General features: G+C 45.4%; 1 protein-coding gene across 1 annotated transcript; it reads left to right on the top strand.

Moving 5' to 3' along the window:
* Nucleotides 1-6,298: 6,298 nt before the first annotated feature.
* Nucleotides 6,299-24,625, top strand: HACD1 (3-hydroxyacyl-CoA dehydratase 1). The gene is made up of 7 exons (XM_037837659.1): nt 6,299-6,503; nt 14,478-14,595; nt 14,778-14,796; nt 14,871-14,959; nt 17,300-17,421; nt 21,445-21,623; nt 23,423-24,625. Exons 1-7 carry the CDS (start codon nt 6,364-6,366, stop codon nt 23,503-23,505), a joined length of 750 nt encoding a protein of 249 aa, XP_037693587.1. The 5' UTR covers nt 6,299-6,363; the 3' UTR covers nt 23,506-24,625.
* Nucleotides 24,626-60,948: the final 36,323 nt, after the last annotated feature.

The following is a 60,948-nucleotide window of genomic DNA, read 5'->3' as shown; positions in this document are numbered from 1 at the left end:
TAGAAAAGAAGGGGGAAATGCAGGACACTGATTACGTGCTTCAACTTGGTGGGCCTGGGCTGGGGGACCGGATCCACCCCTGGGGAGGGTAGTGGGCACGGGCGACAGCGCCCTCTACAGACCCCGGGCCTGGGAAAGTGAGGCCGGAGGCAGGCCCCATTTCCTCTCCCAAAATACCAGTGTTAGGGGAGGCTTGCCGGAGGGAACCGCCTTTTCCCCACCCCCTTATCTTGCCCGGACACTCCCCGTTGCCAGCGCAACTCCCATCACCACCGGTGCGCATACATTGTTGCCGGACACCGTTACGGGAGCAACTCTCGCCCCTTTTCAATCAACCTCCGCGCCCTCTCAGAACCAATCCAAGCCTTTAACCTCTACAGCTACCCCGCCCTCTAAACCGCCCGATATAAGCTTGTACTCTCCCCTAATAAACTCTCTCTCTCTTGGTTTTCTTCATCCTAAAAGAAACGTGTCCCGCCTGTTCCTTTCTCGCCACCCTCCATACTTTGCACGCCTCCCGCCGGGGACCTGGCCAAGTCCCCCGCCTCGCCCTCGCCTCCGGGAAAGAGCCCCCGCCGCCGGTACCCTCGGAGCAATCCTGGGAGCCTAGGATTTAGCAACCGGCCGCCACCCTCCCCCAGATGAGCCAACTGCGACCGCATACAAGGAAGCTTCAATAAGATTAAGTGCCTGTTTCTCATGGGAAACCATGAAGGCAAAAAGGCAGTGGAAAGACACTGAAACTCCTGAGAGCAAAAAAATGCCAACCAAGAATTCTATATCTGGCAAAACAATCTTCCAAAAATGGGGGAGGGATTAAGACATTCCAAGATAAACAAAAGCTGAGGGACTTTATCACCACTAGACCAGCCCTACAAGAAATGCTAAAGAGAGTTTTGAAGGTTGAAAGGCAAGGACAATAGACAATTGACTGAAGCCACATGAAGAAATAAAGATCTCTGGTAAAGATCATGATATAGGTAAATATAAATAGCAGGACTATTATATTTTTGGTTTGTAACTCTACTTTTTTTTATTTCCTACAGGATCTAAAAGGCAAGTGCTTAAAATGTAATAACTCAATGGTTTTAGACTTATAATTTATAACATGTAACTTGTGACAGGAACTAAATAAAGGTGGAAGGCAGGAAGGTTATAGGAACATAGTTTATGTCTGCTGTGGAAGTTAAGTTGGTATCAAAGTAAACGAGATTGTTATAGATTTAAAATGTTAAATTTAAGCCCCATGGTAACTACCAAGAAAATATCAGAGAATATGCAAACTCATGAAAATAGAAAGTAGAGTACAGGTTACCAGGGGTGCAGGCTGCAGCAATGGGGACTTAATGCAAAGTGAGTCTAGGGCTTTTGTTTGGGGTGAAGGCAAAGTGATAGTAATGGACAGTGGGGAAACGCCACATTGTGAATGTGATTAAACCCCTGATTGGTGTGCTTGGGCGGAGTTGGGATGGGAAGACTGATATTGTATATATGTTTCCACAGTTTAAAAAAAAAAAAGGATAAACTAAAGAAAGAATGACAATTAAATGCAATACATGATATTGGGTGGGATCTAAGAATGGAGGAGAAAAGGATCAAAAGGACATTATTGGAACAGAAGAAAATATTGGAATATAGAATGTAGGCTTTATATCAATGTTAAATTTCTTCAACTTGATAATTGTAGTTAAGGTGATTACAAAAGTGAATATCCTTGTTAGTAGGTGTTCCAGTTTGCTAATGCTGCCATTTGCAAAATACCAGGAAATGGATTGGCTTTTAAAAAGGGGGGGTTATTTTGTTACAGAGCTACAGTCTTAAGGCCATAAAGGGTCCAAAGTAAGGCATCAACAACAGGGTACTTTCACTGAAGTATGGCCATAGGCGTCTGGAAAACCTCTTTTAGCTCAGAAGGCATGTGGCTTGCGTCTGCTTGCTCCCAGGTTGTGTTTCAAAATGGCGTTCTCCAAAATGTTGCTCTTGGGGCATTTTGCCCTCTCTTAGCTGCAGCTCTGAGTTCCTGCTGTTTGTCAGCTGTTTTATATGGCTCCAGTGATTTAAGTAAGACACACCCTGAATGGGTGGGGTAACACCTCCATGGAAATTATCCAATCAAAGATCTTGCCTACAGTTGATTGAGTCACATGTCCATGGAAACACTCAATCAATAGGTTCCAACCTAATCAACACTAATACGTCTGCCCCTACAAGATTGCATTAAAGAACATGGCTTTTTCTGGGGAATGTAATATACCCAAACTGGCACAGTAGGAAATGTACATGGAAGTATTATGTGTTCAAGAATTATGACATGTGCCACCTGCTCTCAAATGTTTAGAAGATAGGTAGGTAGGTAGGTAGGTAGGTAGGTAGATAGATAGATAGATAGATAGATAGATAGAGAACGATATGGTAAAGGCAACAAAATGACAAAATTGGTGGAGTTCTTTATATGGGGTTTGTATTATTTTTGAAATTGTCCTTTAAGTTTGCAATTACTTCAAAATAATAAGCTTTTTAATAAATGTCATTATATTCACCTTTGTGAAAAGCACATCATTGCAACAACGACATACATCTCCTATCATATGCAATGCTTTAAAGGATTGTGCTGGCTTGAATCTGTTATGTCCCCCACAAAAGCCATGTTCTTTAATGCAATCTTGTGGGGGCAGACTTACTAGTCTTTTGATTAGGGTGGGACCTTTTGATTAGGTTGTTTCCATAGAGATGTGATCCACCCAACTGTAAATGAGACCTTTTGATTGGATCATTTCCATTCTGGGCGGATCTTAATTAGATCACTGGAGTCCTTTAAGAGAGCTCATGGAGAGAAGGAGCTCAGAGAAGCTGAGAGAGAAGCTAAGATTTTGGAGAGAAGCATCCGGAATTTGCCCCAGAGAATCTAAGAGAGAACCCCCAGATGCTTAGAGAGAAACACCCTGGGAGAGCAAGCAAGGATGCACAGGAGCTGAGAGAGAGAAGCTAAGAGAGACAGAAGCCCAGAGACATTTTAGAGAAAGCCATTTTGAAATGCACCCCAGGAGCAAAGGGCCAGCAGACCCTAGCCATGTGCCTTCCCAGCTGATGGAGGTGTTCCAGACACAATTAGCCTTTCTTCAGTGATGGTATCCTCTTGTTGAAGCTTTAGTCTGGACACTTTTACGGCCTTAGAACTGTAACTTTTTAACCTTTACATATACCCTTTATAAAAGCCAATCCATTTCCGGTATTTTGCATAACAGCAGCTTTATCAAACTGAAACGAGGATTAAGTGGAAGGGAACAATTAAACACAAAATACAAACCCATCCTGCCAAAATATTTGACTTTTATGTTAAATATATGAATAATGGTGTGAATTTTACACTTTAAAATAGTTATAATTCATAGCATTTTAAAATCAATTCATAATTTACACACAGAAATATACATCCATGTTATATGCACAGTTTGATGAATTTTGACAAATGCATAGTAATAGCTGTGTAACCACCTCAATCAACATGTAGAACATTTCCATTACCCCGAAAGGATGCCTGGGTCTATTCCCAGGCTACCCTCTCCACATACCTCCTCAGCGCTAGGCAGAACTTCTCTGCTTTCTCTCACTATTGATTGGATTTTCCATTTCTAGAGTTTCATATAATATAATCATATACTGCCCTAGTCTTTTGTGTCTTGCTTCTTGGCTCAGCATAAAGTTTGTGAGAGTCATTTACACTGCATGTACGGTAGTTTGTTCCTTTTTATTGCTGAGCAATATTCCATTATATGGATATACTATAATTTGTATTGTTGATGTACACATGGTTAATTTTTAGTTGTGGTTACTATGAATAAAACTGCTATGAAGATTTGTGTGCAAAACTTTGTGTGGACATACATTTTTATTTCTTTTGGTTAAATACGTGAGTGAAATTCTGGGTGATATGGTTAACAATATGTTTAACTTTTTAGGAAATTGCTAAATTGTTTTCCAAAGTGGTATTCTCTATAGCCATTATGAGAATGACAATTGTTCCACATCCTTGCCTACATTTAAAAATATTAGCCACTTTAGTGGTTGCATAGTGACATCTTCTTGTGGGTTTAATTTGCATGTCCCTAATGACAAATAAGATTGTGCATATTTGCATATACTATATTGGCTATTTCTATATCTTCTCTATAAAATGCCTATTACAATCTTTTGCTCATTTTTAAAAATTGGGTTGTTTTTCTTTTTGGTATTAAGTTGTAAGTTCCCTGTGAGACACATGTGTTGTGGATATTGCCACTTTCGTAGTGGTGCCTTAGAAGAGCAGAGGTTTTAGATTTTGATGATGTGCAAGCTGTCTTCTTTTTTTTTTTCCTTTTATGAGTGGTGCTCTTTTATTGTTCTTGTATCTAAGGAACCCTTGCCTTCCTCAAGTTCATAAAGATTCTATGTTTTCTCCTGGTTTTAGTTTTAGCTTTCATATGTGGATCTATGATCCTTTTCAAGTTCATATTTGTATGTGGTGTTAGGTAAGGGCTGGTATTCATTTTTTTCATATGTATATACAGTTGCAGTCGTTCCGGCACCATTTGTTGAAAAGACTATACTTCCCGCCACAGATCTCGCTTGGCATCGTAGCTGTACTCTCCATTCTGATTACTGATGAGTGTGTCCATCCTTAGGCCTCTCATACTCCCTTGAAAACTGTAGCTTCTTCAGTAAGTTGTAAAATCAACTATGAATATGCTATAGTTTTCTTCATCCATGCATTTTGTGTCCATTTTAGAGTTAGTTTATCAAATTAAAAAAACAGATTTTGGGATTTTGATTGGGAATCCATTGAGTCTACAGATCAATTTGGGGAGAACTGACATTTTCACATTGTTGGGTCGTCCAATCCATGAAGCTACTTAATTGGGGCTCCTTTGACTTGTCCCAGCAGCGATTTATAGTTTTCAGCATACAGTTCTTGGCGTGTGCTTTCTTAAATGGTTTTGGATGCTAATAAAGATTGTGTGGTTTTCTTTAAACTTCAGTTTCCAGGTGCTGCTGTTAGTAGGGAGAACAACGCCTGTCACCTTGACTTTGTCTCCTGAGACCTTGGTGACGACACTCATTAGTTCTAGTAGCTTTTTGTGGATTCCAAGGTGTTTTCTCCTTACACAAAGTTATCTGTAAATAAATAATAATTTTATGTTATAGAGATTGCTAGTTCTCATCAAATTTGAACAATTTTGAGCTATTATTTCTTCCTCAGGGGCAACTCAGACCCTCCCCTTTGCTCACTTCCTCCCACTTCCCCCCTTGGCGTGTCTTTCTCCAGAAATTCCCTGTCTCCCAGAGCAGGCTGCAAGCGCCTCCCGGGCCAGGCGCCCGGAGCCCGGACCGGGTCCCCGTTTCCCTCTTCGGGGCGCTCTCCAACCCTCTGCTCCGGCGAGGGGCTGATCCCATACCCCGAGGCGTTTCTGGGCTCCGTTCTCCCGCCAGCAGCTCGGGCCCCAGGACCGCCGTCCCAGCTCCCAGCCGCCTCTCTCCGGCGCCCTCTCAGATTCCTCTTGGGGGTCGGGGGATTGGGGCCACCACAGGCGCTGAGGGCGGGTCTGGGGTGGCTCAACTGCCTCCGGACTGTAAGAGTTTTACGTGGGTGGTTTCACCTTAACTCACAACTACCCACCAGCTGGATTTTATTATCCCCATTTATCGGTGAGGAAACTAAGGCGGAGAGGTTAAGCTGCCCGGTTTCACCAGCGTGCCTCCGGAGGGCAAGCAGAAAGGCGTGGGAGCGGGCAGAGCACGGAGCGGCTGGGACGCCTTCCTGTTGGGTATCTGTGGGTACCCCTGCGTGGTACCTCTCTTCCCCCTCGTGCCTTGGCGTGTCCTCTCCAGCTTCCCCGCGGCATCCAAGTCTGCGCTTAGCCCTCTGCCTCCAGCAGACCCGCCACGGGGACAGTCCCGTCCGTTCACCCGACGCGGCCGCCAGAGAGGGCAGCGCTCGGGAGGAGCCCTGGCGGGGCGCCCAGTCCTGTCTGCACCCAGAACCCACCTTGCAAGGCCGCGCCAAGCCACGTGGTTTGGTGTGTCCCGACTAATCGCCCGGAGGCCCCACAGAGCCCCGGCACCGGGCGTCAGGCCGACCCCGCATTCCAGGAGGGTGGGGGTGGTAGGGGACCCGGCCGCGAGCGCCCCGAGGACCCGAGGGCGGGGCCGCGAGGGCCGCGGGCGGGGGGCGCTCCCGGGGGCGGGGCGGGGCCGGGGCGCCCCTCCTTCCTCCCGCGGGCAGCGGAGCAGCCCCTGCGCGGCAGTCGGGGCGCCTGAGGGCTGCGGAGCTCCCGCGGCGCGCTGGGCCGCTCCCCTCCCGCCGCTTTCCCCCGGTGCGCGGCCGGCATGGCGTCCAGCGAGGAGGACGGGGCCCAGGGCGGCGCCCCGGAGGCCGGCGAGGAGAGGGAAGCCGCGGGCAAGAGGCGGCGCCGGGGCTGGGCGGCCAGCGTCTGGCTCACCTTCTACAACATCGCCATGACCGCGGGGTACGTGCGCCCCACGGCCTCTTGGCACCCTCGGTTCCCAGCCCCGACAGCGGGAGCGCGTGGGGTAGGCGCTGGGCCGCGGCCGGGGGTGGGACAGCGGTGCCGCGGGGTGGGCGCCCGCGGTGGGCGCGCAGGGTGGGCTCGGGCCGGGGCCGGGGGTGGGACAGGGGGCCGCCTGGGACGGACGCGGGGCCGGGGGACAAGGGTGCGTGCCTGCGGTGGCTGCGGGGTGGGCGCCGGGGGTGGGTCCTTGGGCCGGGGGCAGGCGCGGGGCCCCGGGCGGGGGTGGCAGCCGGGCGCTGGGCATTACCTAATACGGTGCCCAGCGCGGCGCGCGGTTAAGTATAGCCGGGGCCGGAATGCGGGGCCGCCCGGCGCTCTGTCCCCCGCCGTCCCGGAGGACGGGCTTCCTCTGCAGCTGCGCGTCCCGGGGCCGAGCTCCTGCTGTCCATTTCCCCGCGCCTTTTTTTCGTTTTAAATAATAGTGCGTCCCGGAGCTCCTAACTCGGGGGTGAATTTTTAAAACCCTGACTTGGCGGAGCGCGGCACTCGTGGCCAACATGACCGATTCCCGGAGGTCACCGGAGCGCTGTCGCTCTAGGAAGAGGGGCCAAAGGGCCTTCGGGGTCAGCTGCTTTTTGAAACCTGGGGGGGGAGTGCTCTTCCGTGTGCAAATCACGTTGCCTTTTGAAAAAGTCACTTTCTCACTATTGCATGAAGTATTATTAATCTATGCAAATGTGAGGGAAAGTTCAGTATCTTAAACTTTCTCCAGGACCTGTAGAGAAGTGCGGATGACAGAGGTGTGGTAAGTGGGCTGTGCTAGGTGCTTCGCCTGTGACACTAAGAGCAAGCGCGACTCATAAGCAGCAGAGCCCCGTCTGCTGAGAGTTCTCCAGATGCCGCGCGCCCGGCCTGGGAGGCACTTTCCAGGAGTGCCTCATTTTTAGCCCCTCCAGTCCGGCGAGGAAGGCTCGAGTGTTGCCTTTCGCAGGGGAAAAGGCCCCCAAGAGAGGGCCCGAGGTCGCACAGCCAGCAAGTGTCAGAGATGGCTTTCCCCCAGGTGACTCCAGAGCGGGCGCTACACGTGTCCCTGGAAAGAAGGGAAAGCGCCCCGAGCGCCGGCCCGCAGCTGAGGCCAGGCAGCTGCCGCCTCTCCAGGCAGGACGGGCTCTGCTTGGAGGGTCAGTCCAGTCCGGTGAAAAACCTTTGCAGAGCACCTGCCCTCCATCCACTCCCCGTGTCTCAGGCCAAGTCACCGTGTCAAATCGCAAACCCGGGGCCGGTGGTGTCACCCGCACTACCGCGCTACCTGGGGGCTGAGCTGTCGTCAGAGGCCCCGATGCCCGCCCAGCTCCGCCATCCCCAGGCTGCCCCTGGACATTTCCTGCCCACCCAGGGCAGGTTCAAGGCTCTGTCCTGTGTTCTGGCCCTGTATTCTCATCCTTCCCTCCCTCCTGCAAGTGACTGCATTAGGAAGCCCCCTGCCTGTGTTGACAGGGGACCTTGTCTTTTTCATCTGGGTTTTAAGGCCAGGGTAAGGTAAATGGGATGGTCCATGTAACTGATGTCTGGAGGCTTTTAGAGGAGTTGAGATTTGAAGGGGCAGGATGCATGGGTAGAGGGTTAAGAGTTCCAGGGAGAAGTTCTAGGAGCTAGGTGTGAGATGTGGTGAGCCTGGGGGAATTGCTCTTGGTTGAACAGAGGTGGTGTTGGGGACGGTGTGGTGGCAGCTCAGGTGAGAGGTTGTGCTGGTGAAATGGGGACAGAGCTGGACTCGGTGGGGTGGGCAGCCCAGAGTTGCCAACAACCTTTTGATTTGTTTAACTAGTTTGTTTTTTTTAATTTCTCTTTTAGCTGAACTTTAGGGTGTTTATTAAATTTAAAAAGCTTTGAAAACAAAATATTTAGGATATATCAAACGTGTAAAAAACACCTGTCTTTTTCCTTCTTACCTTGCACACGGGAACCTAACTTCCTCAGGTGTCCGAGAGGCTTTTCCTGCCATCCTTATTCATGCAGTCCCTTGCCGCAGCACCAACGGCGTGCCCGGGCCACGCCATACACCACCAGCTACCTGGGCAGCACGCCGTGCTGGTTTGTCGTGTTTATTGTCTGCTGTCCCCGTGGGAGTGGAAGTATTCACTGGGTAGTTCAAGAAGGAAGGAAGGGAGGAGTGGATGCATGCATGCGTATTTTAGAGGATGTAGATACAGTATCTTCTTATTGTATGTACTCCTGTTTTCTCTTAATATCCTAGCAAATATTTCTGTATAGTTTTCATAATTATGCTCTGTGGTTACATAGCACTCTAGAGTTAAGGTACGATGGCCGATTAAATCACGCTCCTGGTGACAGTTTGCTTTTGTTTCTGTTGAATTCATTCCTCGAGATAAATTCCCAGGAGTAGAATTACACCTTTAAAAGATGTAAGAATTTTTATGGTACTTGCTGGTAGCAGATTCTGTGTCCGTGTCCACTCCGTATTAGCTGGTAGACTTGGACCAGTTGTTAAGCACATCACTGACCTTAATCTTCTCATCTGTAAGATTGGAATAACACAGCTACTAATTAGACTATTACAAGGAATAAATGAGATTGTGGGGGGCTCAGCGGGGCCCCAGGCACACAGTGGACGCTCAGAAATGCTACATCCTCTGCCTGGTGGTCACTTTAAAAAGGCACTTCCTGCAGGACGAGGAACTGTTCGAGAGAGTTCCCAGTACTCGTGGGATGACTTCACAGCGCACCACACCCCAGGCTCGGGCAGGACCTTCTGATTATGTGTGTACTTTTCCCAAAAGTTCAGTAATAGCCATATGTTTTATTGCCGATTGATATTCCATTGTACGGAGCTATCTATTGACAGACTCTTGGGTTGTTTCCAGTTTTGGACTATTAGAACTAAAGCTTTGCACATTTAGGTACAAGTCTTTGTGTGGACACTGCTTTCATTTTTCTTGGGTAAATACCTAGGAGTGGCAAGGCTGGGTCGCCTGGTAGGCACATGATTAATTTCTTAAGCAACTGTCAAACTTTTCCAAAGTGGTTCCCACCAGCTGAGTTCCCGGTGCCACACGTCCTGGTCAGCACTGGGTGTGATCAGTCTTTATAATTTTAGACGTTCTGGTAGGTGTATTGTCATACCTCACCGTGGTTTTAATTTGCATGACTAATGGTGCTGAGCAGCTTTTCAAGTGCTAACTTGCCAGTTGCATATCTTCTTTGTACAGTGTCTGTTTAACTTGTTTGTCCTTGTTTGAGAGGTTGTGTGTTGTCTCATTGAGCTTTCAGAGTTCTTTATACACGTCCTTTATCAGATGTGTGATCTGCAGATACTTCTCTCAGTCTGTGTCTTTGCTTTTCATCCTCTTAACAGTGTCTCCAAAGAGCAGAAGGTTTCAATTCTGAAGTCCAGCTTATCAGGATGTTTTTTCTTTTATGGATTTTCAGCCTACCTCTTCCTGGGCATGGGTGCCCACATGCACTAACTTGCAATACGCGTTTCTTGGCTGCAAACAAAAGTCTACATTTGGTCTTGGAAAGGACGTTTGGGATGTCAACAAGCAATATATGAAAGTGCAGACTGCATGAAAGCCGAAGACCATCCCTGGTGCACACCTCCAAGTGGTAAAGAAGGGGCGAGGAAGTTAGAATACCCTCCCTTTCAATAACTTAAACTAATGGAGCTCGGCAATGACCATCGATGACTGCTAACATCACAAAAGTGTAGGACAACAGGGACTGTGCACGCCTTATAGAAGTACACAACACGACCTGTGCTTCACCTTTGCAGAAGATCCCACCTGAATCTGGTCAAGCCCTGAGAACTAACTAGCAATTTACAGGAAATACAAAGCACAGAACGTAATAAATGTTGTGTGGATGTTCAGTTAGCAAATTCCAGGCTGTGGTTAACTCTACAGGACAAACAGCCCAGTATCTCCAGCAGATAAATTGCAAGAAAAAGAAAGGGAGGAGGAGAGAAAAAGACAAAGAAAGAGAGGGAGAAACTTGTAGATAAAAGAGTCATAAAAGATATATCAACTAATTATAACGTAGGAAACTTATTTCAGTCGTTTAAAAATATAAGGAGACAATTGAGGAAAATTGCACCCAGATGGGCTGTTTTGTGATATTACAAAATTATTGTTAATATTTTTACATCAGATAGCATTATTGTAGTTATGTTTATTAAAAACAATCCTTTTCTTTTAGAGATACAGAATGAAACTTTGATGATGACTGGGATTAATTCAGAATAATCTGGGGAGAGGGCTCAGGAAGGAGGCAGGTGACTAGGGGTCTGGATGAAACAAGAGTTTACGTAAGAAGATTACTGAAGCTTGGTGGTTGGCATGTGGGGATTCATTGTACCATTCTCTATGTATTTAAAATTGTTTATGATAAAAATATTTAGAGTGTAAATTTTTTTAAAAAAAGGAGGTGTAAGTGTAGATAAGGTAGTTCTTCGTGGAGCAGGTGATTTCCAAGAAATCTCAGGAGGCAGCTGGAGGCCAGAGCTGCTCCTTCAGCCAGGTCCGGGTGGGTGGCTGCAGGCAGGTGGCAAGAGAAGACGGCCGCTGGGTCGGGGTTGAGGGCATCGATGTCACCTGCCTCAGTGCACTTGAGTCCCCAGGAACACCGATCAGCCAGCTCCCAGGCACTGCCCCTCGGGGAAATACAGGTGAGGTTCAGGGAGCCTCTCCTCACGCACTGCCTCAGCCTCAGTGTGTCACCTTGTGTGCTGGGCCTTTCTGTTTAGATCACCTTTTATCTCTCTGCCTCCTCTATAAATTTGTACACGACCGTTCCCTGGGGAGTTCTTTGTTTCCCAGCCTTCTTGAGGCTGCCCCATCTAACCCCATCTAGATGCAGGATCACTGCCTTCAGAACTTTCTAGAGCAACACTTTAACAAAGCCTCGGAACATAAATTTATGCCAGTTTAATCATGCGTCATGTTGAGGGGCAGGTACTTGGAGCTCGTGAAATAAGGGGTGCTTTCTTAACCTGGAACTCATGGCCGCGGCCCTGCAACTCACACCCGTGGAAGCTCATCTAATGCCTATTTTTCCCATGAGACCCATCCCAGCCTCCTTGTGCTTACAAACACTAGACAGCACCTCGGCACTACGTGTGGGCCATTTTAAACAGCAAAATCACCAACAAGAAGCGCAAAAATTCAAAGAATGTGGCACTAAGTAGACCATGCGAGGACACTGGGCACACTAGGAGAGCTGCAACCAGGAGGCAGAGCCGGGAACGGGCACCTTGTGCAACTCAGTGTTTTCGCCACTCTGCTCATGTCTGCAAATACTGATTTGGGGACTACAAATCAATCTCAGCGAGTAGGCAAATTCAGAAATACAGAACTGGCAACCACTGAGGGTCAACTGCATGTCTTGTTATAACACCACTCTGTTGTGTCCAAACACTAATTTAAGAGTTCCTTGAAGCAAGACCTATGCTATTTGTCTCTCATTCCCCAGCATCCAGCACAGCCTTGGCTTAGTGATAAATGTTACACCTGAGAATGAATGGAGGAATGCGTGAATTAAGCAGGGAAGCAAGACTCTTCTACATGTGGAACACGTGTTTACTTTTAACAAAGAGAGCCTGTTTTACCAAGGACCGAGTGTATCCATTTGGGTTCATATAACAAATAGTCCTGGTGTATTTTAAAGAAGCAGAACTTCCCAGTAAAGAATTCCTGATTGCTTTGGGGATTTTTTGGTTTGCTATATTACAATTACTAAACCGATGGATGAAAGGTGGAGCGAGGGTAAAGCTGGTTAAACGTAGGGCCCTGAGAGAGACTTTCCTGTCATCCTAGGCAGGAAGAGGAAGGGAGCTCAGTTAGCTCCCGGCCACGTTTTTGGAAGAACAGATCAGATCGGAATAGAGGGTTCCACGGTCCTTTCTGTTTATTTTATTTCAAACAGGTAGTGTCTGTGGGATCAGTGTGATCCTCTCCTAGTTGGTTCAACACTGCCACCTAGGGGGCCACGAGAGATTGGTAATATAATGCGGGGATCGAATTTTTGTATAATGATATTAAAAACTGTAGAGATCTTGCCTTTTATGTGAATCCTTGGATGAATTCTTTGGTAGGTTAATAACTACCTCTCAAATTCATCTTTTATAAAAATCTGAACTGGATTTGCCTGAAAAATAGAGAACTGTGTAGGAAAAATGCAAAATGGAACATCTTTTTAAGCTTTTCATTTTCTTATCAGAAGTACGGGGACCTGAACTTTGGGGACAATGACGTCACAAGCACGTCAGCCGTGTGCAGGATTTGGGGTTAGTCCCCATCGTTGCTGAGTGCACCTGTGGGGTGTGAGGTCGGGGTGGAGGGCAGTGAGAAGCGCCCAGGGTGGGTCAGGAGGCCTCAGCTCTATTTTGGGCTCTCAGGGCAGTAGCTTCATGTCTCTGAGGATGAGGATTTTTCTCTCTGGAAGCAGTGTCCTCAGGCATGTTTGTTTGTTTATTTATTTTTATTTTTTTAAAAATTACTTTATCAAATAAAAAAAACATTTCCAAACAAAATAAAGCAAAGCAACGGGAAAAACAAATATCCTGAAATAGCTTCATTCCTTCCAAAATACTCCTACTGTACCAAAAGAAAATTAACGAACCATAGTCACACCTGAGCATTCCCATCTCATTAAGATCACTCTCATTATCTTGTGTGTTCTTATTAGATTATCATTCCCCCTTTCCTAGCTGCTCCAGACGTTTTGTTTTAGATAGCACCCTACTGCTGGTGAAAGTACTTACCATATGTTTTTACACGTCTTCTGTAATTCACACACAGGGCACTGCCCCCTGCTAGTATCTCAGGGCACAGAGAGCCAGGCCACAAGCAGGTGTTTTCAGAACATGGGCTGAGCTCGGCCGAGGGCCGAGGGCCGTGTGACCCGTGTCTCGGACACAGAAAGAGTGCTGGTTGTATGTGTGTTGGGTCTTCGTCACCGGTAGAGCTCCACTTCGGAGTCGGAATTCTCTCCCACATTCACCGGCTCCTCCTCAGGATTTTGGGGGGTGGGGGTGCCTGGGAGCCCAGGTGTCCAGCCGTTCCTCGTGGTTACTCTTGCGTTTTCGTCCATTTCAGTCTGGAATCCTCAACAGCCATTTGCCCATTTCCTCAGTGTTGTTTCGTTCAGTTAAAACTGTATGACTACTTAGGCATAAATCTGTTTAACTGGACACTTTGGCGACTCTGATCCCTAAGCTACTGATTGCCATGGTGTATCATTATTAAAGGCTAAAAAGAAGTTGCGGAGGAGGCAACTGTTTACAAAGGGCTTTTACACTTGCTAGGGAAAACGGAAGAATGACCTCTCCTCAGGTGAGAAGCCCACCACAGAGTCTGCACTGAACATACAAATGCAAGTTGAACAGTGAGGGCAGGTGTGCTTTTCCTTTCTTAAAAACAAACTCCTTGAAAACAGGCTCATATCTGATCTGTACATGCTCCTTCTGTGGCACAGAAATTGTTTTTATTTAGTGAGAACTATGTAAATATTAACTGAGATTCTTATTAAAGATTTCTATTTATACTTTGTAGACCTATATATAATTTTATATTTATATGAAGTACGTATTTATTCACACAGTTTTTGACAGCTTTTTACCTCAAGGTACTTTTATATAATTATTAAATGCTTTTTGATCACCTTTTGGGTATATAAACCTAATCTCTTCAGTCTGTTGGTTTATTTGCTGGAACCAAAAATAGTGGACACTTTTTTATATTTGTATGCTGTTATTCTCCATTATATTCTCTTCATCAGGGTCAGCATAAGAAATAATGTTTCTCATTATTACCTGTGTTTTTTTTAATAAAATAGAATAATGAACTGAGAGCATGATAAAACAGACATGTTGCTACTTTGTCAATTATAGCACTTCAGAAAGTCCAGTGGTATTAATTTTGATAGAATTTTGTAAACTACTTTTATTTTCCCTAGGTGGTTGGTTCTAGCTATTGCCATGGTACGTTTTTATATGGAAAAAAGAACACACAGAGGTTTATATAAAAGTATTCAGAAGACACTTAAATTTTTCCAAACATTTGCCTTGCTTGAGGTAAGTCTTCAATCATGCTATTTTTCCGTTGTTGTAATACTGATTTGAAAATGTATTTGTTGGGCCGAATCCATCCAATTTTGCTGGTTACATACCACCTGTGGATTGATTTAATGCCGTGGTAACTGGGATTTCTTTTGTTTTATGCTATTGACCTGTGATTCTTTTTTGTTTGCTTACAGATAGTCCACTGCTTACTTGGTGAGTGTGCTTAATTTTTGATGTGCTTAGTAAACTGCCCTTCAGGCCACAGCTGACCTGTGTATCTCTTTAAGGAATTGTGCCGACATCTGTGCTCGTGACTGGGGTCCAGGTGAGCTCCAGGATCTTCATGGTGTGGCTTGTCACCCACAGCGTGAAACCCGTAAGTGGCACACACTGTCTGTGCAGCACACAGGAGGGCTTTTAGGCCACAGGAACCTAAAACATTAGCACACGTGTGTTTCAGGAGGCAGGGCTACGGGACAGAAGGACTGGGTTGTAGTGCCCATGGGATCGGACACTGGCGTAGGGCTTGAATAGCGTGACTTCAAAACTCGAGCAAAACCAGACTGGCGTTTTGTGATTTTAAAAACTAATATCCCTCCTCTGTCAAATAGCTAACTGAACATCTTCTTTTCTGGGGAAGTCAGGTGTGTTCTCTTTGATTATATCTTATAGTCGGTTTAAGCAGTTCATTTCTTGTCATCTAGCAGTGAGTATTGTCGCAGCAGACATAGAAGGTAACGGAGCTTCTGCAGACCTGAGCAGATGGAAAAGGCCACGCTGGCTGTTGGCAGGGTTAGCCTGAGGGGAAACAAGGGAAAATAAGCACATTTCCTGGAGCATGTGGGGCAGAGCTGGGCCAGGCTAAGGCTGCGCCTCTTGGATGAGGCCCCCCAGGCTGACTGTGCCGAGGCGCCGTCAACTCGGGGCAGAAACACCCCCAGGCCTGCCCTCTGGCCTTCTCGACAGCCTTCTGTCTCCTGTCTGTGCAAGGACAGATGTCTGGCCCCATCCCTTCCTCTCTGCCTGCACTGGTCACTAATCTCGGCCACGTCCTGCTGGATGTGTGGACCCCCGCCTGGGGGCAGCTCCCTGACCCCCCACCCTTGCGACTTCAGCCCCTGTCCCTAAGCAAGGAGGACGCCACACAGGAGCCACACTGTGTGCTCATTAGGATGGCCCAGCAGGTCAGACGCAGAGCACAACCAGGACAGAGTAAGAGAGCAGCTGCAGACAGCAGGTGGCTGCACCAGCTGGGCTCCAACCTCAGGAAGGAGAGATGATGATGGGGTGGTCCCCGGTACCCAGAAGCCGGGAGTTAGAGAGCCCGGGCCGCTGGTCCTGGAGGGAGAACTGGGTCCTCGGGGTCTCCACCTGTCCACCTGGAGACAATGCCGTATCTCTTCTGACAACAGCTCCCCCTGGCACCCGCCACCATCACCCTTTCACAAATTCAGCCACTGTTGATCGGGTGGTTTCTGTACACGTGACATTGGCTCGTTCTGGATCCACAAAAACAAACAAGGCAACCCTGGCTCCCGGGCACTGGTCGGGCATTTGGGCAGGCCAGCGTGGAATCATTCAGCAGACGGCGCTGTGCCCCTGTTCCCGGCTAGACCCTGGGCCGGGGAGATGGCCATTGGCCATTCAAACCAGGTTCCAACCACGCAAGCCTGGAGCTGGGAGGGATGTGGAGCAAGCAGCCACACAGGTATTCATTTAGTTATGCTGGTGCTACTTGCTGAAAGGAGAGCCGGGCACGCAGTGTGGTACACCTGGGTGCCTGTCTCCCTGGGGAGAGGAAGGTGGCCTTTCTGAGGAAGGAACATACCTATGCTGACACGAGGTAGCCAGACACATGTTAGCACAAATTGGCAAGCGTTATGCTGCACACAGAGTACTGTGAGAACAACATAGGTGAGCAGTTATCTCTGCTCAGGGTGAGAAGGGCTTTGGGACCAGTTTTCTGGAGACCTGATGTTTTTGCCAGGTCCTGAAGGATGAGAGGGAGTTTGGGGGGGGGAAGTAAGGAGAATAATGTTCTGATTATAGGGAACTGCATATACAAAGACACAAACGTTCAGAGCATGTTCTGGAAATAATGCAGAGTTTGGTGTTGGTAGAGAAAGGTGTAGTGGAGGGATTGAGTGATTGCAGATGAAGTTGCAGACATTTTTACCTAGGATGGTGAAGACCCTCAAAGATCAGGTCAAGTGTTAGGATTTTTAAGTGATAGAAATAGCTGATTCCAATTTGTTTTCTGTTTGTTTGCTTCTTTGTTTTGTTTTTAAGAGGAAATTGCCATCCATGAGGTAGATCAGAAGTGGAGACTATTTAGAAGGCTGTCCTGGGCTGGTGTTTGGGATGAGAGAGAAGGGCCCAGGGTTGGAAAGAGTAGCCCAGTTCCACAGCCAGAGCTCAGTAGAGGCTGTGACACGATGGCTGATGGGAAGGAGGAGGGAAGGGCGAGTTCCCGGTGGGGTGGAGGGCGAGGCAGGGAGATCAGTAAGTATCTGACCACTCCTGTACAAGGGACAAGTTTAAGTTTCATAGTGAGTTATGGGACAGTGACTGTGGTACATTTCCTGTATTGCCTTAAATTTCCAACCCTAACATATCCCATTACAATGGAAGCTAAATAAATAACGAGAGTGGAGTATCGTTGCTGAGCGGCACTCTCGGGGCTGGGAGACAGTGGGGTGTCTTTGTGCTTCTGCAGATTCAGAACGAGGAGAGCGTGGGGCTCTTCCTGGCCGCGTGGACGGTGACGGAGATTACCCGCTATTCCTTCTACACATTCAGACTTCTCGACCACCTGCCGTACTTCATTAAATGGGCCAGGTGGCGATGCCTCGCAGTTTAGTTTCTCCCACCCCGTGCATGCCCGTTGTGTGTCTGGAGCTGGCTGCGGGGAGCTGGAATCTGCGTGTTGGCCCACGAGGCCGGGCTGCTGTGCCTTGGATGTCAGCCGTGTTCAAAGTTGCCCTCTAACCGCTTCCTTTAACCATCCGGGATGAGGCATGTTAGTGTGTATTTTGAGTGGCGTCAGTGCAAGGCAAGTTATATTACTGTCTTTTAATGACCTCTGAATTGGTAATTTTCCTTGGAAAGCATCAAATATGTTTTTGGATTTATATTAAATAACTGTGCCAAAAATATGGCATAATATCATGATTTAAATTTTAATGTTCAATCTTTCCACTATTTTTAGTATCTTATTTATACACAATACCAATTTTTTTTGCATTAGATCTCAGAGATAGACTTTAATTCTTTAAAGTCAAACTTTATTTGAAATTGTATTTGGGATTTGGACTGAATTATATTTCAAGAACTTTAAATATATCTATCCTAAAGTCAGATTTTTAAACAAGTTTTCATTGTGGCATTATATACACAACACAAATTTTCACATTTCAACCATTTCACGTGTACAGTGCGGTCATATTAATTACATTTATAATATTGTGCTAACACTAGAACCATCCACGACCACAGCGTCTTCATCACCCCAGACAGAAACTGTGCCTGTTTCCCCAGCCTTCCTCCAGCTCCCAACGTGCAATCTACTTTCTGTCCTTTTGAATTTGCTAAAGCAACATTTTTTAAAGCAAACTATTGTGTTTTTTCTCCAGTTGTTTGAATTCTTTGAGTAACTTGACATTTTACAAAGTCCCGTTTTGAGTGCAGATCACAGCCAGTGTAGATGTGCTCACTGCATTCTCTGCATCGCGGTGGCAGTGACAGCAAGCAGAGCTGGGTGTCTGGTCGCGGGTGTGGACAAAGCGGAGTCTGTCCTTGAGGCGAGGGGCCGGAGACAAACGCGATTGGGTGCGGCAGCCAGGGGCAGTGAGGGCGAGGGCACCCCCAGTTGGGGGCCAAAGCCAGTTTTCTGTCGTATGTGTTTTCTTTTCATTCTTAAGCTTTTTGAAATGACTGAGGTGATCAGTGTGCATTGTGCCAAGTCCACACTGTGCAGAATCCACAAACAGGGCGAACTGCTGGTTCTGCTCCTGCCCCCGTCCCCTCCCCCAGAGCCTGACGGTTTGGGGAACCTCCGCCCAGACCTTTCATGCAAACCGAACTCGGAGAACCCAGGTGTGAGTCCTTCACCTGTAGGTGGGGCCGTGTCACACCTGCTGTGTGTGTCCCGGTGCACGAGCTGCTAGAATCTAGGTTCCCATCTCGCAAATCATGCTGGCTCTGTATTTCTGTTATTTTTTAGGACTCGCATCTTTATGGTAATGCATTCTTAGCTTGTTTGAGGAAGATCCTTCCTGAGTGCCAGACCCGGGCTAGGTTCCCAAGTTCTGGAGGCCTGGCGTTAGAAAACAGTGTTACTCCTTTTTCATTACGAACGTTTTTACATGTTCAAGTATAGTAAACTAGAATATGTAAATAAAAAGAAGGTAAAAAGCTTTTAGATTACTTATCCTAGAAGGCAAGGATAATCATTATTAATTGTGTTACATGTTCTTCGACTTGTTTATAGCCTCTTGCTCCTTTTTAGGCACCTGTGGCTTACATTTGACATATAAAGTGCTTTAAAGCTACCGTTCGGCTCAGCCGCCTGTCCTAGGCAGGCTGCACTGCCTTTCCACGTGTCTGGTTGGTTCTTGCTCGGGCTGCTCACCTCAGGGGTGGGCCTCCTAACGGTGTCGGTTTGGGACGTAGCTGCACTAACTCCAGAATGCGGGCAGTGCCACATGGGGTGCCCCCAGCCTCCGGGGCCTCTGGAGACTTTAAAAACGCTGGTTTGCGCCTGCCGCATTTACCAAGTCTGCTTGCAGGAGACGGAAGGGTGCACGGAGAACGCAGCTCTGGGCCACTGGCCTTGGGCATTTGCCAGTCTGCCTTCGGATGCATCTGCATGTCTTGAACTTTTGGAAAACCTGAAAACCTGCCAGAGCATGTTTGCATTTGCGGTTTAGAAAAATTGCAGTTTGTCAATTGCCTTATTGTTAATAAGGTGTTATAAAATCTTTCGACTTGGAAATGCATTTGTTAACATACTTCATCATGTCAATTAATCATAGTCATTAATAATTATGTTTTGTGTCAAATATCTTGACGATCCCAGGTATCCAAATATATTTACCAACCCTATTAAATAATCTCAAATAATACTTGCATTTATGTTTAAATGTTGTAGCTGTTATTCTAAAATAAGACTCCCTTGAATAAAGGCTTCTTATTTATAAATAGTTTGGCTTACTGGGATGCTCTGAATCCTGATTCTATTTATATAATTGAAGTAAATGTTCCTGGAAAACGTGTCCCCAAATTAGGTGGTTGTATGTTGAGTTAATGCTTTCATATTAATTTCCATTTTAACTTCAAAAATGTAGTCTGACCAAAAAATTTTAGGGGACAATCAGGAATGTTCACAGAAGACTGTATCTTTATCTGAGTATAGCTGATGAGCACTTAAATCTCCCATAATTGCTGTCAGAACCTAGAGACAGTGAACAACTCACAATCTTTTTAAAGTGCATAGAAAGTCAAATAAATGATATAATTGTTCCCATTTCATTAAAAAATTTCACTGGCTTTAAGGCTTTAAACTAGTTAATTGTAGGAGTACTAGACTATGGTGTTTTTTTTTTCCCATTAAAGGACAATGTTACCCCCAAAATTATATATAACCTTACAAGACTGTTGAGAAAGTGGGGGTCTCTCCCAGGCCAGGGGGTATAGTCAGGGAAGGCAGAGCGTCCATTCTTCTTTTTTAGCCAGTTCATCTAGTTTAGTAAATAATCCCGCCCCTCTCCCAGGCTCTTATCCTAGTACATCCTTGGCACTCAGGCATAAGATGATTTTGAAGTTGTCTCCAAGCTCCTATGATAACTAATTTGATTTTCTTTACAAATATTTCATAATGCCAGCAAAATGATTAAGTAAAATATAGAAAAATTTGATTCCTTTCTTTTTCCATCAAAATTGTGACCTTAATTTTCTGTGGCAACCGTTATTAGTAACAGACTTGCAGAAAAAAACATTTTCTTTGAAGGAGAACTGAGTTGTCATTGGCCCTTTGGGCTCCTCCTGCTGGCAACCCACCCGGATGTGGGGTCTCCCCAGCTGTGGGCTCCCACCCAGATGTGAGGTCCCCCAGCTGTGGGCATGAGCGGTGCCTGCCTTTCTTCACCTTAGAAAACTTGCTACAGGACAAGTGAACAAGTTCTGCTTTTGGATTTGGAATCTGACTTCCTCAGCTCCACTTTAAACGGCTCCTTCTGTGCGGGGCTTCAGCCAGTGATTTGCCTTCCTGGTTTTGCTACGAGGCAGTTTCAGTCGAGATGTCATTAGTCGTCACGGCTGCTCTAGGAGTGGAATCAGCTTTCTGCATACGAGTCATTGTCTTTACATTAGTAACCACTAACAGTATTCCAAACGGCTCTTAATAAGAATGGCTTTGGTAATTTCAAGGTTTCAATATAAAATTAGGATCAAAACTGGTCTTTTTAAGCACAGCATTGATCAGTAAATGACTCGTGTCAGGGAAAAAAATCCATCAGTACCAGCCCATGTGTCGAAGAAGTTACCTTTGTGATACTTAAAAAAAAAAAACAAAAAAAAAACCACTACATCTGTTTTTTAAAATGCATATGTCAATACTGTAAAATGTTTTCTTATTTTATCAAGAGCCTGCCATTTATGGAAACTGCTATGAGAAAAGGATGATAATCAAATTAATAAGTGAATGATTAAAGTAGAAAAAATTGACCTTCTTATGTGAAGTTATTGTAATATGGATAGGAAAGGGATTTTTTAAGTCTTTATAGAGTAGTAGCAAAAGAACTGTGACATAAACCCCAATAATTATTACTGAAAAATAATTCTCTGAGGTTTTTCTTTCCCCAGATATAATTTTTTTATCATCTTATACCCTGTCGGAGTTGCTGGTGAACTTCTTACAATATATGCTGCCTTGCCATATGTGAAGAAAACGGGAATGTTTTCAGTAAGACTTCCCAACAAATACAATGTCTCTTTTGACTACTATTATTTCCTTCTAATAACCATGGCATCATACATACCACGTAAGTATTTATTAGTACCTTGACTTAATTTATGAAAGAGTTTGGGAAAGGATCATAATTATAAGCTAGTTTAGTAGGCAAGGAGAAAAATATAGAAATAATTGCTTACCAATACATTGAAACCTCTTATTCCAGCCTACAGTTATTCATAACTAGAAATCATTGAAAGGGGAGTGAGTCAGTAGACTTTTCACTAGTTAGGAGAGAAAAGAACAAGTAAAGTAATATGCAAGTAATTGCTTTCTCGAAATTGGTTAAAAATAAGCTTAGTATGATTTATTTTTTAAAGAAATGAAAGCATGCATCAGTGAGCATTTAAAAATATTTAGAATTGTGTAACTGAATATAAACATTCTCTCCAAAAAAAAAAAAAAGTTCAGCTCATTTCTTTCCATTAAGTATATACTTGGAAAAGTCATCTAGAAGTACTTTTTAGTCTTATTTGTGCTGCTCTACGTGCTTGAAAATAATGAAGCTGTTTTCTTAAAATATTTTCAGTAATGCGACTCCTCACCTTTCAGAAGCTGCCAAGGGCTGGGGAGGTTTCACCCACTTCATTTAGTTACAGCAATATAGCTGTTGCCAGACTTCCATAGTCACTAGCAGGAAGTATGAGGGGAAAGCAAGACTATTATTTGCCCTTCTCAATAAAATTAAGAGACTTTGAAGTCAGTGGGGAAAAAAGGAAACAAGGAAAGCTGATGGCCTCTGAAGTCCGCGTGGACACAGGATATGACAGATGGCCTCTCGAGGGGGTGGCATAAAACCGGCCAGCCCCTGAGGGCTCCACCCTTTAGGGAGTCCCAAGTTAAAACCTGCCGTGAGCCCCCCGGGTGGCTGTCCCTGGCCTACGAGCCGAGCCGCGCGCTCTCCCGAGTGGTCCGGACCCCAGCGCAATCCCGTGGATCCCGCCCGCCAGCCAGGCCGCTGCGGACCAGGGAGAGGAGGCGGCTGCTGAGGGTCCCCGGGGCGCAGCCACTAGGCGGGGCGACCCCTGCCCCTGCAGCCCCGCAGCCTTCACGTGGGCCCCGGAGGCGGCGGAGCAGGGAGCGGGCCTGAGCCGCAGACCCTCTGCGCGCGGGCGGCCGCAGCTCGGTCCTCCGGCGGGTCTAGGTTCTCCGCCGCGCTGGGGCCGGGGTCGGTGCCCGTCACGCGCGCGCCTCCCAGGGACGGCGCCGCGTGTGCTGCCCACGGCTCATCGCCGCCCTCGGGCGAGGCCTAGTGCCCGCGCCGGGCTCCGCTGCGGGGCGCGCGACGGCCCTGTGCCCGCCGGCCGGGGACGCGGACTCCCTGCGTGGGTGGGCGGGGGCGGCCCCGGGAGGGCCCGGGGGCTCCTGCTGGGGCCCTGTGCCGGCGTCACGCAGCGCCCCCCACGCAGGGTACCTCCACGAAGCGCCCCCTCCCTTCTAAACTGCGTCCCGCCCCTCGCCCCGGGACCCCTGGAGCCCCATCCACGTGGTCGTGGTCAGTGCGGACGGGGCACCCACAGGCGCGCGCAGGGCCCCCGGGGGGCACGGCAGGGGCGGCAGGTGGGGCTCCAGGGGCAGCCTCGCGGGGTGGGGCGCGCAGCCCCCCTGGCCTTTAGGGGGGCCTTTAGAACCAGGCACTGAGGCTTCCTGCGAAACCAGCAGCAGAACGTTCCGCACCTGGGGCGTGCGCGTCGGTGCCGCGGGGAGGCCGTGGTGGGCGCTGCACTTACTCTCCAACTTCCCCGCGCTCCGCGGGTGCTCGTTTCACGGATAAATCATTTCTTGCAATAGCTTATTTTTCTTTCTTTCTTTTTTCTTTCTCCTATGAAGTGTTTCCACAACTCTATTTTCATATGTTGCGTCAAAGAAGAAAGGTGCTGCATGGAGAGGTGATTGTCGAAAAGGATGATTAAACGATCCGTGCAAACAAGGTGCTTTTCCACGATATCCAGGACCCTATGAGTCCAATTTTAATAACAAGAAAAAACAGCTCCATGACGTGTCGTGGATTGTACTGTTTCTTAAAGTATACTATGAGATGCGTGGTAGTTGCCAGAATTTGTCTTCACATGTGCCAGATCCGTTTTCCACAAGAGCCGTGCAGATATTATAATTCCTTGATATATGTTGATCGTTAAGACAAAATTTGGTTGTATAACGTGGGAAAAAATTTCGCTAACTTTGTTGAAGTTTTTGCAGCCTTTGTGCAAAGCTTTTTAAATCGATATTTAGAAATTAGTTTAATGATTTAACACTATGAAACCTTCCAGTGATACTTAGGTGATCTTTATAAATGAGAGTAAATACAAAATTGTAATTACCCGTGAAAAATGTATTGGTATTTCTTGAACCCGGGGTCTATTCTTTCAGCTTCTAAGACTGCACTGATAATTAGGATGAATTTTTGGAAGCATGGACATCTTTTGCTATGGCAAACTTTGGACATTGATTAAGGAGCAGCATAAGACAAACAAAAACATCCAAATAGATGTCACAATTGGGAAGCCTTTTTGGGAAATAAGCCTAGGCTGTTGACATTACTCACGCCACTAAGAAAATGTATTTTTATTTAGATTAACCACTCAAGGACAGTGTTTTCGAAGTTAACTTAAGGGGTCAGAAAGAATATAGGCATATACTTTCCCCCACTTGTAACAATGTAACAACCTGGGGTCTGCACATCCCGCTGTCCCCAGACCCTTGGCTGAGAAAGGCTGACAACACCATGGGGTCCTCTCAGGAAAGTCAGGTCACAAGCGTCCCTTGTGGCACTTAGGAGACTAAAAGTTTTGGGGTGTGATCTAGAACAGTCTCATTTCCTTCGGAATTCCATGTGTAGCAAAAAGTCCCTTGATAAAGCCCCTCTCCACATGTTCAGTAGAAAGATACACGGGGGTTCTTTACCGCCACTTTCTTTCGTAAGGATGTCCTTCAAAAATGTTCCGCCTGCAAGAAGGGGTGCTCGTTCACTGGTGAGTTTTGAGAGAATATTAAACATGTGACTTCAAAGGAAAATAAACTTATTTACTATAGATATGTGGGTATAATTCTGACTTTCAGTGTTCTGTATTGTTTACATTTACATTCAACATGTAATATATTACATGTTTCAAAATCATTTGTTTTGTGTTACCACCTACTTTTCAAATTTTTTCACATAGTAATGTGTAATTCAGAATATTTTTGGCAAATGATTTTATTCTAAATAACTTGATATTAAAAGGTGCTATGTCTTATATTTTACATTACATGTTAAATATGCCCTATGCAGCTGAATGTTTTAATGAGCAATATGCATTAGATTACAAATTCCCACAGTAGCAGCGTTAATTTTTGTACTTATGCTATTGCTCAGTTTTTCATCCTGAATTTGTATATGGAAGAAATTTTCAGGGGGCTTTTCCCTTTGGTGACAGAGCATAAGAAGTTCACCTGTTTATCTTTTTGGAAGCCTGACTTATGATAAATATTTTAAATCTGATTCCTAAAATAATTTGCAATAATTCAACTTTTACTCGGTTCAAGCAGCTGTGATGCTCGTTTTTCTTTTAACTTGTAGAGTATCTTGATTAACTTTAATAAAAATGAGAAAGCATCAAACTATTGGATAACCTATATTAAGAGCTTGAAAGTACATCTAAACTTCACATTTAGTTTATCTGCAATATCTTCTATTCTAAACCAGTTCAAGGCTGTCACTCGTGTAGAACATGCAGTGCTAAAAGCTTGATGCCTAAAAGGGAAAGTAGGTGAAATTCCTTTGCACTCGCCTTCTTTTGAAGCTCTCCCTGTGTGCCTTGGCTTCCCTTTCAGGAGGCAAGTCAGGGTTGAGCTAAATAAAACCCGAGTTCATCAGCCCTGTAGAATCTGGCATTCGAAAAACATATGCCAAGAAATTTTGGTAGTGGCAACTTTAAATTGTATTTGGTGCCGTTCCTTAAACTCTAGTCTTTCTCTTTGAGTGTTCATAGCATTATAGCTTGATGCACTGTGCAGCTTGTAGAGGTCTTTTTCACTTTGCACAATCTTGACTTCTTAATACTGCCACATTCCTGATAACCAGAATAAAAGAAAGTCATTTTCGCCAAAGCCTTTTGTTGCTTGGCATCTGTAGATTCTCTGAACTGGGCACAGTAAAAAGACAGCATTTTGGTTTATGAGGAGGTCAAAATCAGTTATAACTGTTAAATAAACATTAAGGGAACATTGAAGGAAAAAATCATAGTGAAAAGCAATATTAAAGATATTTTTTAAAAGAAATATGCAAGATGTAGAGGTATTTTATTTTTACATACATCAGCCTGGAAAAAAAAATATATATATATAATTGGTATAATGAAAAGTAAGAGTAGCATAGTTTGATAATTTATACTAACTTAAAATTCAATTTTCTTAATAAAATTGCATTTAAAAAATTCAATTTGCCTATATTTTTAGTCTAAATTTACAAAATATTTTAAATAGACATAAGTAGGTCTTCTAGATATGAAGCTTAAAAATATATTCTAACAACCTACAGAATGGGAGAAAATATCATACATCTGATAAGGATTTAATATACAGATTATATTAAGAACTCCTGCAACTCAACAACAAAAAAGACAAACAACCCAATAAAAAAATGGGCCCAGGATTTGAATAGACATTTCTCCAAAGATAATATTCAAATGGCTAATGAGAATATGAAAAGATGCTCAACAGCATTAGCTATTAAAGAAATGCAAATTCCAACTACAAAAGGATACCCCTTCTCACCTACTAGGATGGCTATTATTAAAAATCTGAAAATAACAAGCATTGGAGAGGATGCAGAGAAATAGGAACCCACAGACATTGTTGGTGGGAATGTAAAATGGTGCAGCCGCTGTGGAAAAATGTGGCAGTTTCTCAGAAAGTTAAACGGTTACCACATGATCTGGCAATTCCACTCCTAGGTATATGCCCCAAAGAACTGAAAGCACAGGTATTTGTACACCAATGTTCATAGTGGCAATATTCACAATAGCAAAAACATGGAAGCAGCCCAAGTGTCCATCGAAAGATGAGTGGATAAACTAAATGCGGTCTCTCCATACAGTGGACTATTATTCAGCCATAAAAAAGAAAGTGTGGGAGCCCCGGGCTCAGGGCCTTCCCCAAGGGCCTTGAAGCCTGTGCACACAGCAGCTTGCATGACCTAGGTCAGTTAAGGTTTGACCTCCTCTCCTTGTAGAACCAGGCCTCCGGCGCTAAATGTAATCTCTAGCTCACCTCTGCCCCGATCTCCCTGAGACACTGTTACCTACCAGGTAACATGTAATCCTCCGTCTTCCCTGTTGACTACAATCGATCCCTCCCTATGCCACAAGCCCCCCCCCCCCCACCCCGATTGCAGGCTGATGCTCTCTTACCCCCTGGAATGTCTTTGTCTCAAGCCCCTGTAACCGGCTTGATGAGTCCGCAGCACCCGCACACTGAGCTCTGAGCCGGCCGCCATTCAGAGCAGCTCCCCGTGAGTTCACCTGGAATGAAAGCTCACACCTCAGACCTTGCCCGGCGCCTCCTTTAGTCCTCTGGCTGCAAAAGCCTCCTCGGCCGTGACAGAGGGGAAGTGCTCGCACACAACACAATGTGGATGGACCTTGAAGACATCATGTCGAGTGAAATAACCCAGGCACAAAAGGACAAATAACAAATATGTATGATTTCTCTTCTATGAAATACTTTGAATAAGCAAATTCATAGAGAAGAACACAAAGTAGTGGTTACAAGGGACGGCGGGAGTGGTAAATGGGGAGTTACTGCTAAATGGGTGTGAGCTGTGGTATGGGACGAGGAAACTAGTCTGGAAGTAGTGGTGGAAGTTTGTGTTGTCGATGTGCTTTATGTCAAAAGATTGCCCACTTTTATTATATTTATATTTTACCACAGTTAGCACTCTTTAAGTAAAAAAAAATTCTAGAAATTTTAATTTTTTTAGTGTTTCTGTTACAGCTTTAAAATTATTTTTGTCATTTTTATTTTGAAATATTTTCAATGCAGAAAAATTTTAAGAGTAGAAAAGATTCCTTTATGTGCTTCACTGGAATTCCCTGCTTGTTGATGTTTTATGAGCCATTGGAGAATAAGTTGAAAACACAAACTCCTACTTACGTCAGTGTGTATCCCTTACAGAGCCACAGTGCACTGATCAAAATCAGGAAATTACTACACCGTCAACTAATTTACAGACCTCATTCAATCTTAGGAGTGTGTGCGAGCACACATGTACGTGCTCACACACACATGCATTCACATTCACACACATGCACAAGTCACACACACGTATGCATGTGCACACATTCACACATGCACACATTCACACATGCACACGTTTGCACACATGCACACATACACAAGCCTCACATACACATGCACACACATTCACACATGTACACATGCACACACATGCTAATACACATGTGTACACACATGAACACATGTGCACATGCTCATGTGCAACATGTACACATGAATGCATACATAGGCACAACTCACACATGCACACACATATACACATATACATATATATGCATATACACAATGCACACATGTACAAACATGCGTGAGCACACGCACACATTCACATGTACACACTCACACATGCACACACACATAAACACATGTGCAATGCACACACATATGCTCACTCATGCACACACATGCATGTACATACACATACAAACATATGTTCCAGCCAAGGTCCAGTCCACAGTCAGGCGTCACATTTAGTTGTCACCTCATTTTAGTCTCTTTTAGTCTAGAACAGTTCCTTGGTTTTTCTTCCTGTTTCATGACTTTGACATTTTTAGCAGTATAATATAGTCATTTTGTAGAAAGTCCCTCAGTTTGGGTTTGTTTGATGTTTCCTCATGATTTATTTTTGCAGGAATGTTGGCATTTTCCATTATTTGTGCTATTAACTTTGATGTTCTAGGGTTTTTGTTTTTTAATATTTTGGTTGCAGAGTAGCATGTGGGTATTTTAAGAATAGAAGACCTTTTAGTCTAATTTATAGGAGTTTGGCTTTGGAATAAGGCCATGGGTTTCTTCAACTACGAAATTAATATGCTTTGCTCTGTTACATGAAGACTGGAGTTTGAAATTCTTTATATGTGTCATTTCCAGGCAGATTATTAACTTGACCTTTCTATTCCATAACATTAATTAACAGACTTACTAACTTCAGCTTTCTGTTCCCCATCACTGTATACTCTTACCGTGCTACTCTGCCTGCTAAAATGTATTTAATGCAAAACGGAGATTGCTGTAAAAATGTGTTTTATTTCTTGATTTGTGACAGTGTCTTATTCCTAACTTTTCAAATGCAATTTTTACTATTTGAAAATTAATTTTTTTTCTTAAATCTGCTTATTTGTGGCTTTACTTCAAGGGTAATGACTGTAGAAGAACATTTTTCAGACCATAGCTTTATCAGACCCATCCACGGCTCCAGATCCTACCCTGGGGAGTTGGCATCGGTGACTGCGGCCCCCAGAGATCTGCCTCTTTGGCAGGCCGCCGGCGGTTCCAGTGCCCACACTTCGAGAAGCCCTGCACTAGGGGGATATCGGGGCGCGGGGTGGGCGATGGCGGGTTACAAAGGCTGTGTCCGTGTATGTGACGGTCCCGAAAATACCCACAGGCCCGCACCAAGCCTCATCGCTTCTGATCAAAGTGAGTATTGTCGTTGAAGCTGATAAGAATGAAAAACGATATTTATGTATTATGAGGTAATACTACATTTTTCATGTGCTTTTTAGCATATTTTATTTTACAGCCATGCAGTTTATCTGTCCCTTCATTTAAATAATGTGGAGCGTCAAAGACAGATAATGATAGGGAAGCCAGAGTGGTAATTGGTTTCCCTGTACCAAATCTAGTGGCGTGAATAAATGAGCATCATTAGAGGGGAAACTATGTCACGGATTTTGGTATACTGGTGTGGAGAAGTGAACTTCTGGTGCTTTGTTTTGTTTTATTGTAAGTAACTACCCCCCCATCTTAGAGAAAGATAGATTCAAGATGGTCAAAAAGGAAGATATTCCTGTCCCTGAGAGCTATGCATCCCAGAAAGTGATTACAGTTTGCCTGAGTGATTTTAATTTAATCATAAATTGACTAAATAGGTTGTGGCTAAATTAATCTGTTCAGAAGCTGGATTATTGCATTAAACTTGAACTGACCTTTATTAAAATCCTCAGAACAGAAATTAATCATAGGGACTGAGGAAAGGGAAAGAGTAATTTACATTAAGTCTATCTGAGGAGGAAAAAATGACTTTTTAAATTTTTTCAAAGATACAATTTCATTTATAAATTCTATACATAAGCATCTTCTCTAAAGTCTGGCATCCTTTTTTCTTTCAATTCCCAATCAACGTATCTGAGATGTTTTCTATTGAAACTGAATTGGTAGCATGAGGAATGTCTTAGATCTTTCTGATGACAGAGTGGAAACTTCAGGACAGATTTTTGTTTTGTGGAAGAGCCGGTGCTGCCTGAGGTAGGTCATATGAGCTAACAATGTGAAGGGTGGCAAACATGAGGAAGAAGCGTGGCCATGAAAAGGCTTTTAAAATTATTTGGGGAAAATATTGGTTATTTTCCAGGTTGTCCATGTTCATCCTTATCTCACGAAGCCTTTCTGGCCCTAGAAAATTCCTAATTATGTATTATGCTTATGGAGTTATTACTCTACGTAAATGCATTCAGGTTGTTTTTGGAATGGTATTTTAAAACTATTTGCTGTTGGTGATATCCGTGTTAGTTAGAGTTAGCTGAGTATTTTTCGTGGGGCTTTGACCCCTTATAGGGTCCCGGGGACGAGGTGCGGTTGCCACCGCTGCGAGAGGAGCTGGCCCTGGGGAGCACCTGCGTCTGTGTCAGCGCAGCGCTGGTCGGCTGTGGGTCGGGGGTAAGCGGAAGCAGACAGAAGTCTTACAGCTTTTTCAAATGAGGAGTTCCTTCAGCAGAACGTAACCTAGTTGTGTTTGCAAATGCCTCATTAACCTGCCCTTTTAGCAAAGATGATTTACTGAGAAACTGAGGCTCATCCAAGGCCCCATTTTTAAAGATTAGATGCAAATCCCTTTCATCCTAAATGGTGTGAAAATATAGATGACAAATCCGCTTACATCGTTTCTAATCTGTTTTGGGGGCCAAAAACTTGTACAAATTAGTGAGAACGGCTGACGTTGATGGTCCGGCTGTCAGCTGGGGGTCTTTCAGCCTGGCAAGGTCACGGCTTAGTGGGGTACCAGAAGGTCACGGCTTAGTGGGGTACCAGGAGGTCGTGGGCTTAGTGGGGTGCCAGTGAGGTCACGGGATTTGTGGGGCACCAGAAGGTCATAACATGTATTTCCCTATCGATGGACACTTTTGATTACAATTTATAATTATTTATAGGTGCATAAAAATAGCTGCTTAATAATAAAATAGTGATGATAACAATGGTAATATCAATAGATAACATTTACTGACATTTATTAAGTGCCAGGCCATGTGCTAACTTATTCTCTCCTTTGAAAATAACGAGGTACACACTGTCGTCACCAGCACTCCCCCGTGAGAAGCCCGTCTCGGAGGGGTTAAGGAACAGCCCGACTGCATTGCTCCTTTGTACAGATGACCACATGGGAGAAAGTCCTAAATGCAAAATTAAGTAAAAGGGAACACTCATTTTAAATTCTGGTACTGCTAAATTGTGCTCCAAAACCGCTGTATCAATTTAATCCCAGCATCAGTGTGGGGGGGAGCCTCATATTCTGACACTAAATAATGTGGATCTTTTCATTTTTTTCCAATTTGCACTGACCTGATTATTAAAACTGAGCATACTTTTATATGTTTATTGGTTATTTGTAGTTTTCCTGTGGATTGCCCTTTCATGATTGTTTCCCACTAGTCTATTGGATTATTAGTGTTTCTTATTAATTTGTAAGTGCACAAATGAATTCTGTGTGCATTCTTTGTTATATACATTGCAGATACTTTCTTTACAACCAGTGTTTGTGTTTTGCTTTGTTATGATGGCTCTGGTCTTACAGGGGTTAAAATTTGTTGTTGACAATCGGTCAGTCTTTTCCTTGATTTTGTTTTGCTTACAAGACCTAGACGCCTCCGAATTTTGAGCATCTTTCCTCCGACTGTTCTCCCATGGCTGTGACAGTGTGAGCGGCTATGGCGGGAGCCTAACTGTATTTGCACCTGCCTGGATCTCTAACGAACCCATCAGCCGTTACCGACCAGGGCGTCCCCTCCCAGCGAGCTGGAAGGCTGCACCGAGTCCGGACCAGCTCTTCACCACAGGGTGGCTGGATACTCAGCTCCTCCGTGGGACGGGAAGGTGCTGGGACTCGCGGCTGGAGGGGGGATTTGGCTCCACTCCCCGTCCTTTCCTCTCTCCGTTGGCCTGGCTCTTCCGAAATAGGCATGAATCGACTTTTCACTCTGAAATCAAATATTTGCTCTTTGGAGGACAAATAGGTCAAATCCGCTTCTACTCTACTTGTCGATCAGGTTTTCTGGTTGCAGGAGACAGCCGCTATTGGGAATGGTGTATTTGGCCATTTGTAAATTTAGCGGGAAACAGAACCATTCAAGGTTCTAAAAAGTTTTGCCTTCCTGCGGCCTGCCTTGAAATCCTATAGTGGGACATACAGCATTTTAATGTAGAACTAGCAACATGGTGGAGTTTTTTTTATTTGTTTGTTTAAGGAATATCTTTTTAAAATTGCCTTCCTTGCATAAAAAATCTGCAAGATGTCTTGTTAATGGGTGAAAAAGCAAGAGGGAAATAGTATGTATAAGATGCAAGTTTTGTTTAAAAAAATGGGAGGAGGAGAAAGTAATATATATTTGCATGGATGTACAGAAACTCTGGCAAAACCTCTTAGAAAATAAGAATAGCCTTTACCTGCTGGGGGTAAGTACGGGTTGGGACTGAACTTAAACAGAGGTGGGAAAAACAAGGAGAGAATTCCCACTGGTGACACCGATTTAAACTTTTGGTTTTCTAACCATGTGAAAATACCTCATCCCAGCTCCCCAGAATCAAGGGGAGGAGTCTAGAATCAAATCTTATTGGCGAGAATGACAAACAATCATGACCATCTTTACCTTCATCCAACCAACCACAGGAAGTGAGAAAGCCTTTTCCAGAAATTATAACTAAAATATCTACTGCACAACTCACATAAGAAAAACCAGCTGGCAGAATTACAGACTTATTTGAGGAAGTTTAATCCCATTCCTTCAAAAGACATAGATGTCCCCCGCCCTCCACCCCCCACCCCACTCCCAGGGTTAAAGAGCAGCATCAGGAACAGTTTACTTAGTCCAACACATTTTGGTAGCTTGATTTGGTGAGGTTTGCCTTGGAATTACACCTTGGAATTACCTTGATGAAAACTACAATAAACAGTCACAAGCAATCTATGACACATTTAATTCAGTTTGCGAAAATCACAAAAAGAATATTTTCTCAAGTCTTTATGCTAGAAGGTCTTCATTGCCTGTGAGGAATATGACATGGTTGTTCTTAGAATCAAAGCAAAACTTGCAGCATTTTGTGTAAGGAAAATCAGCCTGGGAGAATATATATATATATTCATAATACGTATATCCAACAAAGGACTCCTATCTAGAATAAACAAAAAACTCCTACACCTCAACGAGAAAAAAACAATCAAATAAAAGACCGTGAAAGACCAGGCCCGTCAGGAAAGCACTTTTCCAAATGTGCAATCGGCATCTAAAAGGTGCTTAAGCCCATTAGTCATCGGCGACAACAAACTAGCATTAGCGTGGGCAGTGACACTCGCATGGCTAAAATTAAAATATTACATCCTTGCTGAGGCTGTGAGCATCTGGGCCCCGTCGGAACAGCGGTGACTCGATGGGTCTAGGGAGAGTAAGGAGCAGGGGCCACTCGCGGTCTTGACCCCGCAGACCTGCCCCGTAGCTGCGCAGCCCGGGCTCCTGCTCCGTTACATGAAGGCTGGAGTTTGAAGTGCTTAAAAAGTACTGTAGCAGCCCAAGAGGGCCATGCCAGTCCAGAGGCCGAAGAAGACAACCAGCACGTTCTGATACCTGAACCTTTATTCAGGGCTTACTTACAGGGTGAGAAGTCGTGGAGAGCTCATGACGGCTCTCTCAGGCCGGGCAGGCATCGCGTTTGCAGGGAAGACGACTGAGCGATGTAGACAGGACAGAAAGCCTTTTATAGGGGTTTAAGACAAAGGCCCTTCTGAGGGTGGGGGGAGCCTAGATGCAGGAACAGGTCACTCTGACCTGGGGGTGGTGCAGGAAGGACTAGAATAGCACTTGAACAGTTACATTTTGCTCTTTTTGTGAGACTAAGAGCCTCTCACTTCCTACCTGCTTCCCATAAGGTTACATTTGAAGGTCAATTTACCCTTTTTCTCTTTACTGGCTTAGAAAGGCAATAGGTTAAACATTTAGCTGCCTAGGCCACACAGACTGCTGTGCACCAAGATCTGCAGGCCTGTTTCGCTCAGGCCACGTGTTGCCACAAGTAACCAAATTCTTTATATATGTCATTTCCAGGCAGATTATTAACTTGACCTTTCTACTCCGTAACATTAATTAACAGACTTCTTAACTTCAGCTTTCTGTTCCCCATCACTGTATACTCTTACCGTGCTGCTCTGCCTGCTAAAATGTGTTTCATGCAAAATGGAGATTGCTGTAAAAATGCGTTTTATTTCTTCATTTGTGACAGTGTCTTATTCCTAACTTTTCAAATGCAAAGGCCAGAGGCGGGGTGTTTCGGGCCCGCCGTGCTCTGGAGGCCCCGGGAGGATTCAGGATCAGCTCACGCACGCTGGTGGCCAAGCCCTGATCCCCACGGGTGACACCCGGAGGCGCAGGAGCCGGCGGCCGCCCCTGGCTGAGCCCCGGAGCCGCGAGGAGCACACGGGCCCGGGGAAGGGGAAGGGCGCAGGGAAGGGACGCGGAGAGGGCGGCCCACGGGCAACGGACGGGCCGCGGGTGGACGGGGGCCTGGCGGCCTTTGTGTTTTTGCGCCGAGAGTTTGAGCGCGGGGGAGACCGGCCCTGGGGTGGCCGCGTGACCCACCACCCCGCCGGGCGCGCTCCTGCCGGGTGGGGACGGCGTGGCGGGTCCGCGTCCGTCTGGGGCCCCGCGGGAAGGACCGCGACCCAGCGGCCCCGACTCCACGGAGCGCGCGGCGGGGAGCCCCCGAGTGGGCTTCACCCTGGAGGGTGACTCCCACCCCCCACACTGGCTCGGGATCTGCAAGACCAGGGGCGCCACCCCGGGTCTCAGGGGCCCTTGGCGGAGCAGGGGAGGCCAGAAGGAGCAGCCCTGGCGAGGGGGTTTCCACCATTGCCACAGGAATGCTCTGGCCAAGCTGGGGCAGGGGCGGCCGGGAGCTTCAGCAAGGACAGGCCCTGCTGGGGCACCTGGATGGGGGGCCGACTCACACCTGTGCCGGGAGCCCCAGGCAGGGGGGCGTCGAGGAACCTACAGTCTCCGAAGGAAATTGGACTGACCCCAACGACAGTGACACGCAGGAGGGAGCCCCAGGCAGCCCAGGAGGAAAGACCTTTATTCCCAGGGTGAGTGGGGCTGGGGGCTCTGTCCTCACGCAGGACGCAGGTGGGCGGCCTGTGTCTCCACATCACACACAGCCAGTGCCCTGAAGATGCCCCTGGGCCACGAGGTGCTGTGTGGTCAGTTTCCCTTCAGGGCCCTTCCAGGCCTCGCTTTCCCCAGCACAGTCTGCCTGCTGAGGTTTTTTAAAAACCATTTTAAGAAAAGAAAAAGAAATATCAATATTTTTTATTTGCATGCAGAAATGAAAAGTGCTTAGCTTTGGAGGAACAAAACATGTAATTTATTGACCATGTGTTCTAAATATTATTCCAGAGAGGCTTATGTTTATGACCAGTCTCTGAAAAGGACTTTAAAATGCTTCCATCACTGGGTGGTTTTGATCTAAACGATCTGTTGCAGTCCCAGCCTACAGAGAAACTGCAGTCAACACTGACGTGTGCTCTGCTCAAGTGTGAGGACCAACCCCAAATCCTGTACGTCTTTTCTCAATGTCCAGAGCAGGCTTGTTGCGGAAATGATCTGCTACTAAAGCCCACTCGGCGTGTCCAGGGTGGACGTGGGGTCCTTGCCTGGCACCGTGGAGGGCAGCGGATCAGTCCCGCACGTTCAAGCGGTCACTGTTAGAAAGAGGTGGAGAACCAAGGCCGGCGAGGGGAGGCCACAGGGTTGGGCACATGGGGCGGGCAGGGTGGGAAGGCCTCGTGGGGCGGTGGGCCCCTCAGCCTGGCACACATTTGGGAAGAGCCGAAGCCGAGAGGCGCCTCTAAGTTAGAAACGGGCGCGCGCTGGGCACACGTGAGAGGCAGGGCCACAGAAGAAGTCTGCAGCCGGGTGCCTGGCTTCTCGTCACTTCGCGTTGCAGTGTCTCCTGGGCAGCCGGACCGAGTCGTGCAGGGCCGTCCCGCGTGGGTGAGGCTGGGGAGGTCCTGGGACCAGCAGGGGTCCCCACATTATTCCAGGTGAGCCCCAGAGTCGAGGCTGAGGGGACACCAGTGAAAGGTGAGGACGGATGAAAGGCTGGAGACCTGGCTGAAAAAGGAGCCTCGGCTTGGTGACTGGACAATGGGAAAAGGGTGTGCCCCTAAATAATCCTCAGATTTTTAAAGAAAGTATAGACGGTGTTGTCTGAATTCCCCCCAGGAATTCACATTCCCGGGATCCCACACACACACGAAGAACCCACAAATCCATCCTGCAGTGCCCCCACCTCACAGTCAGCGCCAATTTCTCATTTCCTCTCACCCCACGTTTCGTTGGTTTTACCTTCAAAATATATTCAGAATCCTAGCTCTCCCCCGCTGCTGATGTCCCCCGGGCCTGGCCGCCTCTTCCTCTGCCTGCCCCCCATGCGGACCCCCTGCCGCCGCCCCCAGTGCACCCCCGGCCTCCCGCAGTGTCCTTACACGGCCCCAGAGCCGGCTTGTAAAATGAGTAAAATCCCGTGTTCCTCTCCTCAGAGCCTTCCAGAGCCTCCACCTTCACCCAGAGCAGAAGCCAGCGTCCTCCCTGTGACCCCCCACGTCCCCTGTCCCTGCCGTCCCCCCTCCGCCACTGTCCTTCCCACACCGGCCTCTGCCACCCTGCTCCGGCCACACTCGCCACCCGCTGCTCCCGGGAAAGCAGCCACAGCCGCCCGGGGCCCTGCGCCCGCCAACTGCTCTGCCGGGCAGGCGCGTCCCCTCGGGTCGCTCAGAGGCCACTTGTCAGAGGCCCGCCCCACTGCCCGCTCAGCTGGGAAGCAGCAGCCGCTCCCTGCCCGGGTTCTCCACCCCCCTGACTCCGGACAAGACGCGCCTCCCTTCCCTGGCTCGCGTCCCTCCCGACTCAGGAAGGAAACTCAGCGAGGCCGGCCTGTCTGTGGCTTTTCCTTTCATTGCTGCATCCCCAGCACCTAGAGCAGCCCGGCACAGAGCAGGTGTTAAAATATTGAATGAATGAATGAACGAATGAATGCAGAAGTGTGCAGTACATACCCCATTGTTAGTACTTGCCAAGCCTGTACACATCTGATGTGTACAGAGAAGCAGCTTGTTACGACTTTCTGGGGAACTGTAAATTTTAAGGGGCACAGACAATCTCATCTCACTGAGTCTGGCCCCGAGGACACGGGCAGCCGCCCCCTCCACGCCACTCTAGTGAGGCAGAGCCAAAGCCCCGAGCTTGAGCCCTGAGCTGCAGATGTCGTTCAAGCCATCGCTTGACAAGTTCATTACACGCCGCCCAGACGCAGGTGCCCTGGGCCGGCCAAGATGGCAGGTGGCTCCTGCCCTCACGGGCCCCACCTGTCTAAAAACGAGAAGACGAGAGGCCACTAACCCGGCCGCTAGGAGACCGCGTGGTCACTGCAGGCTGCAGGGTGAGGGCACACGGAGGCGGCCCGGCTGTGCACCGGCCAGGGGCGGTCTGCAGGGCCCGGAAAGCCGAGGAGACAGGAGCGAGCAGGGCCCAGATGTCAACAGAAGGAGAGGCAGAGCTGATGCCTGGCCGCCGTTCCGAGGAGCATCCCGGTGGAAGGGGACCCCTAGGCCCGAGAGGGACACACTCGGCAGTGGGTGTTGGATTTCACTTTTAATTCAGTGCACTTTGATAGAGGTTTTCTGAAAAGCTTTCAAGTATCATAAGCTAAGTTCAAAAATAAATACACCGGCTCTGATGACACATCAATTCTGGTCAAATTAATTGGATTGATAAGTTAATTATGGGTCAAAAGTTAGGCACCTCTATTTTATTTGTATTGATAAAGTTAGTGGCACTATTTGGGATCTTTTAAGATTTTTAACATTGTTTATTGATACGTCCTGTTTCTGATCCCATGTCCTTTTTAGGGCCTTCCCTCACTCCTGGTCCGAGGCAGGCAGCCTTGAACCACACATGCGGTCCTCAACGCGGGCACCCAGCTCCAGACAGCGGCCTCACTCCCACCCAGAAGCCGAGCGCTGCCCGGGGTCCGGGATCCGCGGAAGGGTCCGTGCTCGAGGGCCGCGGGCAGCGCATCCTCTGCACACCCCCGGCAGGGGCGCCCTGCAGCTTGGCCTCCGCGGTGGCGAGAGAATGCTTGGTCTGCTCTGCCTTTTCCCAAGACCGGTGATGCCCAGGAATGGCCTGACAGGCTCGGTGGCCGCGCGGGCTTTTGTGTGTTTCTAAACCCTTAGCTCTTTCGACCCTAAGCACCCAGGGACAGAAGTTTAGCCAGAGTCATCCCACGGCCAGGAGCTCCCATCTTCCTCCTCCTCAGAGTGACCTCCAGCCACGGGGCAGCCCAGGGACACCTGCCAGGCACCCGTCATCCACGGCTGAGGAGTGATTGTCCCACAGGCACCCATCACCCATGGCTGAGGACTGGCCCCCACAGACACCCCAACACCCACAGCCGAGGAGTGTTTGCCCCACAGGCACCACACCAGCCATAGTTGAGTAGTGGCCTCCCCCAGGGGCGCAGCTGAGCAGCTCAGCGGCCGCCTGTGGACAACGGGCAGGTCCCAGGCCTCTCCCTCCTCAGGCCAGGGCCTCAAGTTTCCTGGGCTTGTCCCTGTGGAGCTAGCAGAGCCAGGGGTGAGGGCCAAAATTCTCAGGCAAGGGGCTTGGAAGGGCCAGACCTGGTCGTGGCATCCACCTGTTGGCAAACACATGGTCACAGTCCAAAACACTGTCAGCAGTGCTGGTCCCCAGGGAAGAGGTAGAAAGGTGGTGAGGAGAGCCCTTGTTTCTTGAAGGACAGAGAGAAGCCACGAGTTTGCTTTCCGATCAGGTGCTCGCCCAGCACTCACGGACAAGTGCCTGTTTACAAAGGGGCCCCCGTGTTTATTTCAAGCAAAATATTAAAAACCTTAATAGGAAAGAAGAAGCCCTTCATTTCACTCTATAATTTAGTGTGTTTGTAATCATATAATTTATACTTTTTACTAGCTATTCTGTCATTTTCAGATTGATGTATAGTCATTGTAATTATCATTTAAAATAGATTGATTGTATTCCACGGAACTGATATATTATTTAATTGCCTCTTTTGGATGTTGGTTTCATTCTATGCTTCCTTGCCCCTGTTCTACAAAGGCGGCTGCAGCGAGAGCTGCTTGTGGATCATTTTTCCTTCTGTTGAATTGTTTCCTTAGAATTACTCAGCTGTATAATTCTGAAGTGAACACATTTTAGCAGAGAGTTGTTTTCTCCTATTAAATTATTTTCCTGGAATAAATATCAATCATCTGCACAACTGGGTTCAGTGGATGCTTTAATACATTTTTCCTGATATGTTTTATTTTATAGACATTTATACTAATTTTCAGTGCTATTAGCATTTCCACTTTATTCAAATCTCACTGACATTTACAAACATTTTATTAAAATAATTTAATAGATTAAAATGGTACTCCAGGATTGCCTTAATATTGATGAATAAGATGAAGCTGTTTTCCCTGTTTGCGTCTATGGAACTCTCGGTGTCCCCTTTATAAATCTGAGAGCTGTGCCCCTGGCAGAGGCTGTTACGTGCTACCTGTTGGTTTTGCTGAAGTTCCTCCTCCCAGCTCGTCCGCTGCTGGCCCCACACGCCGCCCCCGCCCGTCCCCAGCAGCCCGTGGCCTTTTCTTCGTGATCTTTCTCTGTCATCTGAACCCATCAACGTCCATGGGCAGAGGGATCCACTGGGGACTTTGCCTTTCATTTCACTGATCTCAGGATTTATTTTTGCATCCACGCTGCACTCAGTAAAAGGAGTCGGCGGTTGGAAGCTATTACAGGAAAAGGGGGACGACGTGTCCAAGGAAAGGAGAAACCAACCGCTTACCTTTCTGTATCTGGTTTCCTTGTTAGGTTGATTTGAATCTCCAAGGAACAGACGCGTGTGTGTCTGTGTGGGCGGCAGGAAGACGGCGAGGGGGGTAAGGCAAGGGATGGGGCAAGAGGCCGTGGGACAGGAGGGAGGTCATGAGCTGGCGAACTATTTAGGGTTCAGGTAGCAATTATGCTGCATTTCTGTGCTGAGTTCATGGAGTCCAAGCAGCTTCTGAACAGTGAACCATGATACAGTGACTTTGTATATGATTATTAATCTCTGATTTAAGCAAAGGTGCAGAGTTCATTAATGGCAATGAATTAAGTTCAGGTTCTCATTTTCCCCTGAAGCTCATCAAGCAAACAACCTACAGAGGTATTAAAATAAGGACATGTAAAAAGGCTATATGGGTGGTGATGTGTGATAAAGTATTTTTTGCTTCTCACAAAAACATGGGATAAATGACTTCTTGAATTAACACTGTAATTACTGTGTGCAGAAATTATATTTCCTTATACTGAAAGACAAAAAAGAAAAATAATTAAGTGTGGAGAAATTGCTAGTTTAGCTGTGCGACTGCGTTGGAAAGCAGAGTGATATGTGCCTGAGGCTTATTTGAATTTATAATGAAGGGAATTCACAAGTAACAGTGTGGATTTAAACACCCAGTGCTGTGATCATTCGTAAGACTCCAGATTTCCTGATAGGGTAAAATACGCTGGAAGCAGAGTTACTGGAAGTGTATGGAGCCCGGACGGAATCCAGAATCTAGTACAGCCCGGGGGAAGATTCTTTTGTGAGTTGAATATTTAGAAGCAGGATACAAGGGATCCTTCACCCCTTTATCACCTCTCGTGGTCTGGACGTGTCCGCGCCAAAGCTTTTCTGGGAAGCTGTGAGGAGAAAATGATCTGCTGGCTCCCGGCGAGACTTCATTCCTCTCTGCACACATCGCTTTACATGGCCTTAAGGGCCCAGCCGTCTTGCAGGCTTGGCAGCTGTCAGAACTGAGAAATGGATTTCAATAAACTGCAGTTTCTTTTGCTCAGCTGGAATTTAAGTGCTCACAGACCAGATTAACCACCGTGGTCCAAGCGGAGATGACAGCCCTGTCACGGGAGAGGCAGGGCGAGGGTTTATTTTGTGCTACTGTATTAGGATCATGCTCTTAAAATAATGAGTTTTGCAGCTTCACACTTTTGAGTTATACTGCTGTTTTTTTTAAAGGTGCCAGAAAGCTCCTCCAAGATGGTTTTTTAAACCTCAGGTGTCAAGATAGGGAAAGAAACATGCCTGAAAATCACCTGTTATTAATCAGATAGTCAGTTATATTCATCTTGTGATTTGCAGTAGATGGTCATAGTTTTCCCTTCACGAGAGCCAAATGCAACAGGTCATTGACATTATTCCTATTTTACAGCTGAGATATAAATGTACATAAAGGGTAAGGCATATGAACTAATAGAATACAAATTGGAATTATATTCCCTAACTTCTAATTTAAAAAGTGATGCAGCTTCTGCTATGTCCGTATGTTTCACAAATATTTCTTCAGGCATTTTGAAGGTCCTTGTTTTATGAGACATTTTGTAAATTAAATTTATTAGTTTTAAGTTTGTATTGTTCATTCTTAGCTCATTACTTCCTAGGGAACTGAACTTGCCGAATACTTTTCCAGAAAAAGGTTACTAATATGCTTTAAATATGTTCTTATTCATCATGTTGATAAATGGATTTAGGTTAATTTACTATATGGTGTGTTGTGTTTTAAAACCATGAGGTAACTTTGCAACACAAAATTTTGTGATCTAGGTTTACAATGCAGCGCCTTTTCAAAGACTTTGATGAAACAAATTGAAAAAAAGTCTAGTGAGAAAACTACATCATAAATAAGTTTATGTTCTTCTCTTGTAGAGACAACTTGTATCTTATCCCCAGAGATAAAATATAAAGACATGTTAATCATAGATATCTTTTGCGGCTAGGGGGACCAACTCATTCTGGTTTGCCCAGGGCTTTCCCAGTTTTAGCACCGAAAGTTCTCTTCCTGGGGAACCCTCAGCCCAGGCAAACCGGGGTGGCTGATCACCCTCCTTCCAAAAGACGTGGGATTCAGGGCGGCTTGACTCAGGGCCACATCATGTCATCTGGGTCTGCTGGGGATCGAGTCACGCCCCCACAGAAGACACGTTCAAGCCCTAACCCCGGTTTGAAGACACTGTTGTTAGTTGAGGGGTAGCCAAACGAGTTCAATATGGCTGAGTCTTTATAAGCAAAGGAAACTGGACACGGAAGCAGAGGCCGGAAGTCGGTGGAAACCAGATAAGCGGACAGAAAGAGAGGGAGCTCACAGTGTGACGGAGACTTTGGGAGAAAGCCAGCCCGTCCGTCACCGCGGCAGTGTCCTTCCAGCCACCAACACGATGACACAATCAGTTGTGTTGTTAAACCACCCAGTTGGAGGTAGTTGTCACAGCATCCCTGGCAAATGAAAACGGTTTCCACCTCTCATGTCTACTGTGGGGTACGCTACATTCTCAGGCTTTAAAGAGTCGCTCTTGGCAATCTTAGTTTCTTCAGTTTTACTTAAGAACAGTTGAGCTTCAAGCGTTATATCCTCACTCCAGCAGCCAATGGGAGTGGAGAAGTCTTCTCTCTTTCAGAAGCCCTTGTCTGTCACTGCTTTTAGGTTAATGTGCCTACTCAAGCCAGTTACTGTGGACTCATGATTGGCCAAGCCAACCAGGGTCCATTTCTGAAGTTAACCTCATCCAGATACCATTGCTGACAATAGAACTTCCCCAAATAATTTGGTGTCCTCAAAAAGAAGGGAAATAAGACTGGCTATCAAATAGCAACGTTCCAGTCTGTTGCCTTGCTGACAATCAAGAACAAGTGTAGGGAACTTTTGCTTCTGGGTATGGTGCAGTAAGTAGCATCTGGTAATTTTTTCAGTTAGGGAAAAATGCAGATAAATTACTAAAGTCTTATTTTTAAAGACCTTCAAGAGCTATCAAACAGAGGGACTATATCAGTCGTTCTTAAACTTTAACATTTTTCAGAATCATCTGGAAGGCTCATTAAAATAGGCTGTGGTGTTTCTGTCTCAGTAGGTGTCTTAGCTTCCTGGCTGCTCTGCAAACACCACGCAGTGGGCTGGCTCAACAACAGGAAGTTCTTCTCCCGCTTCCCTCGGGTTGGTGGTGAGCTGACGGGCCAGCATTCCTTGGGTTCCTGGCTTTTCCAGCACATGGCCATGTCCTCTCCCCTCTCTTCTGGGTCCTGTTGACTCTGGCTCCTTGCTCCTCCCTGTGACTTTCTCTCCATAAGATGTCCAGAAATAGTATTAAGACCCATCCTGATTCAATTGGCCAAAACTTAACTAAAAATAACAGCCCCCAAAACATTCTATTTTCAATGGCTTCACACCCACAGGAATGGACTAGGGAATTTTCCTTCCCAACAAGTTCCCAGATGCTGCCTCTCCTGCTGCTGCTTCTCTGGGGACCACACTGGACTAGACAAACTAACATTCCAGAGAAGGAAGAGCCCCTCCTGGTCAGCAGCGATCGCCATACAGTTTCTTTCCCAGGGACATTTGATGAATGCGGCCAAGGACTAAGGACTGTGCTTGGCCTATGCAGGGAAATGCTGGGGAGGAGAATCCAGAGAAACTTTTGATGGCTGCAAAGGCTGGCATGACAGAAAGAAATACAGAGGCTCCTATAACCATTTGTGAGGGAGGTTGGGGAGCTGGGCTGGGAAGATGGAGTGAAAGCTCCCTGACTCTCATGATGCTTAGAATACAGAGTCCTACTAGGAAGAGGAACCTTCAAAGCACTCAAACAAATTGAAAACAGAGGTGAACATATTCTAAATAAATCCTCAATCACATGCTAAATAAGCTCATTTCTGGTTGAATTGTGATCAGCACTTTACTCTCTATGCCTATTAGAGTAAAGTGCAAATGTGTGAGCCCCTTAGGGGTAATAACATCAACTTTAGTCTCTGTGATTCATTTATACTCCACATCTAGCATAAATTTATGTATGTGAGCCATTCAAAAAGGTGGGAAAATGTGACCAATAATCAAGGGAAGAAACAGACAATAGAAGGAAACCCATGGATGACATGGACATTGGAATTAGGACCTGAGGATTTTAAAGCATGGAGAGTAGTACGTTGAAGAAATAGAAGTAAAGATGGCAAAAATTTATATAAAAATATGGAGAATATACACAGGGAACTGATATCTATAAAAAGAATCCAATGTACATTCCAGAATTTAAGAACACTGAAATTAAGAACTCATTGGATGGAGTTAAGACAACACTGGGCCCAGATGGAGGAAGATAGGATTACATCCTTGAAGGCAGATTGATAGAAAATACCTAAACTGAAGCAGAGAGAGGGAAGAATTAAAGAAGAGAACACAGAAAACATAGATAAGTGGAAAACATCAAACAGTAAAACTTATGCATAATTGGAGTCCCAGAAAGCGAGAACAGAGAGAATGGGTCAGAAGCAATATCTTAAGAGGCAATTGTCAATAATTAGTCTGAAACTAAAGACTTATTATTAACCCACAGATTCAAGAAGCTCAGAAAATCCCAAACAGGATAAAAACAAAGAAATCCACATCTAGGCACATCATAGCCAAACTATTGACAACAAAGAGAATATCTTAAACTGGAGAGAATTTCTTAAAATCTGCCAGAGATAAAAAGAGACACATTACATTCAAAGAAGTGACAAAATTGATTAACATAGGATTGGAAACTATGGTCTGAGGGCCAAATCCAGTTCTACCTGTTCATATAAATAAGGTTTTATTAGAACACAGGCACACTCATTTCTTTACATATTGTTTTGTGACTGCTTTTGCACTACAACATCAGAGCAAACTAATTGTCACAGAGATGCATGGCCCACAGAGCCTGAAATATTTACAGGAAACTTTACAGAAAGTTTGCTGACCCCCTGGACTAAATAAAAATGTTCTGGACAACTAGAAAACAAATAGTAGACAGTAGAATTTAACTCAATGATATCAATAAATGGCACTAAATGTAAATAGATTGAACACTCCAATTAAAAGACAAAGATTATCAGACTGCATTAAAAAACCAGAGCAAGATTCCACTGATAACCAGATATACACTTTAAAGAAAAGGACCCAAGTATGATGAAAGTAAAAGGTAGAAAAAGATGTACTATACAAATAGTAACCAAAATAAAGCTAGCTTTGGTGTGGCTATATTGATATCATATGAACTGAACTTGAAGGCAAGAAGTACTACTGAGGGAGGTGGACTAATATGGTGGCATAGGGAGGTGTGGAATTTAGTTAGTCCTCTAGAGAATTAGTAAATAGCCAGGAACAACTAGTAAACAGTCTGGAACAACTGCTGGGGACATCTGTGACCTGATACACATCATCCACCAGTCTGGTATGGGTGGAGTGGCTGAGATTGCAGTGTAGAACTGTAAGTAAAGCTCCCCAAACTGCAGAGCTGGCACTCCTCCCCCACTGGCATGGCAGGCTGAGTTGGAACACTTCTCTGTGGGAAAAAGAAGTGAACTCTGCTGGGAAAAAGGGAAGGTAGCTCAACCAAGCTCCAACTGCAGTTTTAATTAACAAATTTGGAATACTGAATACAAGCTATGAGCACAGATAAACCTGGAGCAAGCAGGTAAGGAACCCTGAGGTCTCTCCCCTCAGAGAGGAGATGAGGCTGATGGAAAATAAAAATAAATAAATAAATTAATTAATTAATTAATTTAAAAAAACAGAGGCTTTTGGAATTGGTTGAGCTTAGAATACTGGAAAAAGGCTGTGCCCCAAGAAAAGGGACCCATAGAACTGAGTACGAACTCCGGCTCTTGACTGGCAAAGGTGGGGGGGTGCTGGGGACTGGCTGTGAGAAGGTGATTTCTTTCTTTTTTCTTTTTTTTATTTCATTCTAAGTAGCCTATTAGAGAAAGCCTCAGACGTTTTCAGTTGTCAGCACTGACACAGGCAGGTTGGAATTAAGATAGAGAGACAAAGGAAGAAGTCAAATGAAGGAGATAATTTCCCTAAAGGACATACCTTCCTTAAGTAAAGCGGGGGGAGTGGAGCCCACCTCAAGTGGCTGCCCTCCCTCAGAATGTAGACCCTAGGGCCTGAGGGGTGGGGACAGAAGCAGCTTAAGCTTGGCTTCTGATACCCTCAGCCCCTGACAGGGACAGGGTCTGCTAAGAATTAAAGGGGCTGCACCTCTTTACACCAGTGGGGAGCTGCAGGCTGAAAAGTGCCACCTGCTGGGCAGGATAGGAAAAGCACAGAGTCCAGAGGCCTCACAGGAAAGTCTGCAACCTGCTGGGTCTCAATCTCAGGGTAACCTGATACTGATTATACCCTCCTCCTGAGACCCAGGCTATATATGGTCTGGGAAAATCTGATTGGGATCAATAATATCTGGGTAGACCCTCCTCAAAAAAAAATATTCCATATAGACAGGACAAGAACCAGAATAACAAGTGCTGAAAATTTCTGACCAGTTAAACAAAAGCTATGCTAGAGGTCTCGAATAAGTTGAACTGAATGCCAAAGAACAGACAGAGAACAAAGCCAACCAAAAAGAAAACCCTAGGTAAAAGAGAGAAAAAGATCTCTAGAATAAATTAATCAAGGAAACCAGATGCCAAGACACCAACAAAAAACTATGAGTCACACAAGGAAAAATGGAGATATGGCCCAGTCAAAGGAACAAATTAACACTTCAAACAAGATACAGGAGTTGAAACAGTGAACTAAAGATGTTCAAACAAATAGGTAAATCAATTCAAAAATCAAATCAACAAGTTGAGGGAAGATATGGCAAAAGAGATGAAGGGTATAAAGAAGACATTGGTCAAATACAAGGAAGAACTCGAAAGTTTAAAAAAACAATTGGCAGAGCTTATGGGAATGAAAGGCACAATGCAAGAAATGAAAAACACAATGGAGACATACAACAGCAGATTTGAAGAGGCAAAAGAAAGAATTCATGAGCTAGGGGACAGGACATCTGAAATCCTATAGACAATAAATAGGGAAAAGAATGGAAAAATATGAGCAGGGTCTCAGGGAATAGAATGACATGAAGCACATGAATATACATGTCATGGATGTCCCAGAAGAAGAAGAGAAGGGAAAGGGAACAGAAAGAAAATGGAGGAAATAATCAATGAAACTATCCATCTCTTATGAAAGTCATAAAATTACAGATCCAAGAAGCTCAGCATACCCCAAACAGAATAGATCCAAACAGACCTACTCCAGGACACTTAATAATCATATTATCAAATGTCAAAGACAAAGAGAGAATCCTGAAAGCAGCAAGAGAAAGTGATCCATCACATACACGGGAAGCTAGATAAGACTCTGTGAAGATTTCTCAGTAGAAACCATGGAGGCAAGAAGGCAGAGGTATGATATATTTAAGATACTGAAAGAGGAAAAACTGCTAACCAAGAAGTCTACATCTGGCAAAATTGTCCTTCAAAAATGAGGGAGAGTTTAAAATATTTGCAGACAAGCAGACACTGAGAGACTTTATGAATAAGATTCCCGCTCTACAAGAAATACTAAAGGGAGCACAACAGGCCGATAGGAAAAGACAGGAGAGAGAGGTTCAGAGAAGAGTATAGAAATGAAGACTATCAGTAAGGGTAAAAAGAGAGAGAAAAAATAAAAATAAAATAGGATATGACATATAAAATCCAAAAGATGAAATGGTAGACAGTAGCCATTACATTGGATGAAATTATCCAGAAACAAAAGGACATACACTGTATGGTCTCACTAATATGAACTAACATTAATGAGCAAAATTTGAGAGTTAAAGTTGAGAACACAGGTTATCAGGAGGTAGAAAGAGGGTAAAGATAAGGCAAATTTTGCTAAAGGAGTACAGAAACTTCAGCAGGATTGATTGTATAGATCCAGAAATGGATAGCACAATACTACATGATGGTAGCACAACATTGTAAGTACTCTGAACAAAGATAAGTGTGAATACAGTTGAAAGAGGAAGGCTAGGGGCTTGTATGACATGAGAAGGAAAGATAGAAGCTAAAGACTGGGATTGTATAACTTAGCAAAACATAGAATGTTCAATGATGGAGATTGTGCCAGTTTGAATGTATTATGTCCCCCAAAATGCCATTATCTTTGATGTAATCTTGTGTGAGCAGACGTATCAGTATTGATTAGATTGTAATACTTTGAGTGTTTCTGTGGAGATGCGCCCCACCCAACTGTACATGATGATTCTGGTTGGATAATTTCCATGGAGGTGTTACCCCACCCATTCAGGGTGGGTCTAAATTAAATCACTGGAGGCATAAAAATGAGCTGACAAACAGAAGGAACTCAGCGCAGCTGTGAGTGACATTTTGAAGAGGAGCTATAGCCAAGAGGGACACTTTAAAGAAAGCGCAGGAGCTGCAGATAAGAGACATTTTGAAGATGGCCGTTGAAAGTAGACTCTTGCACCAGAGAAGCTAAGAGAGGACAAATAACCCAAGAGCAACTAAGAGTGACATTTTTGAGGAACTGCAGCCTAGAGAGAAATGTCCTGGGAGAAAGCCATTTTGAAACCAGAACTTTGGAGCAGACACCAGCCACGTGCCTTCCCAGCTAACAGAGGTTTTCCGGACGCCATTGGCCATCCTCCAGTGAAGGTACCCGATTGCTGATGTGTTTACCTTGGACACTTTATGGCCTTAAGACTGTAACTGTGTAACCAAATAAACCCCCTTTTATAAAAGCCAATCCATTTCTGGTGTTTTGCATCCCAGCAGCATTAGCAAACTAGAACACTGCGTAACAGTTATTTCTAAATTCTGAGATTCTGAGCTGTTTGTGTATAACCTTGTTGGTCCCTGGAACTTTGGGTATCTGTGTGACACCTGAGACTCGGAGCCAGAGTTCAGCAGCTATGAATGTCAGCATTACCCCATACAGCACATGTTGAAGCTGAAAGAGAGCAGACTTCAATTAGAGATATGATTGAAATGGACTTGGTTAGGGCTAAGGTAACTTGGACTAAAGGGTAAAGGATGATATTGACTGTGTCTTAAAACTTCAACTTCTGGTCTACGACCAAAAGAAGAGATGTTTATTTGGCACAAAATCTATATTTTCTGTAGTACACTATAAAATTTAACTTGTATGATCAGTTTATTCAAACACTATAATTATATGGAACCTGGAATAGGGGGTGAGATCTGGTTGGTTTGTACAGGTTAGCATGAAACCCCAATACATCCCAGAGTAATTTGGGCAGAGAATAAAATGTATTTGCAAAGACCCCTTAATGGATTGGGGGAAAATGTAGAGATATTAAACTTCCTCACCTGGGGAATTCCTGATAGTCTCACAAGCATTGGGGACTACTAGTTTAGAAGGCTGAGCCCTCGATCTCGGGGCTTACCCTTGTGAAGCTCGTTACTGCAAAGGAGAGGCTAAGCCTATTTGTAATTGTGCCTAAGTGTCTCCTCCAAAGACCCTCTTTGGTTGCTCAGATGTGGCCTCTCTCTCTAAGTCAACGCTGCATAAGCTCACTGCTCTACACTCTACGTGGGACATGACTCCCAGGAGTGTAAATCTCCTTGGCAACGTGGGACATGACTCTCAGTGACGAGCCTGGATCCAGCATCGTGGGACTGAGAAAGTCTTCTGGACCAAAAGAGCAAAGAGAAATGAAACAAAATGAAGTTTCAGTGGCTGAGAGATTTCAAATTTGGAGTTGAGAGGTCATTCTGGAGGTTATTCTTATGCATTATATAGATATCCCTTTTAGTTTTCAGTGTATTAGAATAGATATAAGGAAACACCTGAAACTGTTGAACTTCAATCGAGTATCCCTGATTCTTGAAGATGATTACATAAATATATAGCATATATGGTGTGACCGTGCGATTGTGAAAACTTTGTGGCTCACACTCCCTTTACCCAGTGTATGGACAGAGGAGTACAAAAATGGGGATAAAAAGTAAATGAATAACAGGGGCAATGGGGGTATGTGATGTTTGGGATGTTCTTTTTTTACTTTTATTTTTATTCTTATTTTTATTTTTTGGAGTAATGAAAATTTTCAAAATTGATTGTGACAAATGCACAACTATTTGATGATACTGTGAATCACTGTACACTTTGGATGAGTGTACGCTTGTGAATATATCTCAATAAAATTGCATAAAAAATAAGTATTACTGAATATCATTTCATAATGATAAAAGTATAGAAGAAACAAACATCAAAATCAGTATGGACATAGTAGATTTAAACGTCATCATTAACTGATTGACTTATGAGAGCACACCCAAAAATAGCAGAATAGAGAAAGAGGAAACAGTTCACAACTCATATTATCCTGCCAACACAGCTCTGATCCCCTACACCTGATGAGAACCTAATGAGAAAGGAAACTTCTCGAGAGCACGTGCAGAAAAGCCGTGCATGGTCTAGCAAGTTGAATCTGCATAATACTCTGTAAGTAAACACAGGCAGCTCCTGGAATGCAAGTGTGGTCTGACATTTGAAAATTAATCAGTGTGATTCCCCACATTTATAGACTAAAAGAGAAAAAGCATAAGATGATCTCAATGGATGCAAAATAAGCATTTGATAAAAGTCAGCACACTTTTGTGTGGGAATAAAAGATCGTTTCTTTAATCTGGTAAGGAATGTCTACAAAAAGGCTATACTGCAGCCAGTATTATGCTTAACAGTAAAATATTGGATTTTTTATCCCTGAGATCAGAAACAAGACAAGGATGTCCACTGTCACTGCTTCCATTCAGCATTGGGCTGGAGATGCTGCAGGTTGCATCTGTCACCCATTCCTTCTGACAAGCCAGGCAGAGCTAAGGCCTACACCTGCCGTCCTTGGTTGAGCTCACGAGTCTGCATGTCGGCCATTCTGTCCAGCTGCTTGGGCAGTCTGGTTCAGCCGGGCTTGCTCCCGGTGTGGCATTCAGCCGGGATGGAAGGGCTGAGCGGCCACCTGCCTCTCGCCACCCAGAGAGAGGCAGGGGCAATGAGGAAGGGGCGAGCAGAAGCACACGGCCTCTTGCGACTGGCTCAAAGCTGTCACATGGAGAGCCCAGCTCCAAGGGGCGAGCAGAGAGACCGTACTATTTTTTCCCACGGAAAAGTACTTCTACTGCTATTAGGGCTGAACATACAAAAATCCTTGGAGCTGGATGGGACAAGGCAGTCACACCTATAGTCACTAGGAGTGAGGACAAGCGGACGGCTCAAAAGACATCAGCATCGTCTGGGGCATCCAGGCCCTAACATTCACTATGGCCTCGGGTCCCCACGAGCCACCCTGTTGTAGGGTTTCACAGGGTCACCCCCTCAGGCAGGCAGCCCCAGCCCCGGAGCCCAAGATGGGGGCCCAAGGCCGACCATAGGGCATCAGGCTCTGGGGTCTGGTGGGCAGGGGCATCCGGGGTCCAGCCTGGGGGGCACCTGGGCAAGGCCAGGGGGCTGGACAGGCTCCATCTCAGGCAGAGCCAGGTGCTTTGCACCAATGAGGAAATTGTTGAAAAATGCTACTTCCTTCCTCACTTCCTCAGTTTTCTCTTCATGTTTGTTGAGGGTATGTTTGCACACAAACTCAGGGCCCTTGAGTTTCTTGCCACTGAGAGGCACAGCCCTTTACCACTGCCCAGTTCCTGGGTGTTAGGGGTGACACATGTCCCACCTCCTGCTGAGGGTCTCCTCCTCTGAAAGAGGTTCCCCTGCACACCTGAACATCTTCTGCCTCCCAGCACTTCTCCATGGTTGATGCTGTCGGGGGACATGGGCCCCCAAATGTGGATGATGACACAGCAACAGAGACCTGTTTTTGATGGAGAAACTTCAAAGTTATACTGCAAAGCAGAGGAGAGAAGGAGGTGGAGAATGGGGGTCATTTTTGCCATCACTCTACCACATGAGCCCAATAAGCAATGAATATTGGAATACGACATCATGTGTATATAGAAAGCCAAATGAATCTATGAATTATTAGGAGTAATAAGTGAATATAGCAAGGTCTCTAGACACAAGGCCATTACATAAAAAACAAATGTGTTTCTATATACTAGCAACAAACAGTTTGAAAATAAAATTTAAAAACAAAACCATTTACAATGGCATTATAAAACATTACCAAGAATCAATCCAGCAAAAGACATGCAAATTTTCTCACTGAAGACTACAAATCATTGCTAAAGAAGACCTAGATAAATTGAGACATATATCATGTTATAAGATTGGAAGATTTGAATGGCTGAGATGTTAACTTTCTGCTAATTGATCTAAAGATTCAATGCTGTCATAATGAAAATCTCAACAAGTTTCATTCTTCTGGCGGAAATTAAGAAGACAATTCTAAAATTTATATGGAAATGCAAAGGAGCTAGAATCTCCAAGACAATCCTGAATAAAGCACAAAATTGGAGGTCTTAAACTATCAAATATCACAATTTACTATAAATGAATAGCAATTAGAACAACAAGGTATTGATACAAGAATAGACAAATTGACCAATGGAACAAAATAAAGTCCAGAAATAGACCCACATATATACAATCAATTAAAGTACAGTGAAGACACTAGTACAAATCACTGGGGGAAAAGAATGATCTTTTCAGTAAATATTGCTGAAGCAATTGGCTATTCACATGAAAAAAATGAGCATTATCCCTTCCTCACTCTGTCTCAGTTTCCTGGCTGCAATCACAAGTGCCATGGAATGGGGTGGCTCAGGCAACAGGTATTTATTGGCTCACGGTTTTGAGGCTGGGAGAAGTCTAAACCTAGATGTCATCAACATGGTGCTTTCTCCCCGAAGACTGTGGCGTTCTGGGGCTGGCTGCCGGCCGTCCGGGGTCCTTGGGTTTCCCGTCACACGGCAGTGCACGTGGCTGCGCCTTCTCTCCTTTCTCCTCTGGGTTCCCCTGACCTCCAGCGTCTGCTCCTCCCTGTGGCTTCTCTCTATAAACCTCCAGTAACAGGATTGTTTCCCGTCACACGGCAGTGCACGTGGCTGCGCCTTCTCTCCTTTCTCCTCTGGGTTCCCCTGACCTCCAGCGTCTGCTCCTCCCTGTGGCTTCTCTCTATAAACCTCCAGTAACAGGATTAAGATCCATCCTGCTCAGTTGACTGCACCCTAACTAGAAATAACACCTTCAAAAGGTCCTATTTATGAGGGTTCACCCCCCCCCAGGAATGGATTAAGACTAAGAATATGTCTTTACTGGGTGGGATACATAGCTTAATCTACAGCAGTGGGAATTCTCAGCTAGCTGAGTGCGGTCGCAGTTGACTCGTCTGGGGGGGGGGTGGCGGCCGGTTGCTAAATCCTAGGCTCTCAGGATTGCTCGGAGGGTACCGGCGGCAGCGGCTCTTTCCCGGAGGCGAGGGCGAGGCGGGGGACTTGGCCAGGTCCCCGGCGGAGGCGTGCAAAGTATGGAGGGCGGCGAGAAAGGAACAGGCGGGACACGTTTCTTTTAGGGTGAAGAAGCCAAGAGAGTTTATTAGGGGAGAGTACAAGCTTATATCGGGCGGTTAGAGGGTGGGGTAGCTGTAGGGGTTAAAGGCTTGGATTGGTTCTGAGAGGGCGTGGAGGTTGATTGAAAAGGTGCGGGAGTTGCTCCGGTAACGAAGAGGGTGGAGGGTACGGGTAAGGCACGGGGGTGGGGTTTTCCTCCGGCAAGCCCTCCCCAACGATTGTACTTTGGGGTGAGGAAATGGGGCCTGCCTCCGGCCTCACTTTCTCAGGCCTGGGGGGCTGTGGAGGGCGCTGTCGCCCGTGCCCACCACCCTCCCCAGGGGCTGATCAGGTCCCCCAGCCCAGGCCCGCCAAGTTGAAGCACGTAATCAGTGTCCCGCAGCTGAGGTCTCAACATGGGATGAGATGACGTTATTTTTCTAATAATTGCTACCAACTCCATTCCATCAAACTATGGTTTGCTGCTAAGTATCTAGTCCCACTGCCCTTAATGACACCTTACTTTGATTTTGTAATTTTCGGTCAGTTTTGGTTATGGAAACAGTCTCATTTGTTACTACAGTTCTCTCCATTCAAGAACTGCAATCTACTATTTCATTCAAAACTCTTCTACTCTTGACTCTGGAGCGCTCTCCCAAGTGCGGCCCCAGGCTATAGTTTGGATGCATGTGCCAGATAAGAATAATTTTGCCCCAAGTTCTGCATGGATGTTGGCAATTTCAGATGCTACCCCTGTGCATCTTAGAATCAACAAGCTCTGCTTTTGCAGAACACTTGGAAATTATGACAAACAGAAAGTAAACAACTGTGTACTCTCGGCTGCAGTAATACTTTGCTATATTTCCTTTCAATCTTTCATAAGCATTTTTATTTATATAGTTGCAATCCACTGAGCGCACAGTTTTGTGTCCTGCTTTTCTACATAACATGAACATTAATCCATGTTTTTATTAAGTCTGATAAATATTTGATAGATATGGTGTAGTCCACTATGTGGAGGTGCAACGATCCACTTAATTACCTCATTGATAATTTGGCTAATTAGATTCAAAGCCAAAATTTCCCTTCCTGATAACTATATGGATGAGAATCAAGTATACAGAAATGACAATGGAATCAGTCATATAGGGCTTTAGGGCATTTTTCCCTAAAACTAATTGTCTTAAAATTCCTTATTAACAGTTGAGAATTTTACCTAAGCTGTTGTTCTGGTTTGCTAAAGTTGCCATTACGCAAAATACCAGAAATGGATTCGCTTTTACAAAGGGGATTTAGGTTACAAATTTACAGTCCTAAGGGCATAAAAGTGTCCAGACTAAGGCATCAACAAGAGGATACCTACACTGAAGAAAGGCCGATGGTGTCCGGAACACCTCTGTCAGCTGGGAAGGCATGTGGTTGGTGTCTGCTGGTTTTTTGCTCCCAGGTTGTGTTTTAAAATGGCTTTCTCCAAAATGTCTCTGGGCTTCTGTGTCTCTTAGCTTCTCTCTCTCAGCTTCTGTGCATCCTTGCTTGTTCTCCCAGGGCATTTCTCTCTAAGTGTCTGGGGTTCCTCTCTTAGCTTCTCTGGGGCAAACTCTGGGCTTCATCTCTTAGCTTAGCATCTCCAAATGTCCTTCTGTCTGCATCTCCAAGTGTTTCTGTCTGTGTTGGCCCCTGAGCTCTCTTAAGGACTCCAGTAAACTAATCAAGACCCACCTTGAATGGGCGGGGTCACACCTCCAGGGAAATAATCTAATCAGAAGGTCTCACCCACAATAGGTCTGCACCCACAAGATTGGATTAAAAGAGCATGGCCTTTCCTGGGGTACATAACAGTTTAAAATTAGCACAGCTCTATACAATGATTTTACAATACAGAGAAGACTCCTAGCCAGCCTAATCAATAATATTACTTTATGCTGCGTGATAACCAAAGGGTGCATGTAACTCCTATTTCATAGTAACAATATGTTTTGTCATGAAAAACATTTTTGAAAATGCCACCTAAAAGTGTTGGGAGATGCTAACAGTTAAGGTTTTAATAAAGGCTCAAAGAGTGAAAAAACATTAAAAGTAGAATTGAGAGTAGAATCAGGTCAGCTTATCTTTTCCCATGAAAACCTAGTAGTAAAAGAAATGTGACATGACTTGATAGCATGTCAATAGCTTTCTGAAGATATACGAAAGAATAACGGGTAAAACAAAAGAAAGAAAGAAAGAAAGAAGGGAAGGAAGGAAGGAAGAGAAGGAAAGAAAGAAAGGAAAGAAAGCAGTACCATAGAAAAGGAATAATCGTCATAGACACAGGAAAAAGTCAGTTTTATTCCAAGGCAACTATTTTGGTTGATGTTCCTTTTAATAGAAACTTCCAGGCTGTTAAAATTCTGAGACAGTCTCGACAGAGATGATCACTCGCACAATTGAGGATTATGGCTCCTAAAAATGTTCCCATGTTTGAAAAGCAAAGCAGCAGGTACTGAGAGCAGGAGAGCAGCCCGTAACAGATACAGACGCCGTCCTTCCTTAGCTGGACTTAGTTGTGATAGAAACAACCTGTGAGGTCTACCTGGGGCTACAGGATGGAGCATTGACCTCGATTTTACAAGAGTCAAGAGATAAGAGCATTAATTAGATAAACATTTTTTGGTTGGTTGGGGGGGGCATAGATACAAAGAAATGGAAACTGCAGTGCAAAATAAAAAGGACAAGTGCTTTATGGAGACGAGTTCCATTATGTATGCATTGTGAAGATAATGTTTATCTCTGACAACCACATGCTAATTTTAGAATGTCACACTGAGCTTTAAACAGGGAAGGCAAAAGCGAAAAGAAAAATACCAGTGTGGAACGAGTAATACCCAGAGTGGGTTTGCTGTGTATTGTGGCACAGAGTGTATTTGGTTTTGAAAAATGAGTCGCACACCCACAGAGTGGGAAAAACAATTGCAAGTCACTTGTCTGATAAGGGGCTTGTACCTAGACTATAGAACATACATAAAGAACTCTTGCAACGCAACAATAAAAAACACGGAAACTCACCGTCGGTGCTCTTTGGGGTCTGGCTGCTTCTGAGACTCATTCACAGGCTGACATGTGTCAGTCCTTAGCTGTCTTTCCCTCTGGGTGTTATCCATCGTGAGAATTTACGCCATGTGAACTCGTTGATGACAGTTCCATTGTCTCCACTTTTGGCCTATTATGAATAAAGTTTTGATGAGCATTTTTGGACAAGTCTTTTGGTGAACAGTGTACTTGTTTTTTTTGGGAGGTGTGATGGTTAGTTTCATGTGTCAGCTTGGCCAGGTGATGGTACCCAGCTGTCTGGTCAAGCAAGCACTGGCCTAACCATTGCTGCAAGGACGTTTGTGGCTGGTTAACAAACCAGAAGGCTGGTTTATTAAATCATCTGTCAATTGGCTGCAGCTGTCACTGATGATGTCAACGAAGGGCGTGTCTTCCACAGTGAGAGAATGCAGTTGGCTGGATTTAATCCAATCAGTTGAAGACTTCAACTTTTAAGCAAGACAGAGAGAGGACCTTCACTTCTTCGGCTAATCAGCAAAGAGTTTCCTGAGGAGTTCATCAAAGTTGCTAGTTCATTCCTGCGGAGTTCATTGAACATGTTCATTGGAGTTGCCAGTTCGCTGCCTGCCCTATGGAATATGGACTCGTGCATCCCCACAGTTGCATGAGAAACTTTCATTAATCTTATATTTATAGATATTTCTCATTGATTCTGTTTCCCTAGAGAACCCTAACTAATACAACTTGGTACTGGGAGTGGTTCTTGAGAAACAGAATCTTAAAATGGGCTTTTACAATTTGTTTCTACTCTGATTAAATTCAAAGGCACTAATGACTCCATTTCCAATAATCAGGATGGCACTGACAGCCCGTGGCATGAGTTGGCAAAGGAGATACACAAAATAGCACCATATGATTCTCCTAATCATACTCTTATATGAAGCAAGGCTCTGGGTGACAGTGTATTCAGACACCTTCACAGAATTTTGCAGAATTAAGAGATATAATGATGTTGGCTGGATGCTCTTAGATACGTTGGATAAAGTTATAAGGGAAAGGGACAAGCTAAAGGCTTCAAATTTAAAACATAAGCACTGTATGACAGATGTAAAGGTTTCTATCTGTGCCCTGAAAGAAAATCTTATTTCCTGTGGCCGCAGACTTGAGATTTCTGAAAACCAGACACAGACTCTCATTGTGCAAGTAGCAGATTTACAATGTAAACTAAAATCTCAGCCTCTCAGGGTGTCTGCTGTTAGAGTAAAGGGATTGATTGGAAAAGAATGGGATCCTGAAACTTGGGATGGGGACACATGGATTGATAATAATGGCAGTGAGGACACTGGAACCCTGGTTTCTGCTGAGTCGTTGTTAGATTTTCCTGTAGTGGCCTGTCCTGAGGAAACAGCCCCCCTACCTCCAGTCTGCCCTGAGGAACCAGCTTTCCCTCCTCCAGTCTGCCCTAAGGAGCCTGCCATCCAACCTCCACCTAAAGAGATTAACCCTTCAGTGCCTGCTAATCCTGTAACCACCTCCCCTGAGGAAGCAGCCCTCACTCCTCTGTCTGGAGAGATTAATCCTGTTTTACAAAATGAAAATGCAACAGAATGTCCTGAGGTAAATGGCTTGAGGGATACTTCTAATTCTTTTCATGACCCACCCCCACCACCAGTCTTTGCTTCAAGATCTATAACTAGACTAAAGTCCCAACAGGTCCTGAAGGGTGAGGTACACAGTGTGACCCATGAGGAAGTACGCTGTACTCCAAAAGAACTGTATGAGTTTTCCAACTTATACAGACAGAAACCAGGGGAATATGTGTAGGAATGGATATTAAGGGTGTGGGATAATGGTGGAAGGAATATAAGGTTGGATCAGGCTGAATTTACTGATATGGGCCCACTAAGCAGAGATTCTGCATTCAGTGTTGTAGCTCGAGGGGTTAGAAAGGGCATTAATAGTCTGTTTGGGTGGCTGGCTGAAACATGGATCAAAAGGTGGCCTGTATTACAGGAGGCTGAAATGCCAGAACTGCCCTGGTACAATGTGGAGGAGGGGATTCAAAGGCTTAGAGAGACTGGAACGTTAGAGTGGATTTATCATGGGAGACCTGCTCACACAACCCTGGAATGTCCAGAGGACACACCTTTTACCAGGACTGTAAGGAATAAATTTGTGAGACTAGCTCCATCATCCCTGAAGAGCTCTGTGGTTGCCCTTCTCTGTAGGTCAGATATTACTGTAGGAACTGCTGTCACTGAGCTGGAATCCTTAAACACAATGGGGATAATTGGGTCCCAAGTCGGCAGAAAGCAAGTGGCTGCAGTTAATTGTCACAGACAAGGTGGGCATGGCTACCATAATGGAAAACAGGCTTAAAGCAGCAATCAAAATAATCTAACTTTCAGAAACTTATGGCGTTGGCTAGTAGATCATGGAGTATCAAGTAGTAAAATAGATGGGCAGTCAACTAAATTCTTGTTTGAACTATATACAGAGAAGAATTCTAGGTCAGGTGAACAAAAGCCTCCCTTGAATTACAAAAACAGAGAGTCATGGCCCCTTAATCAATTCCCAGACTTGAGAAAGCTTACAGATCCAGAGCCCCTTGAATGAGGGGAAGGCCAGGTACCCTAGGGGAAAGACCCTGTTACACTGCCAAAAATTTATACTGTTAATCTTCCTCTCAGTCTTCCCCAGGGGGACCTATGGCCTTTTACCAGTAACTGTGTATTGGGGAAAAGGAAATGATCAGATATTTCGTGGATTATTAGACACGGATTCAGAAGTGACATTAATTCCTGGAGACCCAAAACGTCACTCTGGTCCACCAGTCAGAGTTGGGGCTTATGGAGGTCAAGTGATTGATGGAGTTTTAGCTCAGGTCCATCTCACAGTGGGTCCAGTGGGCCACTGGACCCATTCTGTGATTATTTCCCCAGTGCTGGAATGCATAATTGGAATAGACATACTTAGCAACTGGCAGAATCCTCACATTAGTTCCCTGACTCATGGAGTGAGGGCTATTGTGGTGGGAAAGGCCAAGTGGAAGCCACTAGAACTGCCCCTGCCTAGCAAAATGGTAAACGAGAGGCAATACCAGATTCCTGGAGGGATTGCAGAGATTAATGCCACTCTTAAGGACTTGAAGGATGCAGAGGTGGTGATTCCCACCACATCCCCATTCAACTCTCCTATTTGGCCTGTGCAGAAAACAGATGGGTCCTGGAGGATGACAGTGGATTATTGTAAGCTTAACTAGGTGGTGACTCCAATTGCAGCTGCTGTTCCAGATGTGGTATCATTGCTTGAGCAAATCAACACATCCCCTGGTACCTAGTATATAGCTATTGATCTGGCAAATGCTTTTTTCTCAATAGCTGTTAGTAAGGACCAGCAGAAACAGTCTGCATTCAGCTGGCAAGGCCAGCAGTTTACATTCACTGTGCTACCTCAGGGTTATATCAACTTTCCAGTCCTGTGTCATAATATTGTCCACAGGAATCTTGATCGTTTCTCCCTCCCACAAGAGATCACATTGGTCCATTATATTGATGATATCATGTTGATTGGACCTAGTGAGCAAGAAGTAGCAACTATTGTAGATTTGTTGGTAAGGTATTTGTGTGGCAGAGGATGGGAGATAAATCCAACAAAAATACAGAGCCTTCCATCTCAGCAAAATTTCTAGGTGTCCAGTAGTGTGGGGTCTGTCGAGATATCCTTTCTAAGATGAAGGATAAGCTGTTGCATCTGGCCCCTCCTACGACCAAAAAGGCACAACGCTTAGTTGGCCTCTTTGGATTTTGGAGACAACATATTCCTCATTTGGGTGTGCTACTCTGGCCCATTTACTGAGTGACCAGAAAAGCTTCTAGTTTTGAGTGGGGACTGGAACAAGATGAGGTTCTGCGACAGGTCCAGGCTGCTGTGCAAGCTGCTCTGCCACTTGGGCCATATGATCCAGCTGACCCAATGGTGCTGGAAGTGTCAGTGGCAAACAGAGATGCTGTTTGGAGCCTTTGGCAGGCTCCTATAGGAGAATCACAATGTAGGCCCTTAGGATTTTGGAGTAAAGCTTTACCATCCTCTGCAGATAACTACTTTCCAGTTGAGAAGCAGCTGTTGGCCTGCTACTGGGCCTTAGTGAAGACAGAACACTTGACCATGGGCCACCAAGTTACCATGAGACCTGAGTTACCTATCATGAGCTGGGTGTTATCTGACCCACCAAGCCATAAAGTTGGGCGTGCACAGCAGCACTCCAGCATAAAATGGAAATGGTATATACGAGATAGAGCTCAAGCAGGTCCTGAAGGTACAAGTAAGTTACATGAGGAAGTGGCCCAAATGCCCATGGCCCCCACTCCTTCCACCTTACCTTCTCTTTCCCAGCCCACAGCTATGGCATCTTGGGGAGT

The sequence above is a fragment of the Choloepus didactylus genome, chromosome 5, assembly GCF_015220235.1.
Source record: "Choloepus didactylus isolate mChoDid1 chromosome 5, mChoDid1.pri, whole genome shotgun sequence".
In the NCBI taxonomy this organism is placed as follows: Eukaryota; Metazoa; Chordata; class Mammalia; order Pilosa; family Megalonychidae; genus Choloepus; species Choloepus didactylus.
Note: the sequence above shows the minus strand (reverse complement) of the source record. Positions and strands in the feature narration are given on the sequence as shown.

What these genes read in the sequence shown, in the direction of transcription:
- HACD1 (XM_037837659.1), top strand. Translation starts at nt 6,364, where the DNA reads ATGGCGTCCAGCGAGGAGGACGGGGCCCAGGGCGGCGCCCCGGAGGCC. An exon ending in AACATCGCCATGACCGCGGG is followed by an intron (nt 6,504 to 14,477) that starts GTACGTGCGCCC and finishes TATTTTCCCTAG; the next exon opens with GTGGTTGGTTCTAGCTATTG. An exon ending in TACTTCATTAAATGGGCCAG is followed by an intron (nt 17,422 to 21,444) that starts GTGGCGATGCCT and finishes TTCTTTCCCCAG; the next exon opens with ATATAATTTTTTTATCATCT.